This window comes from Zingiber officinale, chromosome 5A, assembly GCF_018446385.1.
Source record: "Zingiber officinale cultivar Zhangliang chromosome 5A, Zo_v1.1, whole genome shotgun sequence".
NCBI classification, from domain to species: domain Eukaryota; kingdom Viridiplantae; phylum Streptophyta; class Magnoliopsida; order Zingiberales; family Zingiberaceae; genus Zingiber; species Zingiber officinale.
The window spans coordinates 707,897-778,885 of NC_055994.1; the positions used below are offsets into that span (position 1 = coordinate 707,897).

Below are 70,989 nucleotides of genomic sequence, written 5' to 3' on the forward strand. Positions count from 1 at the left end.
CAGCCTTACAGTTTGAAATGAAATCGTCGCGTTGCTTTTTGGTCCAGAGGTATTTTTCAATTTCTTCTCCGTTTGTGTCCTTTGACGCTTCATAACCATATTTCATTATTAATAAAATATTAAAATCTATTTTAAGAAATACCTCCATTCGTCGCTTCTAAAACGTGAACTCCCCCTTAAACGTTGGTGGATAGATGTTAGCTCTGACCATCTCGTTGCTTCAGTCGATGATTAGTCCTTCTGAGGCATCCTGACTCTGATACCACTTGTTGAACCGTTGGCCGGCTAGAAGGGGGTTGAATAGCCCTGCACAAAATCAAAACAAACGAACCATTCTCTGACTTATAACTTAATTAAACACTTTCATAAACATAGAACAAATAATGAACTAAAAAGAAAGAGGCTTTGGAATTTACTTGGTTATAATCGGGGAGGTTGTTAATCCAAGGAAGTGAAACACACTAAATTCTCCTTCAAGCGGAGAAGCCTCTTTACAACAATTTACGCACAGAAAGATGAAGCTAAATTAGAAAGGAAAGCACACAAGTGTTGTTTCAGTAATTGTTTGTTCTGTTTAGCTTTTTGGACCAAGGTTGTATTTATAGTCTTGGTCGGGGTGTCTGGAAGCATTCTAGGTGTCTGGAGTGGATGGAATTCTATAACTGATGCAACGGTCAACATCCACATCGAAGTGGAGAAAAATGAGGTTCCAGACTCTCGGACCCTAAAAAGTCAATAGGGTTGACTTTTTTCGGTCCAGACCCTCTGCTCTAGTTCTGCTCAGCTCGGTTTGGTTCTTCCGCTTCGGCTCCGCTCGCTTGGGTGATTTTGACTATCTGAAATAGGACTCACCCGAACCCAACTTCTGGCCTTCTCCTTGAGCAAGCTTCCGCTCCGGCTTCTCGTACCTCGGAATCGTGGCAAACTTCCTTCTCGTCCTCCAGCGTACTCTTCAGTAGCTTCGTCCCTCGGGCGCACTGAGCCCGTCAGCTCTCTCCCGTACCGACCTTCTCACTAACTGCGTCTTTTGCTCCCCAAGCAATCTTCCGCTCCAACTTCTCGTCCCTCGGAAACATTGCACGTTCCCTTCTCATCCGCCGGTATACTCTTCCGCAACACCTCGTCCCTCAGACGCACCGAGCCCGTCGGCTCTCTCCCGTGTCATCCTTCTTGCTAATTATATTTTTTGCTCGACTTCCTGTGCTCCTAAGTTCCTGCACACTTAGACACAGGGTTAAACACAACAGGACCTAACCTAACTTAGTTGATTACATCAAAATCACCTTGGGGTTCCAACACTTAGTTACATAGTTCAATTTGAAGAACCTTTGTTAAATACTGAGCTTTGAAAAAGATTTCTTATATAAAATTAGTTAATTACTTAGCTTTAAAAAGATTTTGATAAAAACTTTAAGTACTTAGCTTTAAAAAGTTTTTTATAAAAACTTAAGTACTTAGCTTGAAAAACTTAGTTTAAGTACTTGGCTTTAAAAAAATTTATAAAAACATAGTTAAGCACTTAGTTTTAAAATGATTTTTATAAAAACTTAAGTACTTAGCTTTTTAAAAAAACTTAGTTTAAGTATTTAGCTTTAAAAGGATTTTTATAAAACTTAAGTAATTTTGATAAAAACTTAGTTAAGAAAGAAAGAAAAAAATTAAAAACTTAAACACTTAACTTCTATTACTTCCCCTTTGTTATATATCAAAATTAATTTCAAAAAAAAAAAGAAGAAGTAAAAAATATTTAATCTCCCCCTTAATGTTTTAAAAAAATCTAAGTGAATGTTTTTAAGTTTGAGGGGGAAGTTTCTGATTCTTATCCTAGAGTCCAAGCATGTAAAGTTCAAAGTAAAAAAGAATTTAAAAAAAAACTTTAAAATATTCATCTATTTTCCTTAGAATTGTTGGGTTATTCGGGCCGCGAAAACCGCTTTTTCGCGTCGCGAAAACCCCGAGTCACCCAAAGCCATGGATCTCGTGCAAAGATTCGTAAACAAAATTATCGAAAAACCTTTTTTCTTGTACGAGTTTGTAAAAACTTTAGATCTACACTAAAGTTAAGATCATTACCCTTGATGCGCGCCCCACGCGAATCCTGCTCGTCCAAATGGTGTCGGATCTCAAGACCGTCAAGCGTACGGTCCTCTAAAAGTATCCACACGGACACACTAGATGGAGGTGACCAAAAACCAAGGTGTGCTAGCACCTATGTGGTTCGGCCAAGGAAGGAGGAGAGGGAGAGAGCAAGAAGAACTCTAGGAGGAAGAAGAAGGAATGAATGATAGAATAATTTTCAAAATGAAAATTCATCTCCTCATTCAAGTGGCCGGCCACCTTCTAGGAGGTGTAACCCCCACATTAATTCCAATTAATGTGGAGACCATTAAGAGTTGTAACCCCCATGAGGTGGCACTCTAGGATGATGTGGATCAACACTATTGGTCCACATCTTGCCACCTCACTAAATGACATGGCAACAAGTGTAACCTCCTCATTTAATGTGGGCCGGCCACATTAAATGCTATGGAGGCTTGTAACCTCCATGAGGTGACACACATTGATGATGTGGAGCAATCCTATTGGTCCACATCTTGCCAACTCACTAGTGATGTGGCAAAAAGTCAAGTCAAACATGACTTTTTCTCTTCCTCTCAAATCAAGTCAAACTTGATCAAATCTCTCTCATGGTTGATCTAATCCAACCATATGATTCAAGCCAACTTAATATAATGAATCTAATTCATTAAATTAAGTTGATTTAATGAGTCATAATCTAAATTAGACTCATTGAATACATGAATCAACTTGAGTCCAACTCAATTAGCCCAATTTGGATTACTCTTAATCCAATATGATTCATCAAATGAATCTAATCCTCTTAGTTCATCATATGAACCAAATCTCCATCTAATTGTCCTTAGTGTGTGACCCTATAGGTTCTTGTAACGTTGGCAATGCCCTAAACCCATTTAGGAGCATAAGTAATGAGCGGTATCTAGCAACACATCATTACTACCCAAGTTACAAGAATGTCGAGATCCGACATCACCTGGTGACTACTAATTGTGACTCCTCACAATATATGTCATTGTCCTTCTATCCTAGACATCTAGATTGATCAATATGAGGCATAGACCGTGTCATCCTCTAATCAATCTAAATCTTGAACTCCAAGTAGACTCACTCGATCAAATGAGCTCAACATCTAATGTTGACTCATTTGGGCATGACCATGCACTTAGTGGTCTCACTCTATCAAGAATACCGATGTCGCTCCCGTCATATGGGAGGGATAGATCCCATCTACATCACTCACATCCCTCTGCATAATTTGTTACATACCCAGTAATCGCCTTTATAGTCCACCCTGTTACGGGTGACGTTTGATGAAACCAAAGTATATAACTCCTTATGTAGGGATCCATGGTGACTTCAGGTCTAAGGACTAATAGTCATACTAATAGCCACATGAGAAAGTATATGACACTCATATAACGATCCATGATACTTTCTCATGGCGGGTCATTCAGTATGCATTCTCTAATGCATACCCATGTGTCAGCTTGATATCTCTATATCCATGACTTGTGAGATTAAGTCATCGAGCTGACCTACATGCTAGTCTTATTGTATTAACATTGTCCCTGAATGTTAATACTCGACTAGGAATGATTTAGAGTAGTGTTCCATATATCATCTCACTATCGATTCAACTAATCGATTGATATAGGTATGAACCTTCTACTCAAGGACGCTATTATACTTAGTCTATTTGGCACTAATACAAATAAGTATAATAACCAAACAAATGCCTTTATTAATATACAAGAATATGATACAATGAGTCCATACAATCATCAAATGATTGGCTCTAGCGCTCTAACTAACAAGAATAAATGTCTAACCTTTAGCTATGTTTACCATAAGATAGTACTGTTCACTTGGTTAGTCAAGTTAAATATGTAATCCAATTAGTTTTGACTAAAAAGGATGACTCAACTTGATCAATTTGAATTGGTATTTATAGCCCAAACTCATGTTGATGCACATATATAAACATTCTAAAGTCCAAACAATACTCTATGCATCTCACACCATTCTAAGTATTTTTTCATACACAAGGAAGGTATTCCTAGTGTACTTGTGAGATGCTCTAGGTGGAATCGATGGATACATACTTTCTAAGGGGAAAGACCTAGGCTAAGTCTAATCTTTGAAAGCACTAGCAGAATTAGGAGTTTTAAAGAAAACAAAATGATTTTATCCTAAAAGTTTAAAATCAAGCTAATTTTGAAGAAGTAATTTTGAAAAAACCATAACTTTTAAAAAAAATATTTTAAAAAATATTTTTTTTTGAATCTATTCTACTAAGCACAAATATAACTATCTTCTAAGTTTACTGAACTCGAGTTCAGGTAAAGATTTTGTGAAAATATCTATTAGGTTTGACTTGGACTCAACATAGTCAAGTACAATATCACCCCTAGCTACATGATCCCTTACAAAGTGATGCTTAACCTCTATGTGTTTAGTCCATGAGTGGTGTATTGAATTTTTAGTTAAATTGATGGAATTTTATGTTATAAATTGATATTTTATATTTTTATATTTTTATATTTTAATTAATAATATTTTAAAGTATGTATCATCCATAATAGTTTAAATGTACATTCTCTCATGGCTATGTACTCTACTTTAGTAGTGAATAAAGTAATACAGTGCTACTTTCTACTGAACCAACTTACTAAACATTGACATAGAAATTGGTAGCTTCCACTTGCACTTTTTCTATTTAGTTTGCACCCAGCACAGTTTGAGTCAGAGTACCCAACTAACTCTAAGTATTCTTTTTACATTAGTTAAGTGTGATTTTTTCGCACAAGATTGTTACCTAGCACACATACCTACTGTAAATAAAATATCAAGTCGACTTACAGTTAGGTATAGTAAATTTCCTATTGCACTTCTATAATATTTTAAGTCTACTGATTTTTTTTCTAAATCAAAGTCAATTTTAACATTGGTTGTCATTGGAGTATTTATATTTTTAGAATTTTCCACTCTAAACTTTTTAATTAATAATTTAGCATATTTTATTTGAAAAACATAAATTCTCTCTTTTGTTTGTTTTATTTATAAACCTAAGAAAAACTAAGTTCTCCTATTAGGCTCATTTCAAATTCATTTTTCATTAATTTAGTGAATTCGTTTAAAAATTTAACATTGGTTGAACCAAAAATTATGTCGTTTATATAAATTTAAGCTATAAAAATATCTTTTTCTAAGATTTGAATAAGATTTGGTCTATTTGTCCTTAGTTAAACCCCTTAGATATTAGGTATATTGATAGTCATTCATACTAGCCCCTAGGTGCCTGTTTTAGTTCATATAAAGTTTTCTTTAACCTAAAGACATGGTTTGGGTGGTCTAATCCTCAAATCCTAGGGGTTGATTCACATAAACTTCTTCTTTGATGAATCTATTAAGGAATACGGATTTGACATTCATTTGGTATAACTTGAATCCTTTATGTGCTACATAGGCTAAGAGCATCTTGATGGATTCAAGTCTTACTACTGGTGCATATGTTTCATCATAATCTAACCCTTCTACTTGGCTAAACCTATTTACCGCTAGTCTACCTTTATTTCTAACTATTTCACCATTATCATCTAGTTTATTTCTAAAGACCCACTTAGTATCAATTATAGATTTATTTATGGGTTTAGGCACTAGTTGTTGGACTTGGTTTCTTTCAAATTGAGCTAGTTCCTCTTGTATCACAATTATCTAATCTAGGTTAGGTAGAGCTTCTTTTATAGTTTTAGGTTCAATTTTAGAAATAAGGGCTATTTGACTTAGATTTCTATAAGATGATTGAGTTCAAACTCGTAGGGTTGGATCACCCAAAATTTGGTTAGATGGGTGATTAGAACTCATCCTTGATGGTTTTATGTTAGAGTCAACAATTGGTTCTTTAAATTCACTTGATTTTGTCTAATCTTATTATCTTCATCATCTTCTTTATTTCTTGTAATTTGATTATTATTTTCATTGATTGAATTATGTAGGTTATTTTCTTCATAAAAAATTACATTGGTTATTTTTTTTAACTTTTAGGGTATCCTTGTTATAGACTCTATAGGCTCTACTAGTTGTTGAATACCCTAAAAAGATATCAGTTAAAGATTTTGATGTAAATTTATCTAAATAATCCTTAGTGTTTAATATATGTACTTTACATCCAAAAACTTTTATATAATTTAGATTGGGTATTTTATTATAATATATTTCATAGAGAGTTTTATTGTAAAATTTATTAATTAATATTCTATTTTGAATAAACATATTGTATTTATTGCTTCGGTCAAAAATGGATTACTTAGGTTATATTCATTTAACATGATTCTAGTAATTTTTTGTAATGTTCTATTTTTTCATTCTACTAGACAATTTTGTTTGAAAATTCTAGGACATGAAAATTCATGATTATATTTATTAGTTTGATAAAATTAGGTAAACTTATGATTTTTGAATCCCCCCTATCACTTCTAATTATTTTAATTTTGGTAACTTTTTTATTTTCTATTAATTTGTAAAAAGTGTTAAAGATTTCAAAAGTTTCATCTTTAATTTTTAGAAATTTTACCCAAGTAAATCTCGAGTAATCATTAATTATGATTAAGCAGTATTGGTTTCTGCTTAGTAACTTGGCTCCGTGTGAATAAATAGGTCTAAGTGTAGGAGCTCAAGTATTGAGTTGGTTCAATTTAGGTTTATTAGTTTGTGGGTTGACTTAGTTTATTTACCTTATTGACAATCATTACAGATTGTATTTTCTAAATTTTTTAATTTTGGTAGATCTCTAACTAAGTCATTTTGACTCATTTTTGAAATGAGTTTGATGTGAGTGTTACCCAGTCTTATGTGCTACAACTTAGTTTCCTCTTATTGTATCAAAAGATACTTTAGTGAGGAGGTTGGTAGGTCAATTGTGTAAATATTATTTTTCCTAGTTTCCTTAAGTGTAATTTTAGGATTTTCAATATTTTTAATTAAACATTCAGAGTTAGAAAAAGTAACTATGTATCCAGAGTCACACATTTGACTTACGATAAGTAAGTTAAAATTGAATTCATTGACTAATAATACTTTTTGTATAATGAAATCGGAACTCAATTCATTGACTTACCTTAAGTTTTCCGTTGTTTCCAAATGTAGTTGATCCTATGTTCTTGAGTTTTAGCTTGGTGAACTTCAATCAATCTCCAGTTATGTGTCTGGAGTATCCACTATCTAACATTCATTGGTCCAAATCATTATGTTCCTACAATAAATTATTTGATTTGGATCCAATTTTGACGGATTATAAGGTAGTCTGATTGAATTCAACCCTTTAATTTTCCATCTCACCTAGTTTAGGTTGTCTATCATGTTATACCTATAAGTGATTGTGAGTTGGTTAATTGAGTTTAACTAAAGTTTAGTTAGATTAATTAGATTTAAGTTTAATTCAATTTGATTTAATTATTTGATTTTAATTTGATTTGAGTTAGATTGATTTTAATTTGATTTGAGTTTGATTGATTTGAGTTTAATTTGATTTAAGTTAATTTGATTTAAATTTAATTTGAGTTAGATTAAGATTGATTTGAGTTAAATTTGATTTAAGTTAGTTTGATTTAAATCTAATTTGAATTAGATTAAGGTTGATTTGAGTTAAATTTGATTTAAGTTAGTTTAATTTAAATTTAATTTGAGTTAGATTAAGATTGATTTGAGTTAAATTTGATTTTACTAATTTTTTATATAAATCTATCTCACCCTTTTTTATATTATCAATCAGGGAACCTTATAGGTTTTGCGAAATGGTTAATTTTAATCTTCAATTTAGATTAACATCTAAGAATTAATTTATATTTGAGTTAGACTAAAGTTTAACAGTTAGTCAATTAAACATTCATTTAAATAATTAGCTTCCAAACTGTGGTGAGACATTAGACCTTCTTGGATATTGGAACAACAATCACTTATAGACAAAGTCTTTTAAAGAAATTGAATATTTAATTTTCTTTCTAAGAATTTTTGGTCTAATTAAACAAGTGTCGATCAAGCCTAAGTTCTTATTTATCCTAATCTAAGCATGTATAAGGAAAGTGGTAAATCAAATATCAAACAAATTTATTTAATAATAAAGATAGTATTTCTATTGGCTCCCCTGGATCATAGCCTCGATATGATATATCAAGGTAGTGGATTCGATCTTTGGAGATCCAATACTGATCAAGTCTAACTAGATTAACCAAGTTAGATTTGGGGACCCATGCTTGGAGCACTTTTCTATTTGTTTTATTAACAAGTGATAGATAAGGTTTGAATTTGTGTTTAGCCTGATACCCAAGTCCAGATCGGTTGTATACGATCCTTTGTTTCCCAAGAATTAAGTTAAGGTTCTTGAAACCCAAAGTAAATCGTTCTAATGAGTCCCTAAGTTCCTTGACTTGACTTTTCATGTTAGAATTTTTTTTCTCAAGTTGTTGGACTTGAGTTGAAGTTCTAGCTTGAATAGATTCGGTCAAGAAGCTTGGCCTAGTCACTTCCTTGAGAACTTTGACCTCCTCTTGGAGTGACTTGACCCGGAGGTTGGATTTAGCTAGTTTTCTATATAAGTACGAAATCAAATTATGCGATCTAATCAGAGAAATGCTTACAATTGATTGGGAACCTTCTAAATTGGATATGGATTTGTGGCTTCGCTTGGACTCAACTTCCAATTCTGTCTCAGACTCGGATTTGATGACTTGTTCTCGGGCCAGAAGTGCGAGGAAGCTCATCTGTTCGATATCTTCGTCGGAGTCTTCCGATGAAGATTCATCCCACATTGCCTAGAGTGTCTTCTTCTTCTACTGCTTTTTCGTTTCCTTTTGGTTTGGACAGTTCACTTAGATGTGTCCCTTCTTGTTGTAGCAGGTGACTTCAAACTTGGCTTTTGTGGTTGGACTTGGTTGTGTGGTCTTTAACGATATTGCCTTCTTGATCTCGCATTTTGTGAAGCCCTTCTTTTTCTTGTGCAATTTTTGTACTAGGTTGATGAGCTCCATGGCAATTTTATCGTCATCCTCTGAGTCTGATTCATCTTCGGACTTGGGTTCGGTTTGGCGCTTGTTCTTAGACTCCTTTGTCTTGCTTGTACCAGCAATTAACGCAATACCTTTCTTGACCAAACATGCATTATATTAGTCTGTTTGTAAAGTTTAAATTCTGAAAATAGCTCATCTAGTCTAATTAAAGAAAGGTCCTTTGATATCTTGTAAGCATCTACAATAGATGCCCACAAGATATTCCTCAGAAAAGCGTTAAGGGCATACTTGATGATATTGCGATTCTCTACTTTTTGTCTGATTGTGGAGTCCGTTAAGCAGGTCTTGGATCTGAGCATGGAGTTGATTTGCTGACTCACCATCCTGCATCTTAATATTGTATAATTTATTAAAAATCAAGTCTCGTTTGCTTACCTTAGTGTCAGAGTGCCCTCGTGCAGCTTGATTAGCTTTTCCCATAATTCCTTGGCACTATTGAAGGGACCGACCTGCTTCATTTCCTCTTTAGTTAATACACATTGAAGGGTCTAGGTTGCTTTTGCATCGGCTTCAATTTTCTTCATTACGCTTTGGTCCCAATTTTCACAGGATACTAGTTTTCCAGTGTCGTCGAGTGGAAGTGCCAAGCCGGTTTGGATGATGATCCACATCTCGACTTGTGTTTTGAGATAATACTCCATTCGACTCTTCTAGTAGCCACAATCTTCACCAAAGAAGAGTGATGAGCATGCGGTGCTATAAGCTTCTTGGTAGGTCATTTAAAAACAAATCTAGCACAAAAAACTAAGCAGACTTGTCCCAAGACTTGGTCTTGGATTAGTAGTACGGAATAAAGAGTTTAAAAAAAACTCGAGTTTTATTGCACCAACTTTGAAAATAATGTTAGGACCGATGATCGCGGCTAGAGAGGGGGGGTGTGAATAGCCGACCCCAAATTGTTCGTTTCTTTCTACAAATCAGGTTAGCACAGCGGAAAATAACAACAGAAACGAGAACGAGAAGATCAAACCTTAGACGCAGCGATGCAACGAGGTTCGGAGATGAAACTCCTACTCCTCGGCGTGTCCGTAAGGTGGACGAAGCCTATCAATCCGTCGGTGGATGAAACCCCAGATAACCGGCTAATATAAACTCCTTCTGGGTGGAGAAACCTCGCCACAATAACTTTGCAACAGCAATAAAGAGTACAGCAAGAAATACAAACAATATGAATATAAAACACCTTGCCTTCGACTGGTTTCCATTGATGAAGCAGCAACTTCACGGAAGAACAGCAGCAACTGACCAGCCGGGGAAGCTCACACGAAGCTTCACGAAGCCGAGAGCTCAGCAAAGCTCAAGCACAGCAAGGAGCAGGGGCAAGAAGGAAGAAGAAGAGTTGGCTCTGTAGTGCCTATCGATCCTTTTATTACCTCAGTCAACCTGCGAACCTGCAAGCAAAAAGGCCAGAACACAGAAGCCCGAAATAGCCTAGCCGTTGAGTCACAACGGCTAGGCCTGGACCGATCAGGCTCCACTCTGATCGGTCCAGAGCCTATCTGATCTGTCATGGGGACCGATCAGGCCCTAGACTGATCGGTCCCCATACCGATCAGCTGTTCCTTCCCGAGCCTGTTGCCTCCCTCTGATCAACCTTCTGATCGATCTCCAGACCGATCAGATAACACACAGAAGCTCACTGTGTGGTTACTGGTCGGTCACCAGACCGATCACTCGTATCGCTGGATAGGTCACCAGACCGATCCAGGTTTAGAGCTCCCGCCCTAAACCCTAAATGGTCCTGAGAACGAGCTACCGAGCCCTCTCTTGACCTAGTCCGGAGAACGAGCTACCGAGCCCTCTCTGACCACAGTCCGGAGAACGAGCTACCGAGCCCTCTCCGACTTTTCGTGCCATCTCCGTGCCAAGTCTCCATACTTGGACTTTTCCCGTGCCAAGCTCCCTGCTTAGACTTTTCACCAGATGTCTGGTCAACCTTGACCCATCTGGATTTCCCTTGCCTGGCTTCACTCACCAGGACTTCCAAACTGCCTAGCTTTACTCACTAGGTCTTTCCCCTGCCTGGCTTCACTCACCAGGTCTTTCCCAAGCGCCTAGCTTCACTCACCAGGACTTTCTCCAACTGCCTGGCTTCACTCACCAGGACTTTCACTTTCACCTAGCTTCACTCACTAGGATTTTCACCTGGCTTCACTCACCAGGATTTCCCGACTGTCTGGCTTCACTCACCAGGACTTTCACTTTCACCTAGCTTCACTCACTAGGATTTTCACCTGGCTTCACTCACCAGGATTTCCCGACTGCCTGGCTTCACTCACCAGGGCTTTCACTTTCACCTAGCTTCACTCACTAGGATTTTCACCTGGCTTCACTCACCAGGATTTCCCGACTGCCTAACATCCCAGTTAGGACTTCCCAGTCAAGTATCCGGTCAACCTTGACCTACTTGACTCTTCTTCATCCGACCTGATCAGACCCTGATCAGTATCTCTCCGCATGGACAACTGCACCTGCATTGTCCATGTCTACATGTCTTTCTGTATTGTCAAACATCGAAACCATGACCAAGGTTTACGCTTGGTCAACTAGGTCAACCTTGACCTACTGGAAATTGCACCAACAAAAAATAATTTTGAAAAATTGATCAGAAGGGGTAATTGTACCGATTCTAATCGACTCAAAAAAATTTAAAACCAATACCACGAAAAAATTACTTGATGGTGGTTCGAAACATCCCCGCTCTGATACCAATTATAGGATCGTTGCACTAGAGGGGGGTTGAATAGCGCTTGTAGCTTTCACTTTCGTTTTAAAACTTGAGAGATAAGTGGTAGCAGAAGAAAAGAATAACAGTAAATAATACGCTAACACAACTAAAATTTACTTGGTTCGGAGCCTATGAAACTCCTACTCTAATACCCACACTCGCTGAGTGCTTTCAATTACAATATGATTTAAGTACATGCAAATTCAAATGAAAACAATACCAACGACTTGAAGAATCAAATCTTAAACGCAGTCATCAAAGCAGCTTTCAGGCGTCGTAGATGCTTTATCATAGCAGCGTACAGAAGCAGAAGATACATAAAATGTTGTCCTTGAGGTGCTGGTCGAATCCTCCTTTTATAGCACACTCGGGGCGCCTGGAACCTTTCCAAGCTCCTGGAACCTTCTCGGGTGCCCCCACAAGGCTAACTTAGTGTGCTCTCATCGAAACTCGATATGCAAAAATTATCCATTTCTGGACGTCCAGACAATGATGTCACTCTGCTAGTCATCGCGTGCCAACTGCTGTTTGGATCATCTTTTGGTCTTCCATGCTCCTGGAGCAACTCCAAGCGGCCAGATCGCGAGGGTGCTTGTCGGGTGAGGCTCGTCGGGGCTGTCGTTCGACGAACGCATCCAAGGCGCCCGGAACAGCTCCGAGCACTCAGACCAGCTTTTTCAAAATTGCCTTTTCTATAAAATAAAGTTAGTCTAAACAAATAATATGTAAAAATGATAATATTTGACAGCCTTCGGACTATCCGGTCCTGATTTTGAGTTTTGAAGAAACTCTAGGTCAGACCGACGCCTACTGTTTCCTCTTCGAGAAATGTGTCTTCACCTACTCCTCTCAAGAAAAATTACCTTTTGCCAGACTGGTCCTCTAGACTGTCTAGACTTTTGGTCAGCATCTGAGACTTCAGGACTTCATGCTGAACGTTCGATCCACAACCCATCTAGTAATTCACCTGGAATCCGCGACTCCCAGGATTTTCACCTAGAGTCCCCGACTCTAGGATTTCACCCAAAATCCTAGACCCACCAAGACTTCACCCAGTCCCCTAGACCAGAACTTCGTTGTCTAACTGCGGCTAGGACTTTCCTTTGCTTAAGATTACTTAGGACTTTCCTATATACTTAGTTCAACTTATTAAATAACAAGATAGTTTAACTTTAAACTCTTTGTTATAATCAAAACTTAGGTTTGATTGTCTGGTGTTTTTTGCACCAAATACTTCCGTCTGTGGATGAAAACCCCATTTTACAGTGTCATTGTAGCGTCTTTGCACACATCTCAAAGTGTATGCATGTTTTTCAAAACGTCCTAGGAAAATATAAGGAAAAAAATGTCTCTAACACATTTCCTTAAACAAGCACACAAATCTCTGATGTGACAAGCTAAAAGTTTCTAAAGTACGATTTGCCTACTAGACATGCTCTATTGTCAGTGGCACAAACTTCTAAAAAGGTATGATGAGATATGTAGGTGGATCCCACTGTAGACCGACTAGAGGTCGCTCGGTAGGGACATCCCAGCTCGATCGTACTGAACAAAGCTATTTTCCTTCACCTGGCTTTCCTGTTGTTGGAGGATTGTCTTTTGTCAAACTGAACATGTCGTCCGATTGGCAAGAATGGTGGTATGGGAGATTTACTATTTGGCTCTTAACTCCAGTCGTAAGTTTTCAGAGGATGGCCATTTGGAAGGTCATGTCCGACTGGCATTGGAGGCCCATTAAGCCAACTTCGCTTGATCTGTGGACCTGGATTTTTGACTATTTTGACTTTGACGTCTACATTAGTTGTTGTTCCCCGCTTTAACCCATCTTTGATGGGGCTCCTTCTCATCATCATATCAACTATTTTTAGCTCAGAATAATGAAAACAACAAATGAAAGAATTGAATACAAGTGTTGTGTGAAATGAAGAAGACCAGGGCTCTATTTATAGCCCACTGGTCGAAAATAGTCATTTGTTAGCTTGGCATCTCTAGGCACCTGGACCCTCTCCGGGTGTCCTCAGCTATGCAAACTTTATCTCCATGTAACAACTTCTCAATAGTGACATTTTTCATGTCCAGGCGCCTGGACCATGTTCGGGCTCCCGAACCATTGCTGACGTGTACCTGAAGGTGATCTATAGTAACGACTCTATGACAAGGCACCCATTCGACCTAGTGGTCGGGGAGCCTGGACTAGGTGGTCCGGACACCTAGAATAGTTAGCCTAGTGCTGAGTTGTCCAGCGCCTTCTCCAGTCGCTAGTTTCATCTTTGGTGGCTTGGATGATCCTCTGACCTTCCAGAGTTGAACTCACCCAAACCCAACTCTGTCCTTCTCCTCGAACAGTCTTCTCCTCTAGTTTCTCATCCCCTGAAAGTGTTGCATACATCCTTCTCGCTCCACCAGTGTACTCTTCTCCAACTTCTCTTTCCTCAGATGCATTGAGCCCGTCAACTCGATCCCCATGACATCTTTCGCATCCGTTGTGTCTTTCGTTCGATTTCTTGTGTTCCTAAGTTCCTACACACTTAGACATAAGGATCAAAACACCATATGACCTTACTTAACCCAGTTGATTACATCAAAACTTACCTGGGGTACTTACACCTGGAACTTCACGAAAGGACCTCGGAGGCTAAGTTAGTGAGACAGGACTTGCTCAAAAATTAGTTGACCAACCTTCAACTGAAAAAAGGAGAATCAGTTGCTCAACTGTATGCCAAACTGAAGGAGTTGATCACCAGACTTACCAATCTTGGAGAAACGATAACGAACAAATACTCCCTAAGGTATGCTCTTAATGCTTTCCTAAGGACCCCAAATTGGACATCAATAATCAACTTCTACTATATCTCTAAGGATCTAGAGGTAAGTACGTTAGAAAGTTTATTTTCTACATTAGAACTTCACGAATCTAGATGCGTAGGACTAAGAAAATATCCAAGTTAGAACATTGCCCTAAAAGCAAAAAGGGACAAACCAGACTCTAAAGCTTCTCTCAACGAAGATGAAGAAGATTTTCTAGTAAGGGCAACAAAATCTTTTCAGAGTAAAAGGAAGGTTTTGTGCTATAACTGCCAAGAAGAAGGATATATAAAAAATAACTGTCCCGCGGATTGAGAAACACATGTAAGCTAAGTTTTATGTCAATTTATTATCTTTCTTTGTTATAATTTTAAAATAAAAGTAGTATTTTTCATCATGAGTACTTGTTTGTGTCCATTTATATTTAAAATATCTATTTCTGGATATATTTGATTGATAAAATCTTTTCGAAGTAAAACATTGAAGATATAAAACTTTTTTAAATTTTTTATGCGCTCGAGGGTTGGCCCGCCTAACCCGCAACCCACCTTGGTTAAGTTGGGTTGGGGATTACCCAACCCGCCAAGATAATGGGACGACCCTCCCCGTCCTGTCCCACCAAATGGTTGACCCGCCATAGACCGACTCTCCCCGCCACAGGTTGGCCCATTTTACAACTCTACTCCGGTCGTCCAGAGTTGAGCTCACTCGAATGTAATTCTAGTCTTCTCCTCGAACAGACTTCCTCCCCGACTTCTCGTCCCTTAGATGTGTTGGTCGTGTCCTTATCATCTATTGGTGTACTCTTCCGCATCTCCTTGTCCCTCAGATACACCAAGCCTGCCAACTCATGTTCTGTGTCATCCTTCTCGCTAATTATGTCTTCCACTTGACTTCTTGTGTTCCTAAGTCCCTACATACTCGGACACAAGGCATCAAATACACAGGGCTTAACTTAACTCGGTTGATCACATCAAAACTAGTTCGGAGTACTTACAGTTATCACCTTTGTCTTCTTCCTTGATCTATAGTAATAAAATTGACTCTTCAATTTCTTGATTGTCAACAATAAGATGAGTCTCTTCTTTAATATCATTAGTATAACTATAACATTCTCAAGCATAATGATCCATTTTATGGCAAGTGTAACATTCAATTTTAGACTTGTCAATTGTCATACCTTCTTCCAATTGAAGTTGGATAATAGTCTTGTGCTTTTTCTCTTGCTCTTCCATAGTATCTAGGTGATGATTGACTTCTTTCTTCTTGATTAAAGTTGTTTCTTTTTTCTTCATTTGGTCTATTTGTTGGTCCCTTTGGAGGTCGGCAAGAGGGGAGGGGTGAATTACCCTGAAAAGGTAAATTAAACCTTTCTCAGATTTTCAACTACTTGTAATTAAAACAAAAAGAGACTAATAAAAAGAGAACATACATAAAAGAGTTACTTGGTTTGCAATCAGAGGATTGCTAATCCAAGGAAAGTATAGTGCACTATATGATGATCTCCTTCAGGCGGAGTAGCTTCTTTACAGCGTTGACAGTACAAAAGAAAATGTAGAACTGAAAGAACTGGATTACAAGTAAATTAATTGAACTATGAAAATCAGTGTCATATCTATAGCACTGTTCGGGGGGGGGGGGCCGAAGGTTCCGAGTGCCCTGGGGGGATAAAACTTTATTTTTGACGCGTCGGTTAGCGTCCACCTCATTCGTGTGCCCCGAACTTTAGGTTCCGAGCGCTCGGAAGGGTTCCGGGTGCCCCAGACTGTTCCGGGCGCCCCGAATGGTTCCAGGCGTCCGGAACCCCAAAGTCAACTTCGGTTGACTTTTTTGGTTTGGGTCCTCTACTCCGTTTCAGCTCGTCTCGGTTTGGGTCTTCAGCTCCAGCTCCGTTAGCTTGAGTGATCTCGGCCATCCGGAATAGGACTCACCCGAACCCAAGTTCTGGCCTTCTCCTCGAGCAGTCTTCCTCCCCAGCTTCTCGTCCCTCGAACGTCGCGTACGTTCTTCTTATCCCCCGGTGTACTCTTTCGCGGCACCGCGTCCCTCGGATGTACCGAGCCCGTCGGCTATCTCCCGTACCGTCTTTCTCGCTAGCCACGTCTTTCGCTTGACTTCCTGTGCTCCTAAGCTCATGCACACTTAGACACAAGGGTTAAACCAAACAGGACGTAACTTAACTTATTTAATCACATCAAAATATTTTGGGGTTCCAACACTATTTTGGTCATGTCCATGTCCTCTTCCTCGTCCATAGCCTCTTCCTCGACCACAATCTCTAAAATAGTTGTGTCCTCTTTCATCATTCTTTAGTGTAGTCCTAGCTTTGATAACTTGCTCCAATGGCTCGTCTTGTCTTCTTTTCATTTTTTTTCTTCATGGGCTTGTAATAAGCCCTCCAATTCTTCAATAGTCATTGAATCTAAATTTTTTATTTCTTTAATCACACACAATATAATCAAAAGTTAAGAATTAAAGAACGAAACACCTTTTCCACAACACGTACATCTTCTATCTTATCTCCATATCTCTTTAATTGATTGACAATTGCTTTCACCCATGAATGATAATTCATGATGGATTCTGACTCTTTCATCTGCAATGTTTCAAAATCACGCCTTAGTTATTGAAGTTTTACCATCTTTACTTTGTCAACACCTTAGAGAGACTTTGCCAATATCTCCCAAGCTTCTATTGAAGTAGTAGCATGGACCACTTTCTTAAACATGGAATCATCCAAACATTGATGGATGAGAGTGAGGGTTTGTTAATCTTCTTCTTTGTCTTTGACAAACAATAATATATCTTTCTCTACTTGAGGTAAATTTTCTTTATTTTGACGCTTCTCATAGCCTTTCTCTACCATCTCTCATACATTTTGAGAACCAAGTTAGATGAGGAAAATGAAAAGAAGCTCCATTGTTAGCCATCACTTGAGCACTTCTCTGATACCATTTTGTTAGAGAAAATAAAGATGGGGATCATAGAGAGGAAGAGAATTAGATGAGAAATCAATAACAGTTGTTTCTTAAACTTCTTGATTGATAAAAATATCAAGTACAAGGACATATTTATATATACAAATAAAACTCTTTAAGAAACACATACAAAAGACTTTTTAAGAGACACTTCTCTTCATAAACTAGATGCTAAAAATATGCTCTAGAAATATCCTCTAAGTTAATGAATGAATATTCATTCATATACAAAAGATTAAGTTTTTTATTTCAACAATTTTTAGTTGTTGAACACAGGAAGTTGTCTATGAAAATGTATGCATATTGGACTAAGATTTGATCAAAATTTGACAGATATACTAATAGATAGAGGGATTTGCCCACCAACTTAGGATCAGCAACATGAACTTCTGATGCTGATGCAATACATATGAAAGACTTGTGAGACAATAAGAAAGATTAGAGAGATGAGCAAATGGTTGAAATGGGCTGCTTCCTGCAATACATTTGGTCCATGCTCCAGGCCATTGCCCGGCCTTTTTGCGTTTGTACTGCTTCCTGCAGTTCCTCATAAATCACACAAACAATTCTGTTTTCTACAGCAACACAGCTGCTGTCAGGCATGTGATTCATATTATTGGAGAACCACTTAAGTCCCTTTCATCTTCCCGGAGACTCAAGTTCACCTGTACATGGTTGCTTTTCTTTCTCAAACAACCTGATTGGTACCTAGGCAGGTGATAAGTTCACTTTCTCTAGAAAGAACTGAGACTTTCTGCTCATTTGATCATGCACTACTTTGAACGTTCTCTTTGAAAGCATTGAGCCATCACTCGATGAACATGCAGATAATTGAGGCTTTCTGCTCCGCGACTCAGATGCCACTCAAAAGGGAAAACGAGTGAACCAGTTGAATACGTGCAGCTTTTTTGGACTTATCATCTGGCCACTGATGTAGCTCTACTTTCTGATGCCTACCCTTGCATTTTTGTTTGTCAGGATCTCTGATATCTACATTCTTATCTCTCAGATCATGAACAACCAGTCATGGTGCTGTAGTAGTCTGTTTGACTATGCTTTCTCAAATGAAAACCATGATTTTGCTTCTGGTTTATTAGTTCAAAGAAACAATGATGCATGGCTACTTAAATAATTGATACTCTGGCATGTGCTAGCTACTCCTTTACCCCTTCACAGTTCGCCATGGCCATGGCTTTCGGCTTCTCGGAGAGTTCGAGTTCCGGTCAAGGCAAGGAAGACGTCTGTGATCGGTCGACAAGCTTGTCCTGTCGAGGGACTCATGTTTCTCGTGCGGTAGCCTTTGGCATGTTGGCTTGTCACTTGCCTGGTGCATTTTTGGCCCAATGTCCTAATTTTGTTCTTGATGAAAAGGCAGTGACCCCGGCCGGCCACTCAAACCCCTGTTCCGAAAAGAAAAGAAAAAAATGGCAGAGCCAAAAGAGAGTCCCAACTATTTGGACTTCCTTCCCGGATGGCAAAACCAATCAGTGCGCAGAGTAGACAAGATGGTGTGACCCAGAGTCATCTCTGGATCACCATTATCTGCCAGCTCCGACTGGAATTTTTCCACTAATGAAAACTTACTCGAGTCATTATTAATGGCATAGAAGATCCACTACCTTCAGAAGTTAAGATGGCAATGTTTCAGTTGTTCTTTAATTGCTAATGGAAACCAATATTGATTGAATGAATGATAAGAAGTTAAGATGACAAGTAATTAAGAAATGGATACAAGTAGTGGGGAGGGGGACTATGACAAGCCCTTCAAATGGTTGGTACTCCGACAAGTAAGCCGAGTGTCCCATTGAGATCTATCTACAGCCGACCACTTCTTTGGAGGAGCTCCTACATATGAAGCATCATGGAGCCCTGTCTCGTGGCTTTCTTTCTTCTGAAGACTGACTACTACTAGCTAGTGTGTTTGATTTGTATGTTAATTGAGTCAAGAATTGAACTATAGCACAGTTTAGAATGGAAGAAGAGGGTCTTTCAAGATGAGACAACCTCATATGCCTATCATGGCCTACTCTTCAAGTACAAAATCCAGGTCACACTTGTTGGTCCTGGGGGGGACGAGGCCATCGTAAAAGGACGAGTCCTCCAGGTTGGTTTTGGGACAGCAATTTACGTTGCGCTCATGGCTTCTACTCGTGTCGATCGATCGATCGATATAGCTGAGCATTGCTATCATGGACAGACTCTGATCGATGTCTAAACTCTAAAGCGAGGTAAGTCTTGGAAGAATGATGGGGGTAGCTTGATCATGATAGAGTTAGTGGGAGAGGATAAGCTGGAAAGGTAGCTAGCTAGCTAGCTAGCAAAGCTATAGCTCCCTGAGAGAGGAATGGTGAAAGGAAGGAGAAGCAGGGCCTACTCCATTGAAGAGGAAAGCAACGGAAGAGGTGAGATAACATGTAGGTTTGTCAACGAGGGGTACAAATTGGGTCCCTGACCCTTCAGGCCCCCCCTTCTCTTCTTCCCCCCTTCTGCAGCGCCATGTGCAGCCACACCACCCAGATGCTAACAGTGCGTGGCATGCCGTAGGGCAGGCAGGCAGAGCTAGGCGATCGAGGAACCCAATTCGATGACAAAATGGTCCAGTTTGACAGGGGAAGAAGTGCGACTGGTCAGGGCTGCGAGAGTTTTGGGGGCAGGGGACTAGCTAGCTAGCTCGTTGGTTTTGGCACATTACGACACGATGTCTCCGTTGATACGGTAAACACAGAACGACTAGCTCCATGCAGACCTTTTTCTAGGTTTCAGACTCATCGATCGATCGATCGAGAGTCCCAACAGCTGTTTAGTTTAGTTTAAATTACTGCATGCATGCGAGGCGACTGTAGATGACGACGATGGCAGAGTGTCTCAGAGAGAGGAGGGCAGTAAATGACAACGTCGTGGAGAGAATTATTGGTGAACATTGATTGCCATGGTTGACATATAATATGCGGACTGCAACTGCAACTCGATGATGATGATCTAGCTACGAACACCGAAACAGATCTAAATTCACATGAACGATCGATGAGACACTGCTCCAACATCAACCTCCTGCGATCGAAGGTCATGTCGCATTGAATGTGCAGGTTAGAATGTCATGCCCATGTCAATTGCGAGATGCCTGCATGCCTTCGTGTGGAGGGTGCACACTACGTGAACATGTTAGTCACACCTCATGTTCACTGGGTTGTCTCAGTTTCACTTTCTCCTTCAACCTTAAGCTCGAGAGCCTTCCTTAATCCTCTGTCATGGTCCCCTTAATAAGGAGACTAGTCAATTGGAGGCCCATCACGCAGGGGGAAACTGGAAATGGGTAGAGCCCACCAAATCTTTTTCTGCTTGAAGTGAAGTGGAGAGAAAAGATCATAAATCATCCTACTACTGCTCTAGGATCATTTGGCAATGGCAGTAATCCTCTTCTTGCCAATTATTGTAATGACATCAACAATCTTTCTCTCTGATTATAATGGAAGGAAAGAAAGGCTGGGGTTAAATTACGACAGACAGTATCAGTACTGATCAGGAATTCAGCTAGCTCCTTTACTGCTGGATCATGAGTAGCTAGATTCGGAATTGAAGTTATTTAATTTGATGTCAGTCAATGCTGGATTCCTCCCTCTGCTGATTGATCTCTTGGGTGTGGGGTTTAATCGTCAGAGTGCATTAATTCTGCCATGAAAACTGCTCCCCATGCTTCTCTATATATTGAACCTCCTACAAACCCCCAGCCACAGCATTCTACTACTATAATAGCAAACAACGACGTACACAGAGAAAAATCTAGGCTCGCCTTCCTTCTCCCTCCCTCCCCGACCTCAGAGTCAGAGAGAAATCTTCGACAGTAGATTGATTATATAAGCAGTAGCAGTTGCGGTAGAAATCCATCTATATATATTTATATATATATATATATATATATAATGGTCCAAATGTTGCTCTCGAGGAAAGCTGCATGCAACGCCCATGGCCAGGATTCCTCCTACTTCCTGGGATGGGAGGAGTACGAGAAGAACCCTTATGACCCCGACACGAACCCCACCGGCATCATCCAAATGGGTCTCGCAGAGAACCAGGTTTGTATGATTGTTCCTACATACGCCACACATGCACCATCGACGCACGCCATGCATATATTATTCACCAAATATATAATTGTATTAATTATATATTGATTAATTCGATCCTCGCAGCTCTCTTTCGATCTCATCGAGTCGTGGCTGGAGCGCCACCCCGACGCCGCCGGCCTCAGGCGAGACGGCGCTCTCGTGTTCCGCGAGCTCGCTCTTTTCCAGGACTATCACGGCCTTCCACAATTCAAGAAGGTATATATATATATATATATATATATATACTCGATTTAATTTGATTCGATTCGATTCAATTTGAACGTGATTGATTATATATATATTAATTAATGCAGGCGTTGGCGGATTTCATGGGCCAGTTGAGAGGAAACAAGGTGGAGCTGGAGTGGCGCAACCTCGTCCTCACCGCCGGCTCCACCTCCGCCAACGAGACACTAATCTTTTGCCTCGCTGAGCCAGGCGAAGCATTCCTCCTCCCTACTCCTTACTACCCCGGGTAAGTGAGTGAGTTAATCGATTGATTAATTGTAGTTTAATCGCGTAATTATATTGATTAATCGCTGACTAATTAATAATATTTGAACAGGTTTGACCGGGATCTGAAATGGCGGACCGGCGCCGACATCGTCCCGATCCGTTGCTCCAGCTCCAATGGCTTCCGCATCACCAAGCGCGCGGTGGAGAAGGCCTACCGACAAGCTCGCAAGCAGAGTCTGCGCGTGAAGGGAGTGCTGGTCACCAACCCTTCCAACCCACTCGGCACCTCGCTCACCGGCGGCGAGATCCGGACGCTGCTCGACTTCGCGCTGGCTAAGGACGTCCACCTCATCAGCGACGAGATCTACGCCGGCACCGCGTTCGCCGGATCGGGCGGCGGCTACGTCAGCGTCCTCGAGGTCATGCAGGGGCATCCCCTGCATTCCGACCTCGCCGGCCGCGTCCACGTAGTCTACAGCCTGTCGAAGGACCTCGGCCTGCCGGGGTTCCGCGTCGGCGCGCTCTACTCCGGCAACGCGGCGGTGGTGGCCGCCGCCACCAAGATGTCCAGCTTCGGCCTCGTCTCCTCGCAGACGCAGTATCTCCTGGCGGCTCTGCTCTCCGACCGGGACTTCACCGCGCGCTACGTGGCGGAGAACAAGAGGAGGATCGCGGAGCGGCACGGCCGGCTCGTGGAGGGGCTCCGCCGCGCCGGCGTGGAGTGCCTGGAGAGCGACGCGGGCCTCTTCTGCTGGGTGGACATGCGGCCCCTGCTGCTCGCCGACACCTTCGAGGCGGAGATGGAGCTGTGGCGGAAGGTGGTGTACGAGGTGGGGCTCAACATCTCGCCGGGCTCCTCGTGCCACTGCGGCGAGCCCGGCTGGTTCCGCCTCTGCTTCGCCAACATGACCGCCGACACCCTCGACGTCGCTCTGCGCCGCCTGCAGGACTTCGTCGCCTCCTCCGGCCGAGGCGGCGGCCGCCACCCCGCGACCGACGGGCGACCGAGGGGGCCAATTCGCCTCGCAAGGTGGATGATGATGGGGCTATCGTCGTCATGCGAGAGAGGATATTAATTAATTAATTAATTAGGAATGAAATTATTAGGTAGATAGATAGATAGATGGATGGATATATGGTAGTAGTTGTTGTGAATGTGCATGTGCATTATAAATATGTCCATCATCTTTTGTTCCCTGTTTCTTCTGAACAAAAGATAGAGAATATTTCTTCTTTTTTGTTTTTCTAAATTTATTTTAGATTTTTTTTTCTTTAATTGGAGCATTGATTTGGATGTGCCCAAGGTTCGATGTGAGGACTTGTTTTCGAGTAGCTTGCTTGTCTGAGTATGGAGAGAAGCTTCTTGAGAGTTCAAGTGAAGAGTTCTTTCTTGCCTTTTACACCGCCTCATCTTTCATTATCCATTTTATATATACAATTTTGATATCATATCATCTTGTCTGAAAATAAAAAGATGAAAAGTTGAAAATATGAAAAAGATCAAAATATGACAGTTTCATTGATTGATTATAAATCTCACTCCATTTTATAAAATAATTAATGTCAATATTGAGTTAAGAAAAGGGTTCTCGATGTTAGCTCTCTAATACTTAAGTCAGTCATCAAAATAGTAGAAGAAAGTGGAGCGACAGTAACTCTAACGCAAATAATGAATCTCGCGTACCTCTGTCGATGATGGATCTCCTTTATATAGAGCCTTGGTGGATGATGTGCACGCTTCTCGAGACGTGGACATGTTCTCCAATATGTCCTATAAAGGGATCTGCCAAGAAAGTATCTTTGACATCATACCTTAAGAGGGCATGCATATTCCTGACAAGACAATAGAAACTTCTGTCGTATGATCCGCCTATCAACCATGTCTCATGTCAGCGGCACATCCTCCCAGAAGGATACCGAGGGATACGACCATGGTCCCATTGCTTGGCCGAGCAGGGTAGCTGCTCGGCCGGGACTCCTCCGCTCCATCCATGGTTAGGTCTCACTCCATGGTTAGGGTTTTCGAGTAGCTTGTTTGTCTGAGTATGAAGCTTCTTGAAAGTTCAAGTGAAGAGTTCTTTCTTGCCTTTTACACCGCCTCATCTTTCATTATCCATTTTATATATACAATTTTGATATCATATGATCCTATCTGTCTGAAAATGACAGAAAATGAAAAATGTGGAAAGTTAAGAATATGATAATTTTACTGGTTGATTGTAAATATAGTTTTGTTCTATAAAATAATTAATGTCAGTATCGAATCAGGGAAGAGGTCTCTGGCGTTGATCCTCTAATGCTCAAGTCAGTCATCAGAACAATGGAAGAAAGCGGAGCAATAGTAACTTTAACGCAAATAATGAATCTCGCGTACTTCTGTTGGTGATGGACCCCCTTTTATATAGAGTCCTGGTTGGCGAAGTGCACGCTTCTCGAGGCATGGGTACGTTCTCCAATATGCTCTATGAAAAGACCTGTCAAGAAAGTACCTCTGACATCATACCTTAACAGGACATGCATATCCCTGACAAGACAGTAGAAGTTTCCATAGTACGATCCACCTATCGATCATGCCTCGTGTCAGCGGCACTATCTCCCAGAAGGATACCGAGGGATACGACCATGGTCCCATTGCTTGGCCGAGTGGGGTAGCCGCTCTGCCGGGACTCCTTCGCTTCGTCCATGGTTAGGTCCCGCTTCTTGGCCGAGTGGGATAGCCGCTCGGCCGAGACTCCTCCGCTATGTTGGCCTCCGTCGCTCTTCCTTGCGATAACTGTGTAGTAACATGCTCTCCCCCGTTCGGACAAGCTATCTAATCTCCTCAGTGTCATGCTATTCCACACTAAACGTCGGATTATTTTATCATATTATCCCGAGCTGGATGGGTGGTCCGCTCGAACATGTCTCCCACCGGTCGGGCACTGAATACCCCGACCGACCGTTACAATTGTCCTCCATTCGGCTCTTTGACACCTTGACATTGACCACTTTGACTTTGACTTCTACCTTGGTTCAGGTGGGCCTCCCTATATCGCTACATCACAAACTTCCCCCTCAAATCTAGTCAAAAGAGACTACAAATCTAACTGACTAGACAAGTAGTGTCTCCGGTGTCTTACACAGTCGATAGGACCCTATATATGCTCCCCAATTTCTGATCGGCACAAACGTCTTCGCCATTCAGTTTCCTTTTGTCAGGCTGGGTCCCTAGCTACCGCTCAGATCATGTCTCCCCAAGCGGATGATGCGTCGGTCGTTCGACTATGTGAAAATCCATTATTTGTGCCTGGTCGGAGTGATGGGCGACAAAACTTGGCTAAATTTTCTCCTTTCCTTACGCTCCCTCAGCTAAGCGTTCTCACGTCATCCAAATTTCTTGAAGACCGTGCAAATCGCTGATCATTATGGCCGAGCACTCGGTCATACCTATTAATTAAGTCACATTAATGTCTTCTGATGGTTGAATGTCACATGTCCCACTTTCTATCGCCGCACGTTTGACGTGACAGGTGGATATCCGCTGGCGACATGACAACCGTCTTTTTAAATTCAATGGCTAGATCTTCTCCTAGTTTTTCGCAACCTTGGATCGGACGGTTCAGGTCGATCAGAAGGTTTAGGTCGATCGACCATGAGGTTTATAAACCTCACTTGGGTCGTCGTCTTCTTCCTTCCTCACGCTTTCGTCTTCAAGCTTTCTCCGCGACGCTTAGCTTCTTCTTCCTCTCCGGTGATCTTTCTTGTAAGATCCTTCACTTTTTCTCATTTGAATCTGTTTGTTGTTCTTTCTCGACCTCGTTTTCGATGACTAGTTCCTCGCAACCCCCCCCCCCCCCGGCCCCATTCCTGGGCTCTGATATACTTCCACCGAGTCCAGATTCGACGGGGATGATGTTGAGAGTCTGAAATCTGACTATCAATTTCCTTCCGACTACCAAATTGATATTCCTTCTGCTTTCGATCAGCCACATGAATCACTGTCGGGTTTTTTTATGTTTCATTAAGGGTCAGTTCACCGTCGGTTTGTGGTTCCCTATTCATCCTTTCTTTTCTGCAATCTGTAAATACTTTCATATTTCTCTTAATCAATTAGTGTCGAACTCTTTTAGGCTGTTGTGCAAGGTCATAGTTCTATTCCGCCTACATGGCATTCCTTTGACTTCTCAACTTTTTCATTACTTTTATTATCCAAAATTGTCTAAGCCGGGGACCTTTTTGTTCCAAACCCGAGTGGGTTTGATCTTCTTTGACAAAATATCGTCCTCCAATAAGCATTGGAGAGACCACTACTTCTTTGTTCGTTTTCCCGAGCAACCAGACTTCTCGATCGACTGGCAATTGGAAGTGATGAGCCCTCCATCGCTCAGGAAGTACAAAAGTTGATCAGACTATCTTCAGACAACTTCAAACTTGGCCGATCAGAAGGACCACATTCATAAGCTGCTGTTGGAGAGTGTCCTTTACGTGTTTGACTTGAGCCCGATCCGCACGAAGCTTCCGTCCAGCCTAGGTATGTTCTTTCTTCCCCGAATCTTTGAATCTAACTGATTTTTACTCCTCTTTTGCAGCTTGAATCATGTTGCGAGCATGTTTGATTGGCAAGTGCAAGCTTGAGGAAGTAAAGATCAACGCTGCAGTTGTGGCCGAGCTGGAGAGTCCCAGCCTGCAGCCGATTGGCTCCCACGAAGATCCGCTCGGCGACGAAGAGGGAACACAAGCACTGGGGAGTGGAGGGGAAGCCAGTTAGACGACTGCTAGCGGAGGGGGAGCTACAGCGGGCCTTCCTCCCGAACGACCTTCAATGCTTCCGATTGCGGTGGCTTCGGAGTCAGCCACTTCCGGCGACTGCGACAGTGCAAGAGACATTGTCGGGACGCCTCCGCTCCGTCCATGGTTAGGTCTCGCTCCTTGGCCGAGCGGGGTAGCCGCTTGGGTGGGACTCGTCTGCTTTGTTGGTCTCCTTCTCTCTTCCCTGCGGTGACTGTGTAGTAACATGTCCTCCCCCATTCGGACAAGTTATCCGGTCTCCTCAACGTCCTACTGTTCCATACTAAACGTCAGATTATTTTATCATATTATCCCAAGCTGGATGGGTGGTCCATTCAGACATGTCTACCACCGGTTGGGCACTGAATGCCCCGACCGGCTGTTGTAATTATCATCCGTTCGACCCTTTGACACTCTGCATTGACCACCTTGACTTTGACCTCCACCTTGGCAGTTGATCCCGTGCCATGTGGGTCTCCCTATATCGCCGCATCATCCTACATATCCTTATATGTGTGGTGATGGACGACATCTGATATGGCCCCACTTAGCCTTTGTGCTAGTTTATAAAAATCATCACCTTAGTGTTCTACAAATAAAACCAACACCAAAATTATAAACTACCATCATTTAGCCTTAGTGTTGATTTATAGAAAACAACACAAGGTGGTGTTGGTTTTTATAAACCAACACCAATGTGGTACTGATTCTATATGTACAACAACTCTCTTCTTTCTCATGCATGTAAGATGATGTTGGTTTGTAGAAACCAGCACTAAGTTGGTGTGCTGGTTTCTATAAATCAACACCAAGCCTACAAATCAGCATTAACGTAGTGTCGCTTTCTACAAATTAAAGGTAGTGCTAATTTCTACAATCCAACATCACCTTAATGCTGATTCATAGAAACTAGCACAAAGTGGTATATTAAGGTTACAAATCAACACCAAAATGATACTAATTTTCTATAAATTAGCACCAAGGTGGTGCTGATTTTTCTGTAAATCAACACTAAAGTGGTGCTAATTTCTATAAATCAACACCATCATGGTGTTGGTTTGTAGAAACCAACACTAAGTGAGGTGGTGTTGATTTCTACAAACCAACACCACCACTTAGTTCTGGTTTCTACAAACCAGCACCAAGGTGGTGTTGATTTCTACAAACCAACACCAAAGTTTGTAGAAATCATCACTAAGTGGTGCACCAAGGCTACCAACCAGCATTGGTGATGGTTTGTAGAAATCAGCACTAAGATTAGTTCGTAGAAATCAACACAAAGGTGGTGTTGATTTTTTCAAACCAGCACCACCTTGGTGCTAGTTTATAAAACCAACACCAAGCAGTGCACCAAGGCTATAAATAAATATGAAGGTGACGTTTGTTTGTATAAATCAGTATTATTTTAGATGTATGAGAGAAAAAAGAGTTATTGTGCAGTGAAATTAAAAAAATAAATTTTAAATATATATATATATATATATATATATACACAAAGATCGATATAACTTTTTACTTAATCTATATAATATTTTGTTTTCAACTAAAAGATGATTTCTATATACTTTTTAAATTAAAAAATTTGACTTTGTGACATAGTTTGCGTTTCTAATCTCTCTTTGACTTTTGGCATAAGAATGGTTACTTGTCAAACTTGATGGATGGGGTTATAGTGAGACATTAAATGAATAGCACTTCAAAAAATGGTACCACTTTCACATAAATTGCTATGAGGACCTCTCTACAATTAAATTCATTAATCGAAATAAAGAGAAGGAAAAAGAATCATATTTGTGGTCCAAAATCAGCATATATATCATTGAAATGTAAATTAAACATTGTGTTCTTATTAAGAACAACAAATATTTTAAATTGAATCAAATGTACATTTACTTTCAAGTTGAGATTCACATTAGGCTATAATTCAAAACATAATATTACAATTAGTGTTCGAATTTATTCTCCAGGAACCAAATAAATTTCATCTATATCCTTCACAAAGAATTTCAACAAAAAAACAAAGGGTTTTTTTTCAGTACCTAAGCATTGATCGAATAAAAAACATGAAACGCAAAGTAAACTTTATTGGATAATATGATATGGCAGGATTCATGACTCGGTTAATGCCACCCTCAATTTGTCTGATTAATTCCGGATGAAACTTGGGTCAAATTGGCTGACCTATGTCTGAATTTTGGTCGAGTCAACTTGCTCCAATTGAGCTCAATCCAAAGCAATCTAACTCACATATAGATTAAGCCTAACCTATAAGAATTCAAAGGACACGACCGTTAGAGAGAAGGTCGTGACGATTACAAAAGTGCACGTTATAGAAATATGTCGTTGGTTATAATGGTGCAATTAGGGAAAGAGATAGAGCTGTAAACAAGTCGAGCCGAGCCGAGTTTTGGGTTGTTCAATCTTGTTTAGTAAGGTAACCAAGCCGAACCGAGCAAAGCTTAAAATGAACTAAGCTTTTGAAATGAGTGTTCAAGCTTCGCTTAGTTTATTTTTTATGAGCTTGAGCTTGTTTGAAGTTTGGCTTGAGCTTGGTTCGTTTAGAAGTTATCATGCTCTCAATTCAAGCTTAACTTGAGCTTGGTTCGAGCTTGGCTTCAGCTTGGTTCGAGCTTGGTTCATTTAGATATTATCAAGCTCTCAATTTAAGCTTGTTTGAAATTTGTAGTTGTTTGATTGGTTATTGAGTTTGATAATTTAAATTTATTTATTTATTTTTTTATTTTATTTTATTTTATTGTTTATTTAGTATATTGAAAAGAGTTTTATTAATTAATATGGTTCGTGAACATTATTCACGAACATTGTTCAATGTTGTTCACGAACGTTAACGAACTGGACACATATGTGTTCAAGCTTGTTTGTTTAGTTTAACGAGTTGTTCAAGCTTATTTGTTTAATTAATCTTATATATATTGAACGAAAATAAACAAGCTCTTACCAAGCTGAACACCAAACTTGTTCACGAACGTTTGGTTCATTTACAGCTCTAGAAAGAGGCGCACTAGAGATGTGTCATTTAGAGTCTTCATCCCTATATAAGATAATGGGTGCTATATGATTAATCTAAATTTTAAAGGTAATAACTTTTAATTTAGAATTCGAAATTAGACTCTAACAAGCATGTGAAATTTTAAAATTTACATTTGTTATCGGAGAACCCGCGCGTAACCGCTAAATTTTAAACCCAAATTCCACCATTTAGGTTTTTCTTCAGAGCAATTTTACTATTTTTAATGATTTCTATTTTATAGATTAGAGTTTGTTTACATAATCATCTTATTTTGCTAATTTCATTTTGGAATTTTTGTTAAGAAATTTTCTTTTCTGATAAAACTTTCTTTCCTTTCTTTATAAGATAGGAATCAAGGATCGTATGTTAGAATTTTTTTTTTCCCATTTTTAGTCTATATAATCATTTGTATAGCTGTTGAGGAATTACTCCTCTACAGTGAATAAAATTTCTTTTTCTTAGTAGTTTTGACAAGGTTTTTTTTTTTTTTTACTTTTTACTCTCTTTTTACTCTGATCTCCCTTTTCATTTGCCCATAAAATAATCGTTACACTGTACAACAAAATAACACATTAAGAGCGGATAGTAAGAGATTAAGTTTTAAAATTTTTCTCTTCTCTATTGTCTTTTCGATAACTCTTTATGTCAAATTTGATTTTAGCATCGGAGTGATCTTGTCAATGTACACCTTTGATTCCCCTTCTAACCTCTTTGCGAGTCTTTCTAACACCGACCAATAATATAAAATAAAGAATTCAACTATATTTATAAGAAAGAAGATAGGAAGGAATTACACGTGGAAGAACAAAATAATTCATCCGGTCCGAAAATTGAAAAGATGAAAAGTTAAAGATATAACGTTCTCATTGATCATATGCAAATTTTGTTCAGATCTACAACATAAACTATGTCAGTGTCGAGTCAGAAAAGGGGTCCTCGGTGTTGGTCCTTCGACGCTCAAGTAAACCATCGACGATGAAATATAAGGCGTGGCAATAAGAAGATTGTAGCACAAATAGTGAATATCGCATGTATTGCGTACCTCCGCCGATACTTGGACCCCCCCCTCCTTATATGGAGCTCCGGTAGCGCGTGTGCACTCTTCTCAAGACGAACACGCTTCTCAAATATTTCCCTGAAAAGACTTGTCAGTAAAGTGTCTCTGACACAGTACCTTAACGAGCCGAGCATATCTCTAAAGTGACAGTGGAAGCTTCGGTCGTACAATCTTTTGGCTGTCCATGCCTGATGTCGACGGCACCAACTCCCAAAAGGATGTCGCTGGATATCAGAGAGAGTGTACTGGTAGACCAAACGGGTTGGCTGCTCGATCGGGATCTGGTCGCTCAGGTGTCCCGTCCAGTCGGCCAGAGCCTCGCTACTTCTGCACCTGTGTCCGTTCAACCGAAGTCCACTTTGCCACTACTGCTGCCGAGACCAGTTGTCAAGCCGAGCGGAGTAGCCGCTCGACCGAAGTTGAACTATGTTGTATCAAGCTATGTTGTTTGGCCGAGCAGGGTAGTCGCTCGGCCAGGCTTCTGTACCTTATTCTCCGTTCGGCGTCCAATAATTCATTAAGCGCCAGTCGTTTAACTTCTCCCCGTGTTGAAGGCGGTGGTGGATCAGGACATTCTTCCCCAGCCGAGGCATGCTTAGTCTGATCGGTCGATGTTATCCGCATGTTGACCGTCTTAATTTTGACCTTCATCGTGACCGTGGCATGAGACTCTTCATCATCACCGCATCAATAATCATGGATCCTTTGAAGTTCATATTTATTAATCACCATATAATTCTCACTAAACGTTCATATAATTTTTAATGAAGCCCTTATTTTTTCTCTAAATGAGACATATAATCTTCTAGACTGCTCATTATAGGCAATTCTTACATCCAGTAAAAAAACTTCCATGAAATTGAACCAAACCTGTCCCAAGTTCAATATTACCTAATTCTATATTTGCTCAATGGAGCAGTTACAAGTAAATGGGCCCATCGATTGGAAATAACTGCCGGAAACCGGCCCATCATGATCATCCATTCCTCATTAATGAAAGGTTGCAAAATGGCTGCGTTCCAGATCTCAATCATCGAGATTCGATCCATCACGACCGACCATTTTTCTCTCTATATATAGATATTAATAATTATTATTATTATATTTTGTTTAGATTTAAATTTACGAAGCGGTAAGATTGGTCGGTGACTGCGAAATCAATGTCTTTCCGCCGCCGGCCTCGCCGTTGACGAAATCCCGTTGACTTCTGCGATATCTAGTTGTGGGCTAAATAACTTCCGACCGGCCGTCCATGATTTAATTTAATGTTTTTCTTTTTTTTTTTTGGGTACAAATTGGACGGAGAAATTGGTTAAAGATTGAGTTGTGGATGGGATGAATTTAAAGCGTTCGTTGGTTGAGGGTTTTTATTTCTCGTATAGTTTTTTTAAGTAGAAATTTAAATTTAATAAATAAAATAAAATAAAATAGATATTTAGAGTTGATGAGACATTTGACAAGGTCGGTCTTCTTCCAGCCCAACCGAAAAACTTCCGCAACATGAGCGTGTCTGATCCGAGTGAACGTGAGTGACATCGAAGCACATTAATTGCCCTCGGTGGGGGCCACCAGAAAAAAATTACCTTGTTAGTGAAGAAATTATTTTTTAGTAGGTTCGTGTTGATTGGTTAGGTTGAGTTGATTAGTAATAGATAAAATTATTATAATACAAAAAGAGTTCGAGAGAATTTTCCTTGTGTCTTGATCATTTGCACTAATGGTTAGTAGTCATCCGTGATTTATCTCCTCCGTGTTGACCTAGGGACGGATTAACGGGGGCGCTGATGGTGAACGAATCGTCTTTTGCCACATGGAATCGATCATGTGAGATCGCTGGGTGACGATTTTATTTTTTGATGCAATGTGAGTTTTTGGAGGATCAAATGGAAGAGTTTTAGATGAAATATTTAGTTTGGGGAATTTTAAAAGATCTTTTGATGTTTATTAGATTTTTAAAATGATTAATGCTCATTTTTTTAGTCAGGTTGCTCAAAACTAAAATGCCAATTTTACCCTTTCATTAGAGAGAAAAGGGTTTTTTTTTTGTTCTAAATTGAAAGTCTTATAAAAGAAAAAAATTCTTAAACTATGAGCAATTCACTTGATACTGTTAGAACATTATACATTATAACTTCACTCCACTAATGGAGAATTTCTTATCAAATACCATGACTTCGACTTCAAATAGATTTGTATAAACTCCTTAATAACAGTTATGTAGTTAGCTTTAAATGACCTACAATTAAAAGAGTTTTTAATAAAAAAAATTTAATGACTCAAATTTGTATAACAATACTGTTTAGAGAGATTTAGTTTCATCACTCCCACCTCAAAGATCAAATAAATGGTTATGGTGCAGCGATAGGGTATCTAAGTTATTACTTGGTATTTACGGTTCGATTTACAGTTATGACGTATTTATAAAAATTTTTCCTCCAAATGAGACGCATAATTAAAAGATTCCGATGGAAAAAAATTTCGTGTCCCCATCACTCATGGTGTGATGATATGAGGTGGGATAGACTTCCTAATCAATAAGGGTATTATATCTATGGACTTTGAAAAACTTATAACTCTGGACTATCTGCATGAAAAGAAAAAAAAAAAAGAAAATTTTTTAGCTCCCGGGGCTATGATAAAAAAATGGGACGAGTTCTTTACGCAACAACGATTCAAATTTTAACAGGAGTTTTTAGTTGAAAAAAAAAATACTTAACAAAAATTTGTTAAAAAAAAAAAAAAGGGGGCTTAGGTTGGTTCTTACACCAACCTTGTTGTGGCCCCATCGTTCATGGCCTTCATGTTGGGCTGACATGGGAAGACGATTCTCTTCGGATCCTCCTCAACTTGAGCTTAAAAAAAATTGTAAAAAAATTAATAATAAAATAAAATAAAATAAAAAGGAGGGAGGTTGGGCATCGGAGTGGTACCTGAATGTCTGGAACTGACGACAGTGACGAGGACTCGAGCTTCATTAATGCGGTCGGTAGTAGACCTTCCTTACGCGAAACACGCCATGCCTTGCGGTCTCGGCTCCACCGGGACACCACTCCCTCGCCGCCCTCAGGTGCTCTCTTGTTGCCTGCCCACCGCGGCGTCAGATCCCACCCACTGCCGCGGCACCGTGCCGTGTTCGGACACTGTCCCATGCTGCCACAACGTGCATTTCTCACACGTCCCATCACTCGTTGCAGCGATGCACACTACAATTAATGGTGGCTGCCAGCCTCCCTCGAGCCATCAGCCATAAGCCATGCCAATGCCATGCATGGGCACGTCGACCTTGGAGTTGACTCGCGACGCCTTTGAAGAGGCTGAGGTGGAAGTGGCATGGCTATCGTACACTGTCCATCACCCATCTCTATCGAATTTATATCCATCGAACTAGAGATTAACAACGAAACAGGGTAGGAAAGAGTAGAGTAGGGTTGGGTTGATCCATAGCAGTTCATTAAGGCAATGTATATGATACACAGCATCAGCATTTCCACGGATGGATACGACCATAACTGACTGATCTAGTTACTGAACTAAAAAAAATGGTAGCATTTTGTAGAGTTTGCTAAGACAAAAAAATCGGATATCTTCAGTAAGGTTTTTGCCTAATCATAGATGAGAATGAAAAGAAGAAACGTGAAACTCTATGCTGAAACAGCAGATGGCTTGGGGCTTTTGACACCTCCCATCGTGCCATTTCCGTTGTTGTAAAAAGAGCGCTGCTGATAATCGTCGGTGCGACGAGATGACCCCCGACCGCGGCCAGAATACTCGACCCGGTTTCTGAAGTCATTCCGCCTGTAGCCAAGAGTGGGACCGAAGCCGCCTGCACCACGCCCTCGGAAGTTGTCATTTCTGAACGCCCCTCTTCCCGACTGGTAGCGGCCTCTTCCGTTATTGACATTGCCGATGTTGGTGACCACGCCATTAACAACTAAACAAAAAATAATAATATAACATTTAGCATTATAATCAATGTTTTTAAAAGCTTAAGCCAGCTGAAGAACAAACAAAACAACATAAATCAGTTATAACTTACAGGGGAGTGAGGCAACCCATCCAACAAAGAAGGTAAATCAAACAAGATGGATGGATTACCACGAGGAAGATTGCCATTGGCAAAAATGTTTCAAATATCAAATTCAGATTTACCTCATATACTGTTGATTATCTAATAAATTCTTTATTATTATTTATAGTAGAAGTAATTTGAAAAAGGTTGTTAGATTACAAGGTTTAAATTGGTTAGGAGTTAAGACAACAATCCTAATCCAAGCCACAACCCAGAAGCAAACAGGGCTTGAAAATATGTTTTGATTGGTATTATTCCAATTTCAGCCAAAAATAACTCCCTAATGCACTCCGATTTACCTAATTTCTCTTATATTTTTTAATACAAAAAATCCAAAATGAGGTATAATTTATCCTAAGTTCAGCATCATTTAATCAGAATCACCCAATCGATTCAGTATGAGCTCCGAATTGATTAGTCAAGAGGAAAAAGAGTCATGCTCAATTGGATAAAAAAATATATTTGATTCTAGTTAAATGGTGAATTTAGGAGAAATTATACCTCCTTTTGGATTTTTTTTACCTATAAAAACTAATGAGGGCTTTTGTTCTCTCGCGGCAAATGGAAAAAGAGTCATGCTTAATTTAATAAAAAATATACTAAATTCTAATTTAAATGTGCTGAATTTACAAGGAATTATACCTCCTTTTGGATTTTTTATACCTATAAAAAATAAGGACAATTAGGTAAATCGGTGTGCATTAGGGAGTTGAAGTAAAGGAAAGTTTACGTGCAGAGAGTGGAAACAAATTTTTTCTAACACGTCCCTGAGGAGGAAGTTAAGGATACTTATTCACATTTCATTAAGAAATAGCCATATATATAATGATTATTTTAGACAAGACAATGTTGTATGTGATTTTTATGCAACATTGTTTGATCAAAGTGGATAAAGTTAGATAGTTTCTTTTGTAGAGCTTTGATATGATATTTTCTGAAAAATGGAAGCATTGTTCAAGTATTCTACAACAAGATAGCCATTTTCAGGTCACCTTCCCTAGGAAAATAGCATGTCCCCACATGGAATATTTCTGCATTCTGATCATAAAGCATATATAAGATACAGTTGCATCTGATAGGCCCTGAATATAGGATACCATTGAATCAAATGTAGCTGATGGCTTCGTTAGTGATACAAACAAGGCTATTTTCATCAAGGTATGTTAATAACACCAAGGATGCATATATTTGGTATTTAAGATATTATTTGACCATGTGTTCTTTACACAAAGATTTAGCCTGATAAAATAAATAACGAAGTTGAAAATTTTGAAAAAATCCAACATGTGATTGATTTCATAATGCAAGCATTAAATAAATGCAACATCTCTAGATTAATTTGCAGGCAAAAGACACTACTAAACTCCAAATATATTCATTTAACACTTAGTATGATGATTTACATACTCTATCTTTAAAGTTTCTGCAACAAATGGTATGGCTGCAGAAATAAGCCTAAGGCATGGCACATGCTAAGTATGATCTTGCATCATGTTCATCGGCACAGGACGTTCTGCATCCACATGGGCTCTTATATGGCTCCATAAAGAATTATTTTAGAAAACTTGTATAAAAAAAACAATGTGCACATGCCAAGTACGATCTTGCATAATTTCAAGGGTAGTTTATGAGTTGTACATTTTGATGGACCTGGTACAGCGGGTTAGTCTCAAACATATCTGATAATGTGAAGAAAGCTTTGTGGTGGCTAGAATGACAAACTCTAGAATTATATTTTAAAGAGCCTAAAGGAATGGCCTTCATCATTCTTAGAATATCTTGTATAAATATCATAAAATTGATGTTATTTTAAGCAAAAACATAAACCCTAGGGGAAACAACAGAATTTGCAGGAATGAGTTTTGATTAAGATAACAATAGAAGCAATCATTCTGAAATGCAAAGCCAAAAATTGATCACAAAACAAGAGTTAGAATATTATAGGCTAATCAACAAGAAAAGTGCAATTCTTGCCTCGTGTTGTTGTTCTCTTCTCCTCAATGATGGCGTGACGACCACCAATCATGATTGGAGATGCCTACAAGTTTGTGAACAAATCAGGTAGACAGTCAGCATAAACAATTATATTAAACAAGAATAAAAAAATGCAATTTCTTGTGCAACAAAGTACTTTAAAAATAATAATAATAAAGCATGGTTTAAAAACACCTGACTACACACAGCAAAGTATTTAGCATCCTCCGACTCATGACTATACACAAAGATCATCATAATTAATTTATTATAAAAAATTATATGTTTTTTTATCATAAGCAACTGTAAAAAATCATGTGACAATCTATACATAAATATAAAACAGAGTCTAACCGAATACAGGAAAAACCATGTTATGTTAAAAAACGACATCACCTGTAAACTTTTACTGCAGCAGTTATGCATGCTAACACATAATTATCAGTCTATGCACGTTGGCATGGTTGCATGCTTACGCATGTCTATCAGTCTATGCATGTTAAATGAGATCCATGCTTACACATGTTATTGATTTGATTAGGTTGAGATTTGAGATCTCAAACTGGTTTTGATCTAGCAAACAATCAGTGGGAACACCCTAGGATAAGCAATTTGTGATGGAACTGATATTGTGGTACTTGTGTTTGTTGTGAAGATCATAACCAAGTGTGTAACTTTACTTTGGGATAAAGATGGTCAATTTCACCTTTTGAAGAATGACAAACTTCGTGAACAAGAAAGAGCATAAGTTAGTTTGGAACAGCCAACAGAAGAACAGTCAATAATCTACCTCCCTGCGGATTAAAATGTCAATTCAAATGCTACTGCAAACATGGGTTGACTGATACTCATAATATACTACGTTGCACTCGTGATATACCACAAAAAAATAAAATATAAAAAAATCAATCAGTACTCTGCCTTACGTCCGGCCGGGTACATATAGTGGTCTACTTGGAAGATTCTCGGTGACGTGCTTTGTGGAGACTGTTAGCAGTATGCCGGCCGGAGGTTCGACCCACACATCTTCGATCGGCCACCTGGCCCTTTGACTTCCACGTGGCGTTGACTCCCCAGAACGGGGGTCCCCTGTTTTTACCGCCAGATCACTTGCCTCCCCTTCAAGTCTAGTCGAAGGAGGCGATTAGTCCGACTGACTGGACTGCGAGTCTAGCCGGGCGGCGCCTTCGTGCCATTGTCCTCCGCTCGGCCTAAAGTTTTAATTTTAATGCAATGTTTTCCTTTCGCGTACTTTGTCCTTTTGCTAGTTAATATGTGTGTTGTCCGCTCGCCTATTATCACACCTCTGGCATGCGAAAGGGATTTTTGCCCTTCCGCTTGGCTAAATATTTCGAATGCGTAACATTCCGCTTTGATGGCAGAAATCGCTCGCTAGAAGCTGACAAGTAGCTTTGGGCTCAGAGCCGAGCGGGACGTAGAGTCGGTCGAACGATATTGACGGCGAGTTTCTCGGACACTCGCAGTCCTTTTTTATTGCCTTCTTCCGCTCGGAGGGTTTATAGACGCCGGCTCGTCTCTCGATATTTAACGTCGGAGCTCGACGCTCTTCCACTCGGAGGGTTTATAGACGCCGGCTCGTCTCTCGATATTTAACGTCGGAGCTCGACGGTCTTCCGCTCGGAGGGTTTATAGACGCCGGCTCGTCTCTCGATATTTAACGTCGGAGCTCGACGGTCTTCCGCTCGGAGGGTTTATAGACGCCGGCTCGTCTCTCGATATTTAACGTCGGAGCTCGGCGATCTTCCGCTCGACGAGTTTATAGACGTCGGCTCGTCTCTCGATATTTAACGTCGGAGCTCGACGGTCTTCCGCTCGGCGGGTTTATAGACGCCGGCTCGTCTCTCGATATTTAACGTCGGAGCTCGACGACCTTAAAGGCTAACTTTAACGCAGCCGCTCGGCGAACACAATAGCCATCCTTTAAATCATTTTTGCTTCCTGCATTACAAGGACACGGGCGACCAGAATATACACAAAAATGAGTTACATCAGTGCACCTTTCATCCAGCTCGATAAGGCTAGAGATGATTCGCGCTCCAAGGTCGGTCCAACTGGCGCCCGTCTTTATCCTCCAGGTAATAAGCGCCCGAGCGGAGCTTTTCAATAATTTTGAAGGGGTCCGCCCAAGGAGCTTCTAGCTTGCCGACGTCGCCGACCGGCTTGACTTTCTTCCAGACAAGGTCGCCGACCTGGAATGATCTGGGGATTACGCGCCGGTTGTAGTTTTGCTTCATCCGTTGACGATACGCCATCAGCCGGACGGACGCCTTGGCTCGCTCCTCATCAACCAAATCCAACTCTATGTTCCTCCGCTTGGCGTTGCCTTCATCATAATTCTGGATCCGGACGGACTCGACGCCGACTTCGACAGGAATCACCGCTTCGCCGCCGTATACCAGATGGAAAGGTGTAACGTTCGTTCATTCCTTTGGAGTCATTCGGAGGGCCCATAGGACGCCCGGCACTTCATCCACCCAACTTCCTCCCAAATGGTCGAGCCGAGCACGCAGAATGCAAAGAATTTCCCGATTAGCTAATTCAGCTTGACCATTGCTTTGGGGGTATGCCACGGACGTGAAGTGTTGCTCAATGCCATAACTTTTGCACCAATCTTCGAGCAACTTTCCAGTGAATTGTCGTCCGTTGTCGGAAGCAAGTCGGCGAGGGATGCCGAACCGACAGATAATGTGCTGCCAGATAAACTTCTTGACCATCTGCTCGGTGATCTTGACTAGCAGCTCTGCCTCCACCCATTTGGAAAAGTAATCAACTGCCACAAGTAAAAATTTCCGCTGTCCGGTCGCCATAGGAAGCGGTCCCACGATATCCATTCCCCATTGGTCGAACGGACAGGATACAGTAGCTGCTTTCATTTCCTCCGTCGGTCGGTGGGAGAAGTTATGGTACTTCTGACAAGAAAGGCACGTCGACACGATCCGAGCGGCGTCTGCTTGTAAAGTGGGCCAGAAGTATCCGGCCAGCAGGATCTTCTTAGCCAGCGATCGTCCGCCCGGATGCCCTCCGCATGATTCTTGATGCACTTCTTGGAGGATGTACGCCGAGTCTTCCGAGCTCACGCATTTCAACAGAGGGCGAGAGAAGGCCTTGTATAATTGATCTCCAATGAGTGTGAACCGGCCGGCTCTCTTCCTTAACAGCTGGGCTTCATTCCGGTCGGACGGTGTGGCGCCCGAGCGCAAAAACTCCATGATGGGTGTCCTCCAGTCGCTCGAAAACGTGAGGCCCTCCATCCGGTCGACGTGCGCCACCAAAGATACTTGTTCAATTGGCTGCTGGATGGCGACCGGCGTTATTGAGCTCGCGAGTTTGGCAAACTCATCGACCGCTTGATTTTCCGCTCTGGGTATCTTCTGGACAATGACTTCTCTAAAATTGGCTTTAAGCTTCTCAAAGGCTTCAGCGTAGAGCTTGAGCCGAGCGTTGTTAATTTCAAAAGTGTCAAAGAGCTGCTGAGCGGCCAACTGCGAATCCGAATGAAGCGTTACCCGACCGGCTCCCACATGCCAAGCTGCCTGCAAGCCGGCTATGAAGGCTTCATACTCTGCTTCATTGTTTGTAGCTTTATAATCCAGCCGGACGGATAAGTGCATCTTTTCTTCTTGGGGAGAGAGCAGCAGTATTCCAATCCCGCTTCCGAGCCGAGTGGACGATCCGTCCACATATATTCTCCACATAGCTTCTGGCTCTGAATTCTGCACCTCAGTCACAAAATCCGCTAAGGACTGCGCTTTAATTGCCGAGCAGGGTTGATATTGAATGTCGAATTCACTCAACTTCGTTGTCCACTTAATAAGCCGTCCGGACGCTTCTGGATTCAATAATACTCGTCCGAGCAGGCTATTAGTTTTGACAATGATGGTATGCGCCAGGAAGTATGGACGAAGGCGCCGAGCAGCAAGGACCAAAGCGAAGGCTAACTTCTCGAGCCCAGTGTAGCGAGATTCAGCATCTTTTAAAATATGGCTCAGAAAATATACAGGCTCTTCTCCGCTCGCCCTCACTAATGCCGAGCCGACTGCTTGCTCATTTGAAGATAAATAGATACAAAGAGGCTCACCTACGGATGGCTTGGCTAGCACAAGCAGAGAATTCAGATATGCCTTCAGTTCTTCGAACGCCCGATCGCATTCTTCGTCCCAGTGAAATTTAGTGGTCTTGCGCAATATTTTGAAAAAGGGCAGGCTCCGGTCGGCGGTTTTGGAGATGAATCTGGACAGAGCAGTTATCCGACCGGTCAAACGCTGCATTTCCCTCAGATTTCTTGGAGGCGGCATATCTTGTAGAGCTTTCACCTTGCTGGGATTTGCTTCGATACCCCGCTCGGTCACTATGTAACCCAAGAAACGCCCTCCTTTTGCTCCGAACAGGCATTTCTGGGGGTTTAGCTTGACTCCATATTTCCGTAGCGTTCGGAAAGTTTCCTCCATATCTTCGAAGAGATCGGCCGCTCGGGCGGACTTGATAAGAATGTCGTCCACGTATACTTCCAAATTTCGCCCGATCTGCTCCTTGAACACTTTGTTCATCAGCCGCTGATATGTGGCTCCCGCGTTCTTCAATCCGAACGGCATCACATTATAGCAATAGGTGCCGTCGGCTGTAACGAAGCTGACTTTTTCTTGATCTTCACGGGCGAGCGGCACCTGATGATATCCCTGGTAAGCGTCGAGCATACATATCAGCTCGCAGCCTGCGGTGGAGTCCACCGCTGATCGATCCGCGGCAGAGGATAAAAATCTTTCGGGCAAGCTTTGTTGAGATCCCGAAAATCTATGCACTTGTTGCCCGGCTTGGAGACTAACACTACGTTCGCCAGCCAGCTCGGGAACTGAACCTCGCGTATATGGCCGGCCTCCAAAAGCTTCTCAACTTCCGCCCGGGAAATCCCTTTTTCTCTGCTTCACCGGCCGAGCGTCCGGTCGGACATGTAGCTCGTGCTGCGCTATGCTCGGCAAAATTCCGGGCAGCTCGTGAGTTGACCAGACGAAGACATCACAGTTTCTCCGGAGGCATTTGATCACTTCCTGTTTCTGGCCTGCCTCCAGGTCGGACGCAATGAACGTTGTGGCCTCCGCTCGGGTCGGGTGAATCTGCACTTCCTCTTTTTCTTCATAAACTAGAGAGGGAGGCTTTTCAGTTATAGCGTTCACCTCGATCCGTGGCGACTTCCGAGAGGAATTGGCTTCTGCTCGGACCATCTTGACGTAGCATCGCCGAGCTGCTAGTTGATCTCCTCGTACTTCTCCCACTTTATCTTCGACGGGGAACTTGATCTTTTGGTGGAAGGTGGAGACGGCTGCTCGGAACTCGCTGAGTGCCGGTCGTCCCAAAATGACGTTGTATGATGAGGGAGAGTCGACCACCACGAAGTTTGCGGTCCGTGTCCTCCTGAGCGGCTCTTCTCCCAATGAGATAGCCAGCCGAATTTGTCCGACCGGCAAGACTTCATTGCCCGTAAACCCGTAGAGGAGGGTTGTCATGGGCAGCAGCTCGGCGCGGTCAATTTGTAGTTGATCGAACGCCTTTTTGAATATGATGTTGACCGAACTTCCTGTGTCAATAAAAACGCGGTGAATAGTGTAGTTGGCTATTACCGCTTTGATGAGCAGAGCGTCGTCGTGGGGCACTTCAACTCCTTCCAAGTCCCCGGGCCCGAAACTGATTTCGGGTCCACTCGCCCGCTCTTGGCTACAGCCGACTGCATGGATCTGGAGCTGCCGGACGCTCGCCTTCCTTGCTCGGTTGGAATCTCCTCCGGTCGGACCACCAGCTATGACGCTCGCCTTGGGAAGTATTACTTCTATTTTCTTCTTCCCGAGCGGACGGTCGGGGCCGTTCTTTAGACATCCGGAGATTCTCCCGCCTCGGAGAGCGATGCCGCTCGGGAGTCTGTTGTTGTCGCCTGTCAGCTACCGTCCGATCGGCTTCACGAGGCCTCTGTCGCCTGTCGGCCGATGGTGATCTGCGGCCGCCACTCCGAGGAAAGGGATGAGCAATCAAGGTAAGACTCCGACAATCTCGAGTGTTATGCGTGTCCGTGTGATGGAATGAGCAGAACATGGGAGTCCATTTCTTCTTTGTCCGGGGTCGCTCGGCTGCTACTTCTTGGACATGAGGTCTTGGATGAGAACGAATTGCTTCGGCCTGCGGTCCTCTGGGCGGCTGATTAGTGGTATACGGCTTTTGTTCGGCAGAAGGAGCCCGCTCGGCTGGAGTTTCTTTTTTCTGGGCCGCTTACGCTTCCTCCACGTTGATGTATTCGTTGGCCCGGTGTAGCATGTGGTCGTAGTCTCGGGGCGGCTTCCGAATGAGTGATCGGAAGAAATCCCCATCCACGAGGCCTTGTGTGAAGGCATTCATCATGGTCTCCGAGGTGGCCGTTGGAATGTCCATGGCCACTCTGTTGAACCGCTGGATGTAGGCTCGGAGCGATTCGCGGGCTTCCTGTTTGATGGCAAACAGACTAACACTGGTTTTTTGATAGCGTCGACTGCTTGCGAAGTGGTGGAGGAAGACCGTACGGAAGTATTTGAAGCTTGTGATAGATCCGTCCGGCAACCTCCGAAACCACCGTTGAGCCGATCCGGAGAGGGTGGTGAGGAAAATTCGACACTTCACCCCATCTGTGTATTGATGCAGGGTTGCAGTGTTATCAAATTTACCCAAATGATCATCCGGGTCGCTGGTTCCATTTTACTCGCCGATCGTCGGAGGCACATAGTGCTTGGGCAGAGGGTCTCGTAGAATAGCCTCTGAAAATTGGCGGTTGATCCGCTCGGGCGATGCGTCTGCTCGGGGGGCTTTCCCTTTTCTGCTATCTCGTCTTGGCATTTCATCCGAAGATGATCTCCAAACTCGATTAGTTGCTGCGGCTTCAGGAGTGCGGAATAGAGCTCGATGGAATGGAACCGTGGCCTGTGGTGCTTCCGCTCGGCCACCTGATGCTGATGTGGCTTGCTGCTCAGGCCGCTCGGCTAGTGCCTTCTGTTTTTGTTCCACAAGCTTAGCGGCCCTCAACTCGATCAAAGCGTCAAATTCCTCCGTGGAAAGCGTCACCGTGTGCTGTCGTCCAGCCTCGTCCATTGTTTCCGTTCGGATGCAAAAGCGTTCCCACAGACGGCGCCAAATTGATCCTGTCCGAAAGCTGAATCAACGGACGCTGGGCACGTGGCGCTCTCCGGTCGCTGACGTGGATCTCCGAATGCTGGTGCGAACTTCCGGTGATCCTGCAAAAAAGTCGGGCCGGGAAGGGGTTCCCGGCGACGACCCTCCGACGCTCAAGTCAGGCAAGCTAGCAGTGAAGAAGTGGCTCCAAAGTTGTAGAACGCGTACCTCCGGCGAAGAATGAGGGCCTTTTTATAGGGCAGTGGAGAAGCGAGTGCACACATACAGAGGTGTACAGGTGTCCTTAACCCATACCCCAGTAAGGGCCTATCAGTGAGCTTACCTGACCCCATACTGCTACAGTCCAAGCATGTCTTCGATGGGACAGTGGAACCCCCTGTCGTAAGATTTGGAGTATGGCCTAAATGCAGAACATGCTCGCTGTCAGAAAAAGGTGTCCCTTATCCTTTTCCCCTTTGCTTCCGGCCGGGCGTCCGGCCGGCCCGCCTCCGGGCGTCCGGCCGGCTAGCCTCTGCCTTACGTCCGGCCGGGTACATATAGTGGTCTACTTGGAAGATTCTCGGTGACGTGCTTTGTGGAGACTGTTAGCAGTATGCTACCTCATGTTTCGGCCGAGCGTGCAGCTTCCTGCTGGGGCGCCCTTAGACACCAGTCAGCCGGCCGGGCATTCGACCCACACATCTCCGGTCGGCCACCTGGCCCTTTGACTTCCACGTGGCGTTGACTCCCCAGAACGGGGGTCCCCTGTTCTTACCGCCGGATCATGATCCATGTGCATGGTGGAGTACATACGATGCTCACACGCCTAACTTACTAAGAGTGTCATTGAGGATACTTTCGTTAACTACAAATTCATCTAGGTGTGAAAGAAATTGGAATGCATTTGAAGGGGTAAGCTTTAAACTTTAAGTCTTAAATTATAGTGAAGTGTTAATTTTTAAAGTTTATATTCATGTTACTAACTATAATATTTACCTTCTCTTTTTTTTTTAAGATTCATAAAAAAATAGGTTGAATGTAAATAGGTTGAACAATCTAGTATGTGTCCAATTTATTGTTAGATTGTTGAACAAACAAAAAAAGCGAAAAATAAAGAATGTCGATGTCCTTCTTGCAAAAGATGTTTCAAATGCACAAGGTTAAATTGTGGATAGTGGGGGAAGATAATGAAGTTGAACTAGGTTCCAGGCTTACTTGGCAAATGGTTGATAAACAAAGTAGAGCAGATGAAAATCTACAACCCGAAGAAGCTCTAGAGTGAGAGAAACTTTATGAGGATGATTTTACATTCGAAGAAGAAGAGGATCACAATGATGATATTGAGTTTGTGTCCGATGAAGAACAAGTTGTTGAAAATTATGAAGAAAAAGAAATAGAATAAATATGTGATATTTTATTAGTTGTGTAATTTTAAACTCATTTTAAATTTATTGTGTTAGAGTTATAGTATATGATTTATTATGTAATTTATGTTGATACCGTGGAATCCGCCCAGCGATGCCTAGTCCTCGCCTAGGTGGCCTAGGCATCAGTCTAGCACCTAACTAGCATCTAGCAAATTTTAAAACCTTGATTCAATTAAAAAGTGGGTAGCAGCTAAGCCTACTCACCTTTATGATTAATTAATAAATAATAATAGTAATAGTCTTTATTACAGAAGCTTTGTCAAAAGATAAAGCAAATAAAAAGTGGGTGCATTTATTAGTTATCGACTATTACCCAACAAAATGCAATTAGCCATCAAGCATTTCAAGTATAAGAACAATACAAAAGTAGTACAGTGATACAAAATAAGTATAACTGAATTAATGATCAATTAAAAATACCTAGTGTTAACAATGAAAGCGCAATATCTCAACGGTTATCAAGATATCAAACTAAGGATAATACAGGGAGTCAGGGACCACATATGACATCTGTGTCCTACATATGCAAAAACATACTTGCCCATGTAAAATGGATTAGCTTGAAAATTGACATGAGCTACCTTATTCGGCAGGTTGTAAGTCGCAACTTAAAAGCACTATCTTGAACACTTTGACAAGTGCTATAGATACTTTATTACACATGTTAGTCCTTGCATATCCTGTATGCACTATGCAGTGGGTCAATTAAATATCACCAGCACACACTTTTTGAAATCCTAATCTCAAAAATTGTTACAAAGCAAACCCCTTCAATGACTACTTTATGCAAATTTTCTAAAAGTATGATATCCAAAAAACACACTAACACATAAAACTTAAATTGGCCATTCCTATATTCAAATTTGCCTTTGGATTCTAGTGGATCCCCATCATCTGTTTTCTAGGTGCCAAATCATATTGAATAACAAAAGAAAATTCTGGAGCCACTATCCGAAACTCGGTGACGAGTTAGTAAATGGCATCATGCACAAACCATATCAAATTGCTTCTGGAAAGAAATTGTTCGTTTAAGAATAACAGAATAATTGATAACAGATTATAGTAATGTTGCATCAATAGAAGCAATGTAATATTCACAAACAAAACCAAGATAAAAAACTTGGATTACAGTACCTCAATTGCAGCTTGCATGGACTTCAAGGAACTAAATTCAACAAATCCAAAACAGTACCTCTCAACCTGTAAATATAAAAAGAAGTGAAAGCAAGTAATAAAAAAATGAAAAGAGAATCTCGAAATTATCATTCAAAATCTTAAAACATAAGAAACCTTATGACTTCTGACTTGCACACCACTAGGCTTAATGGCTCCAAATTTCTTAAATTCCTCTTCTACTTGTTCAGCAGTTGCATTCAAGGGTAAGTTACGAATGTAAATTGAATGGCCCTCCTCTGTGTAGGTATGAAGAGAATAAAATGCAAAATGAATATCCAGAATAAATCTAACTCATAGAACAGAGTGTAGAGCATGCTCCAATCAGACCTTCAATGATGTTGCTTTTCTCAGCATCATCATTTCCATAAGGATTAGAAGTTTCAGTGGGGTGAACAGGTGCAGATGCAGGCGCAGCCACAGGTTTCTCTGTGTTTGCTGGAGCCACCTTTGCACCGGGTGTTGCATGAATTGGCACTGGTGAAGGGCTCCCTTTCATGACCTTAACCTATTCAATTTCAAAAAAGTGGACAGCAAACAGGTTATAGCATGACCAAGAACCTTTCATAACCTTTTTTAAGGTCATGAAAGGGAGCCCTTTTATATATATATATATATATATATATATAAAGAGGACAGCCAGGAAAACCTCTTACAGAAAACATTCTTACACAAATTCGGAGCTACTTAAATTCAGCAATAGACATAATAAAAAAATAAAGAAGAATGCCCATCAATAGAACTGGTTATAGCATGATAACCAAAACAGGTAAACCAGCATGAACAAAAAAGGACAAATAATGATAGAAAAAAGGCGACTATATAAACTAACCGCTTGTTCCTAGAAATAATTTCTGCAGCAAAGTTAATAACTCACAATTGATGCATAAGACTTCTTAGGTGTATCATCTTGAGCCCCCAAAGTAAAAACTTCAAAAACTTGCTGTGAATTGCTCTCATCTACATTAGCAGGAGGATCCACAACAATACCATCTTCAGCACCAGATCCTTGATCTTCTGATTGGTCAACAACTTCTTGATCACCAGTATCTTCTTCAAACAGGGGAGATTCTGGTACATGATTCTCCTGTGTACTGAAATCTACCAAAAGGATAAAAAGAATAACACAGTCAGAAGGACAACAAAAATATGCAACCAATAGATCTAAAGGTCATACCTGTTTCAGGAGAAGTAGATGTTTTAGGGACATCATCATTTGTAGCACCAGCCCATATGTGGTTCAGTTCCCTTGGTTGTGTTTCATTCAAAAATCTGAAAACATCATTCAGTACAAAGTATCCACCAACTTCCTGAGGAGCAAGGAAAAATGACTGCGCAAATTTCTTCCGAATATTATCCTGTCCAGTAAACGATCCAGTAACTACAATAAGCAACCCACTCTGGAATGAAATTTGTGAATCTACAGTCTCAATCTCGGTGAAACAGTTTCTAAAGTCCAGTGACATAATCTTCTCATTGATGGCCTGCTCCATGTAAAACAAAGATAACATAGATTGTTATTTGATAGGAAAATGTCGATAGAGCTTTGTCAATAACAGAAAATCAAATTGATATCAAATAGGATAAAGCATGTTACGAGAGAATACAGATGAAGAAACAAAAGGAAAATATTGAATACAAAAACATTTGGATTCATTTCATACAAAGATTGAATAACAAAAAACTAATGAATGCAATTTTACCATAAGACCTCAGGCATTGCAAAGAACAAATATCATAAAATCTAATTACAAAATAGTAAGAAAATAATATCTACTTTCTACACACAGACAAATGTGGAAATTTCAACATTAATGCAACATTCATTTATAGAATATATATGCTAGTATTATTTATATCAAGACCATCAACTTGAGGTCTATATTACAAAAAAATTTAGTGAGTTTCAGGATTACTAGAAAGATTAAATTATGAAACATACATGTGAGTCAAAAAGCTGTAAAATATGTTAAAAGAAATCCCCAATTTACTTGAAATTGTACACTTGATCTAAATTCCTTCCTCACTTGGAAATTAATTTCCATTCTAAGATATATTTAAAAACATGTATGATCTGATCACAGATCATATTAATCATAATCCATCATCGAAAAATATAGATTCAAACTATGCTTGATTAAGAGATTTAAAAAAAATCCTTTACTTCAGTTTAGAGTTGAAATGAAATGGACTACAACATGTCACCATTGTTTCTATCTAACAATAGGACACACACGGAAACACCAATGCCTTTATCTTTGTCGTCTCCAAGTCTAAATGATCCCAAGGCATCTGAGGAAGAGGAAAACAACATTGGTACTACATGAAGAGTTGTAAGGGTGTTAACATTTACAAATTGCTGCTGAACTGAGTTCAATTTTAAAGGGTCGAACTTAATGACTAAAGAATTTACTATTTATAGAAGTATATGATTTGTATTGGATGAGATCGGAATAATCATGTTTTATACAATAAGACTGTGTATCTTGTGAATTTAATCCGATTTGTACTAACACAAGTTAATTACATTTAAATGCATATAACGATTTTTCATTTGTAATCATGATGTTACTGAGAGTGCATAAAAAAACACTCTTAAAAGCCAAGTGATTTAGAGAGAACAGAGGAATAGAATAGAAAATAAAAAAACATACAATTTGACACAAACACATTGGAAAATAATCCAAATCACCATTGAGCCAATTGTTCCTGATATTTCATTCAGACAAACTTAAATAAATGTATAGTTAGATCTAATTAGATCACACAAAAAACTCTTGTTATATCTTTTAAAAAGCATACTTGCAGTGTTGTCAATGAAATCATCTGTCCATCAGAATTCAATCGGTTCACCATGCTAGAATCCTGATAAAACTTGAAAACTATTTCTGGCGATTGATGAAGTATGTGATAATACTGTTGTACAAAGGCATTTCCAATCTGCGAAGTCAATAGAAAAATATCAGATTTTAGCAGAGGAATAAGACACTTATAAGGGATTAATTCATACCACTTGCGGACTTGGAGAAGGTACAGGGGATGTAGTGGGCAAAGCCATCTCTGATGCCCGGAAAACCTTCAGAAGTAGAGACATTTTAGTGTAAGACATAGCAAACTTCTGATATAAACAAACTGAGGGCATTCTTAAATACATTACAATGAAACATTGAATCAAGAGCAGGATATTGAAACAACTTCAGAAAGGAAATAAATTCAGGTTCTAGTTATCCAAAACTCGATTTTGAACATCGTGAGGCGACCATGATTAATCAATTTGTCAACAGACATAAATCATTAAACCTAAACCTTTACAGAAAAAACTGGTGCTGACTCATTTATAACCGAGCTTAATCAAGAAGGCAGTTATTTCAGCCATCTAATCTAACTCCAATGATGCATCAGCCTCCTGGAGTGATGGATGACTTAGGTAAACTCATCAGAATGCAACCACGGATCAATACTCGTTATCATCAAATAAGGAAACAGAAAACCAAAAGACTATTTATCCAGGGTAGGCCAGCAACTTAAATCAGATTCAAAACCCTAAAATCATCACATAGTTGGTAAAAGGAAGCACAAGTAAAGAAAACGATATCAAAACCCTAACCGGAAAATACCAAAAACATCTACATGACTAAGATCCGCCAAGGAGGTAAACCGGAAGCGAATGTGACAAAACCTTGCCGACAGATCCTTCTCTTTCCTTCGAATTCTTTCTATTAAAGAGAAAGAGACCACGAGACTCCCCGTCGGAACCGATCAACCGGCAGAGATAACACAAAAAACTCTAAACGGAATGAAACAAAAAAGAAACTTTTTCTTCTCATCTGAACGGAAGCGACGAAGAGAATGCCGGAGACAAAACTACCTAGTTAGGGATCGGGAGAGGAACAATAGGGCAGAGTCCAGGAGAGAGATCAGCTTCGACCGGAGCCCTATGAATCGAGGGGAAGCACCGCAGCCGCTGGGATTGAGATCCAGAGCGCTGCGGGTGCCGTTGCTTCGAACGAACGATAGAAGGCGGAACCGGACGAACTGGGCGAGTCGCCTATTTACATGCGCTCGTCGCGAGTCGTTGACTCGGACGCGCAAGCGCCGGCTCGGAGCCGTAACTAGGGTTTATGCGAGCCGCCGCTTCGCATCCTTGTTTATTACTCATCGACGGTCGGATTAAATGCCAAGTGGATGGGCGGATGAGACGCCGAGTGGCGAACAGGCAAAGAGAGTAGTTGGTTGCGATGGCGATCTGAAGAGAGGCGTCGGTTATCGTCGACGCTTTTGCATCCAAACACTCGAAGGCAATTTGATTTCTTTTGTGTTACCGTATCATGGATCAACCGGCAGAGGAGACGGCGGCGGCGGCGGCGGCGGTGGCACTTGAGGACTTGTGCGACGATCTGCATGCTTTAAAGAAGTTGTATGGTCTTCTCCAACGAGAAAATACTAATGAGGTATCCGTATGGAAAATATGGCTTTTTCAAGTAATTATTGAACACTAGAAATTCAAATGATGTTGCAGTTTCAGTTGGATGAGGCGTCTAGAAATTTTCTGAAGAAGGTTTTAGATGGTGCAACTCTACGGATTCTTAACCAGGCAAAGGTCGACCTTCAACGCCGTCCTTGAGTAATTTACTATGGAGCTGAGAGTAATTATATGACCAGTCGATGTTTGTTATAGATTGTGCCACCATGCGAGGCGCGGCGACAGGATCAGTCGATGTCTTTGGCATCAATTGGACAATCTCCGGCTGCCGCCTCCTTGATTACTACTCCGGCGGCAGCAGATCGGAAGAAGAGAATGGAGCAAAATCGCCGACCAACTCAGGACCTGAAGCGGCTAAACTCACGGGGATCCAGCGCAAGTATCCGCCCGCGACAGCAAAAGAAGACCAAGTTGCAGAACACGACGACGACGACGATGACACCGACGCCTGTAGAATCGGATGTAGTTAGGAAGATGGATCGATCCTCTAAGCACAGCAATGGCTCTCTCCGTTTGGGGAAATCGGCGGCGAAGAGATCGTCACGGCATGGAATCGTGGCGGGGATGCCGCCCTCGACTCAGGCGACGGCAAACGGTCGAGCGAAAGCAGAGCAGAAGGTTGAGGCTGACGCAAAGGTAGAGCAGGTCCGGCGACGCGAGAAACCGCCGTGCCTCTACGAGAAGAGTGAGCGGCCGGCTTCAGAAGTGCGCCATAAGCAACCGGTCCATGATCAGGAGATGACCGGAGTACGACCGAACCATCATCTCCTTCACGATCGCCAGTCGTTGCTTCGCCCATCGATCCACCTCGCCGGAAAACATGAAACGAAGAAGCAGAGTGGTGATCAACGAGGGAAGGCGCTCCCATCGTCGTCGAGACAGAAGGCCCGAAGTGAATCAACGGTCGAGCACTCGCTAAGTAGCACGACGGAATCCTCATCCTCCTCAAACACATCTCGTCAAAACAGAGCGATGCCTTCCAAGCATGGGGGAAAGCCTCCACCCAGGTCGCTCAACCGCCGCCGCCTGCCAGAACCACCGATCAACAGAACCAACCAACGGATGGAGAAAGAGGGGCGACTAGAAAGACTGAAGAACAGGCTGTCCGTAATCTTCCACCACCACCACCACCATCACCACCTCCACCACAGCGCTCGTAACGGCGACGGAGTGGTCCGCCGGCGCCACCGGTCGCTCTGGGAATACCTCCGGAGCGTCGGCCACCGGAACACGAGCAGGGAAATGGAAGGTCTTGGACGACGGCCGCCGGTGAAGCAGCCCGGCCACCTACACGCGCTGCTTGAAGCGTTGTTCCATCTGTTCATGTTTTCGACGAAGAAGGAGGCAAGGAAACGAGCGCCCCCGCTGGGTACGGCGAAGAAGAAGTTTCGGTGGTGGCAAAGGTTGGGCCGCCGCGTGAGATTAACGAGCACGAGACGACATCGTAAAAACGCCCGTCTCAGACTTGGAATCGGCATGACCAAATAGTCGTGGCTAAATGTATTGATCAATACTACTTTTGCAATCGAATATTTGAAATCATTCATCATCGATCAGATAAATTTCTGATCAAATTTGCAGATTCAGATCACTTCCTCTTCCTCCACCCAACGATTCACAGCAGCTCCCTCCTTTCACGTTCAGGTCCAGCAGCTTGGCGTCTCGAAGCTCTTCCTGCTCCCCCTCTCCATAGAGCTGGAAGCCTAATTTTGGATTCAGCTCGCAGTCTGCTTGGAGTTGGTACTGGGAAGACGCAGAGGGTTTCACGCCGGCGAGCGAGATGGTGCTGAGGGCTTTCTCTAATATCGCTTGCAAGTATCTTCCTTGGGCCTCAATTCTCGATTGCAGTTTCTTTTGCACCTGAATTAACATATCGAATAATAAAAATGGAGTGATCAAACAACAACAATAATAGCAATAATAACAATCTTAATTACTTCGAGCTGATCCTGTAGTCTTCTTTCGACTTCTAACTGGTACCGGAAGGCCTCAGCAATTCTCATGTCTCCGGAAACACTGTTGCAGGTCGAGTTGCTGCTTCCTGTTGACAATCACAACAGAGAAATTCATTGGTTTCGAGTATAAATCGAAGCATGCTTCCTCTTCTTACTTAATTTGCTGGTTTCCATCGCTTTCTGATCTCCTCGAGACTGCCTTCCCAATCTATATTTCTGTATCACGAATACAAGTTATTAGCATGATAAGATAACAGAGGAGAGAGAGGGAGAGAGGAAGGACACCTGCAAGTGGCTTTTGAGATGGTACAACGTCAATCCCTTGATGCCCATCAGTCTAAGAACCGATTTCGGCGTTGCTTCTGCATGTGAACCGTGACGAGATCATTTAGCACAAGATCCTCCGAGCAAATAGATGAAGAAGATGAAAAAAAAAAAAGGTTACTGTCTGGTCCGCCGAGGTTGGCGACAGCGTCGACAAAGCGGCTATGGAGGTCCGGCGTCCACCGGAGCCTGGGCTTGGCATTCCCCGGCCGCACTGTCTCTGCCATGCTCCTAGTTTATTGATCGTCTGGAGAATCCGAAGCAGAGCAGGAAACGGGACGGTGCCGATTTATACGCGAGAGCGCGGGCGGAACTGTTGACTCGGGAAGCAGCAGAAGATTCCCGGCGACGAATCTGACAACAAGTAGGATTTAAAAAAGAAGGAAAGGCGGAACACTGTGCGCGGCCCGTCGCCATCCTCGATTAATTAATCGATCAAAAAGCCATTTCTCTTTCACGATCGGGAAATCTACCCACTTCCTTCGGCACCGCCGTTACGGCCACTCGGCGACCGGCCGCCAGGCTGATGATCCGAGAGAGGAGCAGAAGCGAGGGCACGTAGGAGCGGAGAGCGCGGGGGGAGAGGTTCCATCCCGCGACGCGAGTCGGCCAGGCACCGAGTATAGAGTATTCTTTCCCGCCTCTCCGTCTCCGCCGTGGCTGCCGTCACATCCACTTCCTCCAAGATATCTGGGATCAGCAATCAAATTGTTCACTGCTCCAAGATTCCTTCCGCCAAAAGTCAAAACATGAATTTATGGACGGAAAGCGAGGAGACACACGGAATCTTTCACCGTCCATCGACGGAGCCACAGATTGAAAATCGCAAAGCAATCCAAGCTGCTTCATCATTACAAGGTTTTCGGGTCGTTGGAGTTTGCTTGAGGGGTCCACGTTACCAACCAACCGTATAAAAATATGAAAAGAAAATTAAAATTAAAATTGATAGATTGATCTAACAATTTTACTAATCCTTACTGATACGGATGATAAGGAGTGAACTCAAAAAATAATGTGACAGTTAAAATTAAGATAATATGATAGTCACATTTGAGAAGGGATAACATCCTTTTACTTGGTTTTGATTAATCGCTCAGTACTAAGGTTCTTAGATTCAATCAGATTGAGCTATAATCCGGTCGGGAAGAGATAGTCAGCTGGGAGGGGTGATTAGCCCTTACCTGGGAGGTTAGCGTCTTAAAGGTGGCTAAATCTTAAGATGACCAAGATTGAGGTTGGTCAGCCTCATGTGTCGGCCGGAAGGACTGACTCACTCCACAATAGATCAAGCATAGGTATAGTCAAGGAGAAAGCTAAGCTCCTTATTTTGAATAAGTCCCCATGTCCACACCCAAGCGATCTTGATTGTCAGTCGCCCTAATTGATTTCCAAGTAATAGTGTGCATGTGTATCCATCTGATCACAAAGTTGGGTGAGTTTATATGCCTTGGTCGTACATAAAATTGGTCGGGTAAAGACATGATGCGGCTTAGCTTAATATATTGACCGAAATTCTTAGAACGTAGTTGTGTTTCTCTTGGTAGCCCATTATATGCCCGGTCGAGTAGAAGGACGACCGGGTTTGCGACACTTGTCCTCATATTACCATCCCGATGAAATTTCAGCAAAGCATAGGTTATCAGAATGACTTCTTGGGAGTAAGTACTATATTATTTCTCAACCAGATTCCCAACATGACTAAAGCACTATATAATTTTCTGAACGAATATCTCAAGGATGTGCAAAATATAACTAAGCGGTTTAATGACCGAGACCAGTATAAAGGCGATCAGCCTTAATGGTCGGCTAAGATACATGCAGTATAAAACACAGCAAGGTAGATTATGCATAACGCAACCAAACGTCCCAATCAGACGGTCGGCTTAATGGCCTGCCAAGATATATTCAGCATACAACGACTCAATTAGGCAGTCTGCTTAAGGACAAGTCGAGATATATTCAGCAGACAACATCCTAACAATCTAACATAATAATAATCATGCGTCGGAGAATATTCTTTTAGAACTTTCTTCAAGGATCACCCTGTCCCCCGTCAGCCAACTACTTATAACAACATATTTTCTCCATTAACCTCAATGATAATAGAAATTTTAAACAAAAAAAGAGGTATACATATGGGTAAATGGAAGATGCCTTAGACGATTATAGCATATTGCCTAGGTCGCACTCTCTCCTTGACATACTTTGTCACCTCATGATTGTGAAGGTTACATGAGGTAGTATATAAAAGGGGAGTCATCTCCGTGACGAATGTACACTCTTTGAACATTTGCAACTCATCCTCGTGCATGCATCTTCTACTGTTCTTCATTCGCCCGCTCAGGCTTATACTAACTTGAGCGTCAGAGGATATTCATCAGGGATTCCTCCCTAGTTGTTAAGTACTGACACTTTGTTGGATAGTTTCCGTGTGCATAAGATCGAAGAGAAACTTTTCTTAGAGGAAAAGGCCTTCCGCCAGTCAACCCTCAATCTGCCGTGTCAAGCACGTCATCTCTGTAATTTTTAGATAGTATCAAATTTGACGTCGTCTGTAAGAACTTTTGCCTGGATCTGAGAATCAAAGATGGAGGAAGCTGGAAGACTCACTACTGTGACTTTAACACAAGAAGACCTAGATTTATTCATCAATGCTCAAGCATAAAAGATTGTTGCAACAGCAACAACAACAACAAGGATCCATCGGTAGTACCCTGCCACCACCTAATCCCGTTACATCAACAATGGCTCATCAGAGGTTTTGAAAGTGCTCCACTAGAATTTTCCTTCATTGCATGCGGAGCTTTTACAGAAGTTGATAGCTCAAAAGAAAGACTAGGAAAGTGTACAAAACTTGTTATTCAAATTGTTGAATATTTGTAAGCTTCATGGGTCTTTTTATAGCTCCTGAAAAATCTTATCCGAGGATGGAAGACATCTTCAAGAAGGTTCAAGGCGCCTTCAATCAGTTAAGTTTTATCGTCGAAGATAAAATTTTATCTTCGGCTAACGGCTAAAGAATGCCCCTTCAACTTCCTATTACTTATTTTTTGTATTTTTTAAGTAATTTCAACTTCCTAGAAGGCGCCTTCGACACTGTTCATCGAAGGCGCCTTCCAAGAGGCAGATCAGTTTCTTAGCTAATCTTTCTTTGCTTGGGTGATGTTCCGATTAATTAGAGTTGAGCTCACCCGAACCCAATTCCGACCTTCTCCTCGAGCAGCCTTCCTCCCTGACTTCTCATCCCTCGGACCATTGCGCACGTCCTTCTCATTCACAAGTGTACTCCACAGCACCTCGTACTTCAGATGAACCAAGCCCATCGACTCCCTTTCCGTGCTATCTTTCTCGCTAGTTACGTCTTTTGCTCAACTTCTTATGTTCCAAAACTCTTACACACTTAGACACAAGGATCATATACACAGGACCTAACTTAACTTGGTTGATCACATCAAAACTAATTCGGGGTACTTACAACTTGGACATCATTAAAATAACCACATGCTTTGATAATTTTCAAATAGTCCTACCTGTTAGTGCGGGAAGCATCCGACGATCGAACCCGAGTTTTGATAATGACAAAGGGATTCAAAGTTAAGATTGTTCGTTATCTCACATGTGCAAATGAGTTTGCAGGAAAACTCTAACTGCGGTTAGGCAGGTGAAAACCCTAAGGGGTGGGAACCTTAGGTCCTAGGGGTGGTAACCCTAGGTGGAGGAAAAACCCTAGGGGATGGTAACCCTAGGTCCTAGGGGGTGGTAACCCTATGTGGAGGGAAAACCCTAGGGGGTGGTAACCCTAGGTCCTAGGGGGTGAATCGGACTCATTTTCTGATTCACCCTTGGTTTCTGAATCGGACTCGAACTCGGACTCAGTTTCGGCAACATGTGCTAGTACCGGTAGAGCGAGTATGCTTGCTTGTTCTTCTTCGTCGGATTCGGATTCGGAGGAAGACTCATCCCACGTCATCTGCAATGCTTTCTTCGTCTTACTTGTTCCTGCAAATAATGTCACACCTTTCTCGGCCGGAGTAGTATTAGTCTGCTTAGATAATTCATCTATGAAATCATGCTTACTTACTTTCGTGTCGGGAGTGTCCTCGTGCAGCTCGATCAACTTCTCTCACAATTCTTTAGCACTCAAAAACGGGCCGACGTGGTTCAGCTCCTCTTTTGTTAACCAGCAATGTAGCATACAGGTTGCTTTGGCATCAGCTTCCACTTTCTTCATTATGGTGGCATCCCAGTTGATGCATGAAACTAGTTCTCCGGTGTCGTCACGTGGAAGCTCGAGACCGGTCTGGATAATGATCCATATCTTGACTTGCGTCTTGTGGTGGTATTCATCCGATTCTTCCAATAGCCAAATTCCTCGCCAGAAAAGAGTGGCGGGCGAACTATGCTAAAACCTTCTAAGAGGGCCATTTGAAAACATTGCACAAAAAAAAGGAAAAATTTGTTCCAAGACTTAGTCTTGGATTAGTAGTGCGGGATAAATTAAAAGAAGACGAACTCGAGTGGTGTTGCACCAACTTCGAGCAAAAATCGATTCGGCCGAAAAAATAGACCGTAATATAGCAATTATACTAATTCTGATCGACTCTGAAAATTTGAAAATACCACGAAAAGTTTACTTGACTGGTGGTTGCACCAAATCGAAGCGACCCCGCTCTGATACCAATTGTTGGATCGAGATCGCGCTAGAGGGGGGTGAATAGCGCTCGTGGCTTTCACACGTTTTGTAATAAAAAAAATGTACAAGTAAATGCATAGCGGAATAAGAAAAACAAACACACACACAGAACAAGGACACCAAGAGTTATTTGGTTCGGAGCCTAGGACGACTTCTACTTCAAGGCCCACGATCGTTGATCGCTTTTGGTGGGCAACAACTATAATATCGTTAAAGTGTTACAATTTAAAGTACAATTAAAAACAGTAATTAAATGTACCAACAACAAAAGAATATGGCAAATTCTGAGCTCCGGGTCGTCGACGTCAAGTTGTAGCTTTGTCGGAACTTCTCATTAGCAGCTGGTTGCAGATGGATCGCTTGATGCTTGATACCCCAAAACTACTATTCGAGACTTCTTATATAACTTGCTGAAGGCGCCTCCAAGTCTGTCTGAGGCACCTCCAACTTGCCGAGTCAGCCGCGAGGATAAGAACAGAATTGGTCGCAACTTATCTGGTTGAAGGCGCCTCCATCGCCCTTTGAGGCGCCTCAAAGTAGTGGTCCAAGGCACCTCCAATGACACATGAGGCGCCTCCAGCTCCTCTTCGTAGCCAGCTCACACTCTGCACCCGAGGCGCCTCCAAGCCCCATGAGGGCGCCTCAGGTACTGTTCATCCGAGGTAAGATGCGCACTTTAGTCCCTGCAAAATATGTTAGTTCACAAAACACTCACATACTCTTCAAGACAAAGTTATCACACATATAAATACAATAAAAAGAGTATTTGACAGTCTCTGGACTGTCAGGTTCTGACTTCGAATTTTCTACCGGAAACCCTAGGTCGAACCGACGCTTACTGTTCCCTCTTCCGGGGAACGCGTCCTCACTTACTCAACTTTGGAGATCATACCTGATGCCAATTCGATCCTCCAGACCGACTGGACTTTCCGTCTAGGGTTACCACTCCCTATAACCTAGGGTTACCTCCCCTAGGGGTTTTCTCCACCTAGGGTTACCTCCCCCTAGGACCTAAGGTTACTCCCCCCCCCTTAGGATTTCTCCTCCACCTAGTGTTACCGCTCCCTAAGGTTTTTCCTCCACCTAGGGTTACCACCCCCTAAAACCTAAGGTTACCGCCCCTTAGGGTTTTTCACCTGCCTAATCGCAGTTAGGACTTTACTGCAAGCTCATTTGCACATGTGAGATAACAAGCAATCTTAACTTTGAATCCCTTTGCCATTATCAAAACTAGGGTTCGATCGTCGGATGCTTCCCACACCAATAATCTTCCCCTTTTTAATTATGACAACTAAAATTCAAAGTTAAGAAAAAATATATAATAAAGAAATGTTATAAGGCAATTCTAGCATAAATTTGATAATCACAAATTTGGCATTAGCATAAATTTGATATAAAGCTCTCCCTTAATGGAAGCTTACAAAATCTCCCCCTTAATAAAAGCTCCCTGAATTCCCTTGAATTTAAATTTTCAAATTTTCTTTCTTTGAATTTCCTCCTACTCTCCCCCTTTGTCATATATCAAAATAAGCAAGAGAGTAAAGAAAAAATGAGTATAGACCTTAGCATGTTTTGAGAAAAACTTAACTTTTCAGAAATTTTTATCTTATCTTTTCAAAAAGATAGAAGAAATAGAGGTTTAAATAGACTTTTGATCAACACTTAGCTTTTTAGAATAAATTTTCTTGTAAAACTTTTAGCTAAGTGAAAGATTTATCATACATTTAAAAATACTTTTTCTTTTTAGAATAAAGCCACGAGCGCTATTTACCCCTCCCCCCTCTAGCGCGGTCTCGATCCAACACTACCCATAGAACTTAATACAAAACTTTAGTCTAATCAGTTTAGATTAGTAAAAAGTAGTTTCTATTAATTTCACTAAGTCAAATGTATCATATCAAACACATATGATTCTTCCTAGACATGCATAGACAAAACTTCTCCAACCTACTATCTTCTCAAACTTTCCTACTACTATTTGCTAAGTTAAATTAATCCTAATTTTTATAGTCCTAATTACTCTTATTGGATAATGTTCATATTTTTGAGGTATTAACTAATTTGAAGCCTTCCCCTACATTATAGAACTTTGTCCTGAGTTTAAGTTTTTTATTTAATTAATTTTAATTTTAATTTAATTAAGTATTTAAATTTTAAATTTTGAATTAATTAACTTGGTTAAATTATCTTTATTTGAAAGCTTACCTTTAATATTTAACTTTTTATTACTTTGTATTTTTAAATTTGTACGATTTAGTCTTAATTTTATCCTAGTGTTTAAATTCAAACATATTGATCCGGCAGTAAGAATGGGGGACCCACAAATAGGGGCCCGTCCGAGCGGAACCCGAGATTACCCAGCCAAAGGTTTGAGTTTCCGACGCCAAAGCAGGAGAACTGGAGCCGAGTGACCGAGCGGAGGTGTCCGCTCGGCCGAGGACAGAATGGCCGAGCGGATGTGTCCGCTCGGCCGGAATCGTATCAAGGGAACAGTGGTTAGCCGAGCGGCCTATTCGCTCGGTTCGGGATATGGTATGTCAGCAAAGGCATGATGATCAGACTGTACGCAAGATGGCACTATTAAAGGCCCCACCATCACGTCACGGAAAGGTTGATACAGTAGTGGTATGGCCTTATGGATGCCCTTCTGACAGGCCCACACCTGGGCATGGTCGAAAGTAGGTGATTGCTTCAATTGGTGTGCCCAGGCTCCTTTGAGAGGTCTATATAAGGCCTCCACTTCTTCAACCGAAGGTACGCTAGTCTTCATCCTGCAGCCACTTTCTTCATCTATTCCCTCACCTGACTTGATCGTCGGAGGGCCGTCGCCGGGACACCCCCCCAGCTCGGTTTTGTTGCAGGTTCGCCGGAGCACTCGAGGATCCAGCAGGGAGCGCCACATCCCCAGCGTTCGTTGACCCCTGGTTCGGACAGGATCAATTTGGCACCGTCTGTGGGAACGCTCCTGCATCTGAACGGGAACAATGGACGAGGCTGGACGACAACACACGGTGACGCTTTCCACGGAAGAACTCGACGCTCTGGTCGAGATAAGGGCCGCCAAACTTGTGGAGCAAAAACAGAAAGCAGCAGCCGAGCGGCCGGAGCAACAAGCAACGTCTGCGTCGGGTGGCCGAGCGGAAGCACCTCCAGCCACCGTCGCATTCCATCGAGCCTTATTTCGCACCCCTGAAGCCGTACCAGCTCGAAGAGATAGAGGATCTTCTTCAGACGAGATGCCTAGGCGAGATGACAGAAAGGGGAAAGCCCCCCGAGCGGACTCATCTCCCGAGCGGATCAATCGTCAATTTTCGGAGGCTATTCTACGAGACCCTCTGCCCAAGCATTACGTGCCTCCGACGATCGGCGAGTACAATGGAACAACAGACCCGGATGATCATCTGGGTAAGTTTGATAACATAGCTACGCTCCATCAATACACAGATGGAGTAAAATGCCGAGTTTTTCTTACCACTCACTCGGGATCGGCTCAACGGTGGTTTCGGAGGCTGCCGGACGGATCTATCACCAGCTTCAAAGACTTCCGAACGGCTTTCCTCCACCACTTTGCAAGCAGTCGGCGATATCAAAAAACTAGCGTTAGTCTGTTCGCTATCAAGCAAGAAGCCCGTGAATCGCTCCGAGCTTATATCCAGCGATTCAACCAAGTGACGATGGATATTCCAACGGCCACATCGGAAACCATGATGAATGCCTTTACACAAGGCCTAGTGGATGGGGACTTCTTCCGGTCGCTCATCCGAAAGCCGCCCCGAGATTATGATCACATGCTACAACGGGCCAACGAATACATAAACGTGGAAGAAGCGCAAGCCGCCCGGAAAAAGGAAACTCCAACCGAGCGGGCACCTATTCATGCCGAACGGAAACAGCACGCCGCTCATCAGCCGCCCAGAGGACCGAGGGCCGAAGCAATCCGATCCCCCCACGCCAGATCACACGTACAAGAGGTGGCTGCCGCTCGGCCCAAGCCAAAGAAGAGATGGACCCCTATGTTCTGCTCCTTCCACCGGACGGATACGCACAACATGAGGGATTGTCGAAATCTTCCCTTCGTGGCTAATCCCGTTCCCAGGAATGCCGAACGACGGTCTCCTCCCATCGACAGGAGACAAAGGACCCATGAAGCCGACCGGACCCTCGCCGAGAGGCGACATCAACAGACGCCCGATCGACACCGATCTCTAAGACAGGAGAATCATCGGGCGTCCAGAGAACGGTCCCGACCGTCCACTCGGGAAGAGGAAAACAGGAGCAATACTTCCGGGGGTGAGATCAACGTTATTGCTGGTGGGCCGACCGGAGGAGACTCCAACCGAGCCAGAAAGGCGGGCGTCCGGCAGCTCCAGATCCACGCAGTCGGTTGCAGCCAAGAGCGGGCAAGTGGACCGGAAATCACTTTCGGGCCCGGGGACTTAGAAGGAGTTGAAGTGCCCCACGACGCCCTGCTCATTAAAGCGGTAATAGCAAATTACACTATTCACCGGATATTTGTTGACACAGAGAGTTCGGTCAACATCATATTCAAGAAGGCGTTTGACCAGTTGCAGAGCCGAGCTGTTGCTCATGACAACCCCGCTCTACGGGTTTACTGGCAATGAAGGGACAGATCCGGCTGGCTACCTCACCGGGAGAGGAGCCGCTCAGAGGACCAGGACAATAAATTTCGTGGTGGTCGACTCTCCCTCGTCCGACAACGTCATTTTGGGACGGCCGCGAATTCCGAGCGCTGCCTCAACCTTCCACCAAGATGAAGTTCCCGTCAAGACAAGGTGGGAGAAGTACGGGAGATCAGCGCGGCGATGCTACATCGAGATGGTTCGAGCAGAATCCAACTCCGCTCGGAAGGCGCCTCGAATCGAGGTAAATGCCATCACTGAAAAGCCACCCTCTTTAATTTATGAAGAAAAAGAGGAAGTGCAGATTCACCCGACCCGATCGGAGGCCGCGACTTTTGTTGCCTCTGATCTAGAGGAGAAGCAGAAGGAGGAGCTGATCCAATGCCTCCGACGAAATCATGATGTATTCGTTTGGTCGACACATGAGTTGCCCGGAATTTCGCCAAGCATAGCGCAACATGAGTTGCATGTCCGACCGGACGCTCGGCCGATAAAGCAGAGAAAAAGAGATTTCAGTGCCGAGCAGAACTCCATCATCCGGGTGGAAGTCGAGAAGCTTTTGGAGGCCGGCCATATACGAGAAGTACAGTTCCCGAGTTGGTTGGCTAACGTAGTATTAGTCTCCAAGCCGGGCGGCAAGTGGAGAGTCTGCATTGATTTTCGGGACTTGAACAAAGCATGCCCCAAGGACTTTTATCCTCTGCCCCGGATAGATCAGCTGGTGGACTCTACGGCCGGCTGCGAATTAATTTGTATGCTCGACGCCTACCAAGGCTATCATCAAGTGTCGCTCGCCCGGGAAGATCAAGAAAAAGTAAGCTTCGTAACGGCCGACGGCACATATTGCTATAATGTGATGCCGTTCGGATTGAAGAATGCCGGGGCCACCTATCAACGCTTGATGAACAAAGTGTTCAGGGAGCAGATCGGGCGGAATCTGGAAGTTTATGTGGACGACATTCTTATCAAATCCGCCCGAGCGGCCGATCTCTTCAAGGACATGGAAGAAACCTTCCGAACGCTACGCAAATATGGAGTCAAGCTAAATCCCCGAAGTGCGGAGCAAAAGGAGGCGTTTCTTGGGGTATATAGTGACCGAGCAGGGAATTAGCTAATCCAGAAGGTGAAAGCTCTACAAGACATGCCGCCTCCAAGAAATACAAGGAAGTGCAGCGTTTGACCGGTCGGATAACCGCATTGTCCCGATTCATCTCCAGAACTACCGACCGAGCCTCCTTTCTTCAAAATTTTGTGCAAGGCCATTAAATTTCATGGACGAGGACGAGCATTCAAGAATTGAAGACATATCTTAATTCTCTGCCTATACTAGCCAAGCCGATCGGGGGTGAGTCACTTTATATTTATCTGTCTTCAACTGAGCATGCTGTAGGCTCGGCACTTGTAAGGTCCAGCGGCGAGGACCAACCGGTGTATTTTCTGAGCCACATTTTAAAAGATGCCGAATCTCGTTACACCGGGCTCGAGAAGTTGGCCTTTGCTTTGGTTCTAGCCGCTCGACGCCTTCGACCATATTTCTTGACTCACACCATCATTGTCCGGACGAACAGTCCACTACGAAGAGTACTGTTGAATCCAGAAGCGTCCGGACGGCTCATCAAGTGGACGACAGAACTAAGTGAATTTGACATCCAATACCAGCCCCGCTCGGCGATCAAAGCGCAATCCTTGGCTGATTTTGTGACCGAAGTGCAAAGGCCAGAGACGGAAGCTATGTGGAAAATATATGTGGATGGGTCTTCCACTCGGCTCGGAAGTGGGATTGGAATATTACTGCTATCACCCCAAGAAGAAAAGATGCACCTATCCGTCCGGCTGGACTACAAAGCCACCAATAATGAAGCAGAGTATGAGGCCCTCATAGCCGGATTGCAGGCAGCACGACATGTGGGAGCCGGTCGGGTGACTCTATTCGGATTCACAGCTGGTAGCTCAACAGATCAACAACGTTCGGCTTAAACTCTCGTTGAGGCCTTTGAAAACTTAAAGCTACTTTCCGAGAGGTTCTTATTCGGAAGATTCCCCGACGGAGAACCAGGCAACCGATGAGTTGGCCAAACTAGCAAGTTCTATAACGGCGGTCGCCATTCAGCAACCAGTTGAAAAAGTACTGGTGGCGCACGTCGACCGGATGGAAAGCCTTACATTTCCAAGCGATTGGCGGACACCCATCATAGAATTCCTCCGCGCGCCAGACCATCCAATGCGTATGAAGGGTTGCTAAGAAGGAGGGCTTCGGTTCACACTCATCGCGATCGACTTTACAAAAAGCTTTCCGCTATTGAAATGTGTGAGCTCGGAAGACTCGGTTTACATCCTCCGGAAGTGCATCAAGGATCATGCGGGGCATCCGGGCGCCCAAGAAGATCCTCCTGGCCGGGTATTTTGGCCAACTTTGCAAGCGGATGTCGCTCGGACAGTATCTACATGCCTTTCGTGCCAGAAATATCACAACGTCTCCCACCGACCGGCCGAAGAAATGAAGGCATCCACCATTTCATGCCCGTTCGATCAATGGGGAATGGATATTGTCGGTCCATTTCCGATGGCGACCGGGCAGAGGAAATTTTTGCTAGTGGCCGTCGACTATTTTTCCAAGTGGGTGGAAGCCGAACCGCTGACGAAGATCACCGAGCAGATGGTCAAAAAATTCATCTGGTAACACATCATCTGTCGGTTCGGCATCCCTCGCCGATTGGTTTCCGACAACGGGCGGCAATTCACAGGGAAGGTGCTAGAAGATTGGTGCAAAAGCTACGGCATCGAGCAACACTTCACGTCCGTGGCTTACCCCCAAAGCAACGGTCAAGCCGAAGTAGCCAATCGGGAAATTCTCCGTATTCTGCGCGCTCGGCTCGACCACTTGGGAGGAAGTTGGCCGGATGAAGTGCCGGGCGTTTTATGGGCCATCCGAACGACTCCTAAGGAAGGAACGGGCATCACACCTTTTCATCTAGTGTACGGCGGCGAAACGGTCATTCCGGTTGAAGTCGGCGTCGAGTCCGTCCGGGTCCAATGTTACGATGAAGGCAACGCCGAGCGGAGGAACATGGAGCTGGATTTGGTTGATGAGGAGCGGGCCAAGGCATCCGTTCGGCTGATGGCGTACCGTCAACGGATGAAGCAAAACTACAACCGGCGCGTCATTCCCAGATCATTCTAGGTCGGCGATCTTGTCTGGAAGAAAGTCAAGCCGGTCGGCGACGTCGGCAAGCTTGAAGCTCCGTGGGAAGGCCCCTTCAAAATCATCGAAAAGCTCCGCTCGGGCGCGTATTATTTGGAGGATGAGGACGGTCGGCAGCTAGATAGGCCGTGGAGCGCGAACCACCTCCAGCCTTACCGGACGGGGTGAAAGGTGTGCCAATGTAAATCATCCTGTGTACTTTTTTCGACTGAATACTTGAAATGCAGAAATGAAAAATCAAGAGAACAAATATAAGGCATCGTCAACGAAAAAACGAAGGCCCTGAGCCGCTCGGCCGGAAGTAAATTATTCATGCAAAATGCTCAAAAAAATGAAGGCCCCGAGCCGTTCGGCCGGAGGTATAATAACTGAGCCAAGCGCTCGACCAATGAAGGCCCCGAGCCGTTCGGCCAGAGGTATAATAACCGAGCCAAGTGCTCGACCAATGAAGGCCCCGAGCCGTTCGGCCGGAGGTATAATAACCGAGCCAAGCGCTCGACCAACGAAGGCCCCCGAGCCGATCGGCCTGGAGGGTTATATATTTAAACTCGTAAGTGAATGATCCGTGCTGTTCGGCCGGGCATAAATATTGTTCTAGCGCGGGATATGATACGAAGGCCAAGGTCGCTCGACCTGGTAAGAAGTTAGCCTTGAAAGGCCGACGAGTCCCGTCGTTAAAGATCGAGAGCCGCGCCGACCGGCTATAAATATCCGCGCCGTCGAGCTCCGACGTTAAATATCGAGAGACGAGCCGGCGTCTATAAACTCTCCGAGCGGAAGACCGTCTAGCCCAGACGTTAAACCGTAGAGACGAGCCGGCGTCTATAAACTCTCCGAGCGGAAGACCGTCTAGCCCAGACGTTAAACCGTAGAGACGAGCCGGCGTCTATAAACTCTCTGAGGGGAAGATAGCCCAGACGTTAAACCGTAGAGACGAGCCGGCGTCTATAAACTCTCGAGCGGAAGACCGTCTAGCCCAGACGTTAAACCGTAGAGACGAGCGTCTATAAACTCTCCGAGCGGAAGACCGTCTAGCCCAGACGTTAAACCGTAGAGACGAGCCGGCGTCTATAAACTCTCCGAGCGGAAGACCGTCTAGCCCAGACGTTAAACCGTAGAGACGAGCCGGCGTCTATAAACTCTCCGAGCGGAAGACCGTCTAGCCCAGACGTTAAACCGTAGAGACGAGCCGGCGTCTATAAATCCCCGAGCAGAAGACCGACGACCGACGAGCTCCGTCGTTAAAGATCGAGAGCCGCGCCGACCGGCTATAAATATCCGCGCCGACGAGCTCCGTCGTTAAAGATCGAAAGCCGCGCCGATCGGCTATAAATATCCATGCCGAACCCGCGACTGTGAACTTACTGGACGGAACTAAGGACGCCAAATAACGAGCGTTCGCAAGTACTAAATTAATTAAGTCCGATCGGCCATCAGTTTGCCAATACTTCGCATTCACTGAATGCAAACAGTATAGCCAATCGCTAAACGATTTCAAGGAAATCGAGTCAATTGATTGACCCGATCGGTCATCTAGTGGGAAACACGTGGAGCTTCACTGACTCTACGAATAAGCACCAAACAGACAAGAGACGGCAATGAAGGGCAAACAAAAATAGTGGCAAAGGAAGACAATTACGCCGATCGGCACATGAAAAAATTTTACATCAGCAGCAGCGATAAGGCGACGACCGCCCGCTCGGACACACAGTCCAGTCAGTCGGACTCACTGCCTCCTTCGACTAGACTTGAAGGGGAGGCAAGTGATCCGACAGTAAGAATGGGGGACCCACAGATAGGGTCCCGTCCGAGCGGAACCCGAGATTACCCAGCCAAAGGTTTGGGTTTCCGACGCCAAAGCAGGAGAACTGGAGCCGAGTGACCGAGCGGAGGTGTCCGCTCGGCCGAGGACAGAATGGCCGAGCGGATGTGTCCGCTCGGCCGGAATCGTGGCAAGGGAACAGTGGTTAGCCGAGCGGCCTATTCGCTCGGTTCGGGATATGGTATGTCAGCAAAGGCATGATGATCAGACTGTACGCAAGATGACACTATTAAAGGCCCCACCATCACGTCACAGAAAGGTTGATACAGTAGTGGTATGACCTTATGGATGCCCTTCTGACAGGCCCACACCTGGGCATGGTCGAAAGTAGGTGATTGCTTCAATTGGTGTGCCCAGGCTCCTTTGAGAGGTCTATATAAGGCCTCCACTTCTTCAACCGAAGGTACGCTAGTCTTCATCCTGCAGCCACTTTCTTCATCTATTCCCTCGCCTGACTTGATCGTCGGAGGGCCGTCGCCGGGACACCCCCCCCGGCTCGGTTTTGTTGCAGGTTCGCCGGAGCACTCGAGGATCCAGCAGGGAGCGCCACATCCCCAGCGTTCGTTGACCCCTGGTTCGGGCAGGATCACATATATTTATATTTTATTTTTATGTTTTAAGTTTATATTATTGGTTAATTTAGTTAAAGTGATTATTAGTTTTATCTATAAAATTATCCTTAAGATCTTAATTATTAGTTTTTAATTTTGAATTTATTAAATTATCTCTATTTAATATTTTATCTTTAATATTTAATTTTTTATTATTTTTAAATTTGTTAAATTATCTTTATCTTGGATAAAAATTCTTAGATTGATAGTATTTAGATTATCAAATATATTATTGAGAACTTTATTAATTTTTACCTATATTGACTTATCATTTTTTATATTTTTATTAATTAATTTATCTAAATTCGAATTTTATGAATTAGTTGAATTTGAATCTTTTGAATTAATTATGATTTTTTTATTAAGTTTGGAATTATCAAAATTTTCAATTCAAATTTATCATGTAAAATACTATTTAATTTATTACCCAAATTATTCTCTAATATATCATTCATAGGGGCATATTTCTAATTAAATATACTAACCAGAATCATAACCCCTAATTCTGTTGGCTTTTTCGTTGGATTGGACTCGAGCATGGATTCATATTTACCTTGTTCCTCCAGTTTCAATGGCTCCTAATGAAGATTAGTCAGACAAGCTCAAAACTCGTGGGCATTTTTTATCTTTCCTATCATACATGTAACTTTGTTAGATAATAAATCTGAAATTAACTTTATTATTTTTTTTATTTGCTTTTGAGTTATGATAAGATCACTTCGGTGTCATGCCACCATCGAGGTCATTCATCAAGACAAAGTTTTCTATTTACATCTTTCATAGATTGAATTTGTTCATCTTGTATGTCTCGTATGGAGGTGGTTCGTTGACATTTAGCCTGGGCATCTCTCTGTGCTTCATTTTTCTTACACAATACAATTCAAAGAGAGATTCCAAGACTAGATTTTGGGATAAGTAGTGTGGGAGAGAATAAAGTTAAAAGAATGTATCAAGTGGTGTTGCACCAATTTTGAGGAAAATAATTAAATAATAATAATAATAATAATAAAATCATAACAAATTTTGTCAGAAAAGATATTACACCAATTCTGACTACGGTGAAAATATAAAAATACAAAACCATAAAAAAGGCATCAGAATATTTTTGACTAAAAAAATAAGAAAAGAAGCAAAAACCCCTGCTCGATTGGTGGTTACACCAATTCAGAGTGAACATTCTCTGATATTACTTGTGGGATCGTAAAGACACCAGAGGAGAAGGGTGAATAGTATTCGTCGCTTTTTCTAAAATCATGAGAATACACAGCGAAAAAGAACAGAAAAAATAAGCACTTGTTGGTGCAGCGGGACTGGCAAGAGGGGGTGAATTGCTTGCACAATAAAAGAGTATACCCTCCTCAAGACTTTAATGCAACAGTAATAAAGTAAACTAAAAGAAAAAGACTCAACAATTTACTTGGTTACAACCAAGAAGGTTGTTAATCCAAGATAGTAGAAAAAGCTCTGAAAGATCTCCTTCTCCGAAGGCGGAGAAGCCTTTTACACACTAGAAGCTCAGAACTATTGCTAGAAATGAATACAGAGTTGAATACTTGATTGATATCTCATTCCTAGGTTCAGGGATCATTTTAAAGCCGCTGGAAAGTCTATCCCGTAGGTCGAAGGCGCCTCCAACTGAGGTTCAAGGCACCTCAGCTCGGGTGAATGGATAGAACTCTATCCGGTCGACAACGATCATTTTGACCAGGGCTGAGGTGCCATAAACAAGCATAAAGGCGCCTCCAAGGTGGAGGCACCTCCAATACTCGATGAAGGCGCCTCTAAGGTAGAGGCGCCTCCAATACTCGATGAGGGCGCCTTAAGCTTCATTTCCAACTTACTTTCTCCTTTGTTTTGACTTCCGAAGCTTCACGCGTTTGGCTGATTCCGGCTAACCGAAATATGGCTCACCCGAACTCAATTTTTTACCTTCTCCTCGAGCAGTCTTCCGTCCCGACTTTACGTCCCTCGAACGTCGTGCACTTTCTTCTCGCCCACCGGTGTACTCTTCCACAACTCTCTCGTCCTTCGGACGCACCGAGCTCGTCGACTCTCTTCCCGTGTCGTCCTTCTCGCTAGCTTCGTCTTCCGCTCGACTTCTTGCACACTTAGACACAGGGATCAAATAACAAACAGGACCTAACCTAACTTGGTTGATCACATCAAAACAATCACGGGATCCAACAATCTCCCCTTTATGATGTGCATCAACCCAAGTTCAAGTTAGGGTAAAATAAACAAGTAACAATTTAAAGAAATGATTAAACTACCAGTTTAAGCATAAATTTGCAATTAAAATAAATTGCAACATAAAATTTAGTTCTATCTGACACCAATTTTTGAAAAGAATATCATTGTACAAAAATTCAAACGGGATGTAAAATATTTTTAACTCCCCC

The 70,989-nt window shown here is 42.6% G+C and overlaps 5 protein-coding genes across 5 annotated transcripts; 2 read left to right on the forward strand and 3 right to left on the reverse strand.

Annotated features, from left to right (window-relative positions):
• The first annotated feature begins 21,583 nt into the window (after nucleotides 1-21,583).
• On the forward strand, nucleotides 21,584-23,353 carry LOC121982647 (1-aminocyclopropane-1-carboxylate synthase 1-like). The gene is made up of 4 exons (XM_042535782.1): nucleotides 21,584-21,727; nucleotides 21,845-21,976; nucleotides 22,075-22,235; nucleotides 22,326-23,353. Exons 1-4 carry the CDS (start codon nucleotides 21,584-21,586, stop codon nucleotides 23,290-23,292), a joined length of 1,404 nt encoding a protein of 467 aa, XP_042391716.1. The 3' UTR covers nucleotides 23,293-23,353.
• A 10,405-nt stretch (nucleotides 23,354-33,758) lies between these two features.
• LOC121979213 lies at nucleotides 33,759-34,394 on the reverse strand. Its single transcript, XM_042531160.1, has 2 exons — nucleotides 34,002-34,394; nucleotides 33,759-33,923 (listed from the first exon to the last, which is right to left on the reverse strand). The coding sequence occupies exons 1-2, from the start codon at nucleotides 34,251-34,253 to the stop codon at nucleotides 33,870-33,872; spliced, it is 306 nt and encodes a 101-aa protein (XP_042387094.1). The 5' UTR covers nucleotides 34,254-34,394; the 3' UTR covers nucleotides 33,759-33,869.
• A 171-nt stretch (nucleotides 34,395-34,565) lies between these two features.
• On the reverse strand, nucleotides 34,566-50,976 carry LOC121979211 (nuclear transport factor 2-like). Its single transcript, XM_042531158.1, has 10 exons — nucleotides 50,729-50,976; nucleotides 49,871-49,936; nucleotides 49,663-49,800; nucleotides 48,038-48,344; nucleotides 47,738-47,961; nucleotides 47,191-47,368; nucleotides 46,978-47,099; nucleotides 46,822-46,887; nucleotides 37,115-37,178; nucleotides 34,566-35,002 (listed from the first exon to the last, which is right to left on the reverse strand). Exons 2-10 carry the CDS (start codon nucleotides 49,916-49,918, stop codon nucleotides 34,713-34,715), a joined length of 1,437 nt encoding a protein of 478 aa, XP_042387092.1. The 5' UTR covers nucleotides 49,919-49,936; nucleotides 50,729-50,976; the 3' UTR covers nucleotides 34,566-34,712.
• A 106-nt stretch (nucleotides 50,977-51,082) lies between these two features.
• Nucleotides 51,083-52,831, forward strand: LOC121982649 (protein KOKOPELLI-like). The gene is made up of 3 exons (XM_042535784.1): nucleotides 51,083-51,311; nucleotides 51,380-51,460; nucleotides 51,539-52,831. Exons 1-3 carry the CDS (start codon nucleotides 51,189-51,191, stop codon nucleotides 52,829-52,831), a joined length of 1,497 nt encoding a protein of 498 aa, XP_042391718.1. The 5' UTR covers nucleotides 51,083-51,188.
• Nucleotides 52,821-54,347, reverse strand: LOC121979212 (protein PHR1-LIKE 2-like). The gene is made up of 5 exons (XM_042531159.1): nucleotides 53,744-54,347; nucleotides 53,584-53,660; nucleotides 53,454-53,514; nucleotides 53,281-53,384; nucleotides 52,821-53,203 (listed from the first exon to the last, which is right to left on the reverse strand). Exons 1-5 carry the CDS (start codon nucleotides 53,847-53,849, stop codon nucleotides 52,913-52,915), a joined length of 639 nt encoding a protein of 212 aa, XP_042387093.1. The 5' UTR covers nucleotides 53,850-54,347; the 3' UTR covers nucleotides 52,821-52,912.
• Nucleotides 54,348-70,989: the final 16,642 nt, after the last annotated feature.

Excerpts from the sequence above, each read along its gene's own strand:
- LOC121979212 (XM_042531159.1), bottom strand. The coding sequence starts at position 53,849 with ATGGCAGAGACAGTGCGGCCGGGGAATGCCAAGCCCAGGCTCCGGTGG. Across the intron at positions 53,661-53,743 it reads CAACCTCGGCGGACCAGACA|AAGCAACGCCGAAATCGGTT; the intron begins GTAACCTTTTTT and ends GTTCACATGCAG. Across the intron at positions 53,515-53,583 it reads ATCTCAAAAGCCACTTGCAG|AAATATAGATTGGGAAGGCA; the intron begins GTGTCCTTCCTC and ends TTCGTGATACAG.
- LOC121982647 (XM_042535782.1), top strand. The coding sequence starts at position 21,584 with ATGTTGCTCTCGAGGAAAGCTGCATGCAACGCCCATGGCCAGGATTCC. Across the intron at positions 21,977-22,074 it reads GCCTTCCACAATTCAAGAAG|GCGTTGGCGGATTTCATGGG; the intron begins GTATATATATAT and ends TAATTAATGCAG. Across the intron at positions 22,236-22,325 it reads CCTACTCCTTACTACCCCGG|GTTTGACCGGGATCTGAAAT; the intron begins GTAAGTGAGTGA and ends ATATTTGAACAG.
- LOC121979213 (XM_042531160.1), bottom strand. The coding sequence starts at position 34,253 with ATGGGACGTGTGAGAAATGCACGTTGTGGCAGCATGGGACAGTGTCCG. Across the intron at positions 33,924-34,001 it reads CGTCAGTTCCAGACATTCAG|CTCAAGTTGAGGAGGATCCG; the intron begins GTACCACTCCGA and ends ATTTTTTTTAAG.
- LOC121982649 (XM_042535784.1), top strand. The coding sequence starts at position 51,189 with ATGGATCAACCGGCAGAGGAGACGGCGGCGGCGGCGGCGGCGGTGGCA. Across the intron at positions 51,312-51,379 it reads AACGAGAAAATACTAATGAG|TTTCAGTTGGATGAGGCGTC; the intron begins GTATCCGTATGG and ends ATGATGTTGCAG. Across the intron at positions 51,461-51,538 it reads GGATTCTTAACCAGGCAAAG|ATTGTGCCACCATGCGAGGC; the intron begins GTCGACCTTCAA and ends TGTTTGTTATAG.
- LOC121979211 (XM_042531158.1), bottom strand. The coding sequence starts at position 49,918 with ATGGCTTTGCCCACTACATCCCCTGTACCTTCTCCAAGTCCGCAAGTG. Across the intron at positions 47,369-47,737 it reads AGAAGTCTTATGCATCAATT|GTTAAGGTCATGAAAGGGAG; the intron begins GTGAGTTATTAA and ends GAAATTGAATAG. Across the intron at positions 47,100-47,190 it reads GAAAAGCAACATCATTGAAG|AGGAGGGCCATTCAATTTAC; the intron begins GTCTGATTGGAG and ends ATACCTACACAG.